The sequence below is a fragment of the Humulus lupulus genome, chromosome 2 (assembly GCF_963169125.1).
Source record: "Humulus lupulus chromosome 2, drHumLupu1.1, whole genome shotgun sequence".
Classification (NCBI taxonomy): domain Eukaryota; kingdom Viridiplantae; phylum Streptophyta; class Magnoliopsida; order Rosales; family Cannabaceae; genus Humulus; species Humulus lupulus.
Genome location: NC_084794.1, coordinates 20,013,071 through 20,085,159, shown reverse-complemented (window position 1 = coordinate 20,085,159; position 72,089 = coordinate 20,013,071). Strand labels below are relative to the sequence as shown.

Genomic DNA, 72,089 nt, shown 5'->3' with positions numbered 1-72,089 from the left:
TTGTGACTTACTCATCAATCACCATCTGATTAGGGCTACACGCCCCAGCATGAATATTAGAATCTCGATATTATTTGATTAGGGTTACAAGCCCCAACATGGTTACTAGAATCTTGAAGTGATATTCACTTATCTGTTTAGGACTATAATCCCAGTATGATTATCATAATCATCATTTGATATTGTATACATGCAGTAATGAGTTTTCTTGCTGAGCCTTGGCTCACGGGTGCTATGTGGTGCAGGTAAAGGGAAAGAAAAGCTCACCCAACCTTGAGTGGAGAGCTTAGGTGGCGATGTGTACATATGCGGCCACTTGACCACCACGGCCAAGGTGTTTCTCAGAGGAACTAGGGGTTAACCCTATTTTTTCCACTTAGGTCGGCGGGTTGTAATTTTTACACCGTAATGATCATTTTGGATTGTAAATAACTTGTAAATGTTTTTATGGGCCCATGTACAGTTTTATGTTTTAAATAATATATATCATTTCCTTTTGATTGATATTTTTCACCTTAGCCTATTAATAACACCTAGATTCACGTTTATAACCAAATGACTCGGTTAGTGAGTCAAGCATGGTTTAAAGTTCACAGTAACGGTCTTGGAATAACCAGGGCATTATAACTTGGTATCAGAGCGTGCCAAGGTTTAGGGTTCCTTTAGACTGGCTGGGCATGTACACTCGCCACTAAAGACAAGCTCGACTCATGGTTTGGTAACTATTTATGTAGTTATATATTTAACTGCTTAAATAAAGTATAAATGCTTTACATGTCTGCATGAAATACATTAATAAGGCTGGGCCTTGACTATTACATCAGCAGCAAGAATGTGCTTATTAGTACTGATATTGCTAGAACATGCTTATTAGTATTGTTCATTGTGAATTATTAGTTGATACGTGGTATATGCTAATTGCTATGATCATGTATCCATTTTTATATCTGTATAATTGTGGAATATGGGTGATTACTTGCTTGTTCTTGGACCGCGAGGCGGCAAGAGGTTTAGTTATCACTGCCTAACTGGCCGCATTGAATATTGCAACAAGGCTTAAGTTGTAAGAATGATTCCAAGGCAAACAGAATCATCACCTGGCCAGGAAGATCAAGGCCAGAATAACAGAAAAGGTCAAGAGAATGACCAGAATCAGATTCCATAGCCAGCTCCTGATAATTGACAACAGTTGTTTAATGACTTGCAGGCCAGAGTATTGAGGCAGGAAGAAGAAATCTGCCTCCTGAGACAACAACAAGTTCCTGCAATGAACGTTTTGCCTGAGGCACCACCTGTAGCGGTGCCAAGAGTTGAGTAGCTGCCTGAGGTTGGAAGAAAATGGGAACCTCTTTATGAAAGGTTCAGGAAACAACCACCTCCAGTATTTGAAGGCAGTGTAGATCCTGCTAAGGCTGAGTAGTGGATGAGCATGATTACCACCATCCTTGACTTCATGAGGGTGTCTAGTAATGAGAGGGTGGCCTGTGCCACATACATGTTTCAGGAGGATGCCCGAATTTGGTGGGAGGTTATATCCCAGACCAAAAACATCAATGCCCTGAGTTGGGAAGAGTTTCAGACTCTCTTCAACAAGAAATATTACAATGATGCCATCAGGGCAGCAAGGGCTGAGGAGTACATCAGGTTACTTCAGGGAAGTTTATCAGTAACTGAATATCCTCTGAAGTTTGACAGATTGGAAAAGTTTGCCATGGAGTTGGTGCCCACTGATGGGACCAGAAGGGAGAGATTTCTTCAGGGGCTACAACCTAGATTAGCCCGGGATGTTCGTATTACCACTGTGGTTGGAGTTACTACTTACGCACAGGTGGAGGAGAAGGTGCTCACAGCTGAGAGCACAGAGAATAAGATCTGGCAAGACAATGCAGCCAGAAGAGAGTTTAGGAGGATAAGTCCTCCATTTCTGGGTTCAGGTAGGGGCGGTGGCCCCAGTGATCAGAAGAGGAAGGCTCTTGATGCCTTCCCAGCTCCAGGTCCTGATAGGCGACCACGTGGTATTACAATGGGCCGCCAGGGTGGCAGTGAGGCCTGGAAGACTTATCTAGAATGCCCTAGGTGCAAAAGACACCATCTGTGGGAGTGTAGGGCAAAGGCTTACTTCTTATGTGGAGCAGTGGGTCATTTCAAGAAGGATTTCCCTAAAGCAAGAAAGGAAGAACCCAGAAAGGCGGACAGCTCGGCCCCAGCTCGAGTGTTCGCATTGACTCAAGCATAAGTTGAGACTTCACCCTCAATAGGTACAAGTCAGCTTCTTAGGGCTGGAACCCCTTATACTGTTTTGATTGATTATGGTGCTACACATTCTTTTGTTGCTAGTAAAATTATTGATAGACTATGTAGACCATGCGATTATTATGATGTGGGGTTCGGGACCTTATTACCCATTTGGGAGTTAATAGTATCCAAGAGATGGGTCAGATCTTTGCCAGTGACAGTGGAGGGCAGAGAGTTGTCGGTGGATTTGATAAAGTTAGTTATGACTGACTTTGACATGATTCTGGGTATGGATTGGTTAGTGAAGTATGGGGCAACCATAGATTACAGAAGGAAGATGGTCACCTTTGACCCTAAAGGTGAGGATCCTTTTGTGTTTGTTGGTACTGTGCATGGACCTCGTATACCTATGATATCTGTTTTAAGGGATAGAGACTAATTGCAAGGAGGTTGCATATGATTCTTAGCCAGTGTGGTTGACACCACTCAGGTAATGCTAGTGAGGCCAAAAGAGACCAGACTAGTCTATGAGTTTCTGGATGTGTTTCCAGAAGATTTACCAGGGTTGCCACCACACAGAGAGATTGAATTTGTGATAGAGCTGGCACTAGGGACAGAGCCAATGTCTAGAGCACCTTACAGAATGGCCCCAGTTGAGTTAAAAGAATTAAAAGTACAGTTGCAAGAGTTGCTAGATTTGGGTTTTATCAGACCTAGTTTCTCACCTTGGGGTGTGCCAGTTCTGTTGGTGCAGAAGAAAGATGGTTCTCTGAAGATGTGCATTGATTGCAGAGAACTGAACAAGTTAACAATTAAGAACAAGTATCCTCTGCCAAGGATAGATGATTTGTTTGATCAGTTGCAAGGAAAAAGGGTATTCTAAAAGATAGACCTTCGTTCTGGTTATCATTAGTTGAGGGTCAAGGAGAGAGACATATCGAAGACTGCCTTTCACACTAGGTATAGGCATTATGAGTTCTTAGTCATGTCTTTTGGATTGACTAATGCCCCAGTTGCTTTTATGGATTTGATGAACAAAGTGTTCGAGGATTATTTGGACCAGTTTGTGATCGTCTTCATCGATGGTATTCTGGTTTATTCTCAGTCAGAGTCAGAACATGAGCGACATCTGAGGTTGATTCTACAAAGACTGAGGGAACACAGACTGTTTGCAAAGTTCAAGAAATGTGAGTTCTGGTTATCTCAGGTATCTTTCCTTGTGCATATTGTCAGTAAGGACGAGATTGAAGTAGATCCAGCCAAGATTGAGGCAGTTAGAGATTGGCCAAGGCCAAAGAATGCTTCTGAGGTTAGAAGTTTCCTTGGATTGACAGGTTCGTGTAAGGGTTCTCTAAGATTTCTACTTCATTGACTGAACTGACACGCAAGAACCTGAAGTTTGTGTGGTTAGACAGGTGTGAGAACAGCTTCCAGGAACTGAAGCAGAGATTGATTACAGCTCTGGTTCTGAGTCTTCCTACAGATCAGGAGAAGTTTATGATTTACTGTGATGCCTCACATCAAGATTTGGGTTGTGTTCTGATGCAGTCAGAGAAGGTGATCGTTTATGCCTCACGTCAGCTAAAGGAGTATGAAAAGAGATATCCCACTCATGATTTACAGTTGGCAACTATGGTCTTTTCTTTGACGGCGTGGAGGAATTACCTTTTTGGGGAGAAGTGTGAGATCTAAACTAACCACAAGAGCCTGAAGTACTTCTTCATGCAGAAAGACTTGAATAAGAGACAAAGATGCTGGCTGGAGTTAGTAAAAGATTATGACTGTGAGATCTTGTACCATCCAGGAAAGGCCAACATGGTAGCTGATACTTTAAGCCGGAAGGGTCCGGGATAGATTTATAGTGCGAGGCTGATAACCAGAGAGTTAGTAGAAGATTTGACTAGAGCTGGTATAGAGTTAGTGATGGGCCAGTTGGCCAACATTACGCTACAGTCTACACTGTTGGAAAGAATCAAGGATGGTCAGTTGGGTGATCCACAGCTGATCAAGATCAGAGAGGACGTATTAGCGAGAGTGTCCAGAGATTACACAGTGTTTAAGATGGGCTTGTTGAGATACAAGGGTTGGATATGTGTTCCGTTAGACACTGCTATGAGGTGAGAGATCCTGGATGAATCTTATACTACACCTTACTCTTTGCATCCAGGCACCACAATGATGTATAAGGATGTGAGATCATTGTATTGGTGGCCTAGGATGAAGGATGATGTAGTAGAGTATGTGGCTAAGTGCTTGCCATGTCAACAAGTCAAGGCTGAGCATCAGAGGCCGGCAGGGTTATTACACCTCTAGACATCCCATAGTGGAAATGGGAAGACATCACGATGGATTTCGTGGTAGGGTTACCTAGGACTGTTGGTCAACATGATTTAGTTTGGGTTATTGTGGATTGCTGCACCAAGTCAGCTCACTTCTTACAAGTGAGGACTACTTATATAGTTGATCAGTATGCAGATCTTTATGTGAGAGAGATAGTGCGCCTCCATGGAGCACCGAGGTCGATCGTGTTAGATCGGGACCCCACTTTTACTTCCAAGTTCTGGGGGAGTTACAGAAGGCTATGGGGACACAGTTGAAGTTCAGTACTGCTTATCATCCTCAGACAGATGGACAATTTGAGAGGATGATCCAGATATTAGAGGACATGCTACGAGCATGTGTGCTAGACTTTGGTGGATCCTGGAGTAAGTATCTACCTTTGATAGAGTTTTCCTACAACAACAATTATCAGTATACCATTGGGGTGGCACCTTATGAGATGTTATATGGTAGGAAATGAAGATCTCCTATTCATTGGGATGAGACAGGAGAAAGGAGATACTTGGGTCCTGAGGCAGTTCAGAGGACTAGTGAGGCCATTGAGAAGATTAGAGCTCGGAGGTAATCCAAGTTTTGCGTTTTTGAGTTTTTAAGCTTGAATTGGATTTTATGTTTTGATGAGTTTTTGGATGATTTGAAGCTTGGATTTTAATGGTTTTGGTTAATTAGGATGTTTGTGAACTTTGATTTTGGGATTTGGAGATGTTTGGATAGGTTTTTAAATGAAGGAAACGAAAGTTTTTGGCTAGTTTGTGGTTGGGCTGCGACCCAAGCTTAATGAAGAGGATGAGGTTGGCTGATGGGCAGGTAGGACTGCGACACGAGGTTGGTGCGCCGCGACGCAAGGTGCAGGTAGAAAGGTGGTATAGCTTCTGTCTAGAGGCAGGCCGCAGCTTAGGGTTTGGGGGCCGCGATGCTTAAGGGCAGTTTTGCACAAATTTGGTTTTTAGGGCCTGGGATCGATCTTACTACCCAGTTGATTGGGATTCGACGTCTCGGAGGCTTGGGTTGGGTATGGAAGTATTTATTTACTCATTTTGATGAGGTTTTATATTTTGGTTGTGACTAGGTTATCACTAGGGGCTTGGAAATAGGATCGTGCTTGTGGCTAGTTTATTGGTAACCTGTGCTTGGACCAAAGGTAAGACAACTGCACCCAGTATGTGACATGCATGGTTATTGATGAGGCATGTTGAGTGCTCTATATATGGACATTGATTGCATTGTAAATGCATATCAGCACATGTGATTAGGGCATGGCATGAATATTGAATATGAGATTGATCAGAGCTTGAGTCTCTGTAATTGTGCATGATCATAATTATGCTAGTGAATGTTGAGTAAGCATGTTGAATGCCTTATATTTGGATATTTGGCATATGATATACACCTGGGTGCATTGCTTACTTATGAGTGGAACTGACTCCATAGTAAGAAACGACAATGGTGTCAGTATTGATTATCAAGCTGTGACTTATTAGTCAAGTTCGACAGTAGTATTGATCACTGGTCGTATGGTATTCGCTTATGATTCAAGAATGGTATTAGCGTGTTTAACGCAAGCTGAAAAGATTAGATCTAATCGACATAAGCATTATCAACATAAGCATGAAATGCTTGACCGACCTTAAAGTTTGATGAAAACAAAAGCGCTTGTCTAGTCTAAAGGCTAGTTATTTAGAGCTAGAGCCAAAAGGCTAAGGTGACTGACATGTCACATGGCTTAGGGTGCGGAGCCCAAGTTTGTGACTCAATAGTCACTTATCTGATTAGGGTGCAAAGCCCTAGAGATAGACTTATTAGTCATTTATTCAGAGTATGACGTAATAGTCACTTATCTCATTGGGCTACAAGCCCCAGCATGATTACCAAAATCACTATTGATATTCACTTAGGATTGACTTCATAGTCATTCATACAGGTGGGCAGGGCCCACAATCATTTACTTGGACTTACTTGCATGCATGAATAGGGCTATTATTGCTAGGCATGCTTATTATGATTCAGTGACATGTTATTACCTGTTCATGAGCGTATTGAGTTTTCTTGTTGAGCCTCGGCTCACGGGTGCTATGTGGTGCAGGTAAAGCCAAAAGAAAGTTGGACCATCCTTGAGTTGGAGAGCTTAGGTGACGATGTGTACATATGCGGCTGCTCGACTGCCATGACCGAGGGTTTAAAGAGGAACTAGGGATAAACCCTATTTTTCCGCTTAGGTCGGCTAGTTGTAAATATTTTATTGTAATTAACCTATAAAATATATTTTGGGATCCCAATATATACAGTAAACGTTTAGTAAAACATTGTATCTTCAACCAAAAAATTTATCCCTAAACCGTTATTTACATTTAGTTACACGATTATGGCCAAATGGCTCGGTTAGCGAGTTTAGCACTGTTTAAAATGCACAATGTAACGATCCTTGGGTAGTAGGGCATTACATCTGAGGCCTGATTCCTAATAGGTATGACGCAATTAGGCAGGCAAAATCTTGGACACAACTAAGATATCAATTAAGGATTAGTTAGTTGAGCCATAAAAAATCTATCTTGTTCTAAAAGCAACCCCTAAGATTTCGAGTGTACAAGAATCCAATGATTCACAAACATGAGAAAATAATAAACTAAGGGGAACACGAATAGATCACAAATTAAATATGTATTAAAAATATATAGTTATCTCGAGGAGAAAAAACATTGACCTAAGCTCGAAGGCGATTTTTTTGGTCCCTAGGGACTTAGTTACAAAAGCATGAAATAAAAGAAAAAATCATTGGGGTCCATCGACTCGCTCGGAGGAGGTCAGTCCCTTGCCATCCCCTTCAGCAGCGTTAGAAGCCTCAGCGGTCTCCGAGGGTTCTTGTGAGAACCGAATCTTGAACTGGGCAAGTTAAGGTTCCCAAAACCCTGGCTGCATGAAGGTGATGTTCCCGTCTTGGTTGAATGCCCAGCACCTATAAAGCATCTCCTCCATCTGATTCGATGACTCCACACTTTCTGACCTCACCTTCTCAGCCTCCTCCTTGGCCTTGGCCTTAACCTCATCAAGCTTCTTTTTGAGCCCTTCATTCTTGGCCTGTAGCTAGTCTAGGCGGCGGCTCACCTCCACGACCTGGTTCTTAGCCATCAACTCACCTTCCTTTGCAGCTCGCTCGCTCTCCTGGGAGGAAACCAAGGTAGTTTTGGCAGACTGATCGCTCTCTTGGGCGGTGCTTAGGGCGGCCTGGAGCTCCTCATCCCTAGCTCAAACCCGAGCAATTCCGCGAAGTTGAGCCAGGACAGACTGCAAAAGGATAAGGCAAGTCAAGGCTAGTAAAAAAAAACTAAAGAAAAAAGAAAAAGAAAAGTTAGAAGAATGAGAAGGGCTCACAGTGAGGTTCATCCCCATAGTGGACTTGAGAACGTCTTCATGAGTACGCTTCTCCATGGCCCTCAGATCCTTGGCATTGGCTCTATAGGCATGGCCTACCATATGGCTTGCCATCTCATATACAGTTCCCTGAAACGCCTCAGGGATTCTTGCCAGATCGAGTGAATTTACTGGTTTCTGAACGGAGGGAGCCTTGCACGTGTTGAAGAAGAGGAGGCAGAGCCTAGAGAACTGTGACTGCTGTCACCGGAGCTAGGGGTTGAGCCTTTTGTGGCTGTTCCTGAGTGGAGCTGGCACCTTTGTCTTTGACTGGAGACTCGATGGAAGTCCTAGTCTTGGAAGCAAGTTTCTTGGGAATTTGGGCCTCTTCACCACGAGACTAGCTCCGGCCCCGCCAACCTTAAAGACACCCATTAAACCGAAAGCATCAGGCAAGTCCATATATTCGTCTGAAAAAGAACCACCAGAAGATTCAAATATAAGAGATAACTAGTCAAAGTAATGCAAAAGACAAGAATAAGAGCCCTACCCTCCGAGCTAGGGGAGGAGTTTACTACGATCAACTTGAGGTTATGGACTAGACTAGGCATAACCTCTAAATCCTGGACTACCAGGGGTGATGGAGAGTCTATAATTATTAAATCCTGGGGCCTAAGGGGTTTAGGTCCTTCTTCAGAGCTGGATTCATCTACATACTACCTAAAACCAGGGGAGAATACACCCTGACGTAAGGAAGGCCATGTCCTACGGTTTGTCTCATATTCCTAAAAAATGGAGGACCTAAAATGGAGAGTGTTGTCAACCACAATGGTACATTTAGGGTAGCTATGGTCATAGTGTACCACCAGAAGATCCACACACTATGGAGTATTGTGTTTAGGTCCGGGTCAGTAGGGTGGCGACCAACAAGCTGATGGGGGTTGAAGCGAACTAGCCTAAAACTAACAGTAGCCCGATCTAATTCTAGATACGGGTTACCTTGGCCGGAGGGGCTGGCTGCTTCCCCGGACGCAACTCGCTCTAGATAAGGACCCTGATCATCTTCAGAAGCTCTCCTTTTGCGCCCCAGTGGTGCCACGTCTTCTTCCTCCTCAGTGTCTTCATTGGCAGGCAAGACTCCCTGAGGAGGGGAAGCTCGGGAAGAACGAGAAATGGACTTTGGGTCCTGAGAGCCAGTGTCTAGCCCTTGTAGATCAGGTTACAGGCCACCATGGTGGCGTCGTTCTCCTTCGAAGGAAGACGAGACAGTGTCTCGTATTGACCCCCAAGGGTCTCAGAGTGCTTTATCCTCGTGAATATAGCTGCACAAGGAACGAACTCAGTTAGAATAATTAAACAAAAAAAAGGAAGTGAAAGTGATAAGAGAGTTCATGTATTGAATTCATAAAGTTAGAGGACTTACGAGGGTGGTTGAAGTATCGGTGATCGCAATTCTTGAACCCATTTGAAATAAAGGACTGATCTTTATAGTCATTTGGGTGGCTAGGGAGGTCAATGACGAATGCCGAGTAGGGGAAGCGAGTGAGGTAGTAAACGTCGTCACCATGCCCCTTCTAGTCAGGACTGGACTTGAGGCAGAAGAAATACATAATATCTGCTAGGGTGGTGACCTCCCGCTCGTGCCTCAAAAACATATATTTTAACCCCGCCAAAAGCCAATACGAGTTTAGGGGGAGCTGAAAGAAAGCCAGTTCGACGTAGTTCAGGAAATCCACGAAGTACTGGTCCAATGGGAGGAATGCATCTGCCTTTAGGTGCTCATCACTCCAAGCCCCATAGTCATCTTTGAGAGGGGTGCATCTCCGCTCTCCTTCCAATGGAGGTTGGGCAAGGAGGCCATCAACTCTCATCTCAATCCCATGGCTTAGTAGGATTGTGTCATTATCCAGGACACGATGTGCTCGATCTCGAAGAAAGCACTGAGGTCGACGACAGGTTCCCTCTCCACCATTGGAGCAAAATAAGGAATTAGAGAGTCAAACGCGACCTGCTTGCCTTTGTTTTTGTTCTAAGTAGAGGAGCTCGCGGCGTTTTTCTTTGGGGGGGCATGATCTAGCTCAACTAACGAAAAAGTGGCCTATTAGTGGCGACCTAAGACAATTACTAGCTACGACGACAAAGGTACGATGATCCAAGGGTTTAAGTGTTTTACTTTTGGTGATTTAAAATTTACATAAGCTAAGACGTGTCCTAGCATCAACGCGTGGTTCCATGCGTAGTCCTAGGAAATGCGCTTTGAATTTGTGAAATTCCCTGATACTTTGGGATTCATGTGTCAAACTCACTACTTTTCTTTTGAAAGCGGTTTAATGCAAAATCGCTTAAGGAATCGTGACCCTTAAGCTACCCAGAACCAAACCTAAAACCTTATCGACTTCTACATCCAAACATGAATTCTAATCGATTTACCAGTGACATTTTCTTTGTAAAACCCATAAAATTTGCCCAGTTTTTTAATACCTTATTTCTAAACAAGTCTAGCCTCGTTCATTTGGCCTAAACTGAACCTTATTTAATCTCAAATAATACCAGAACACGAAACAATATTGAACAAAGAATATTTTTCGAAGTAAAAAACTCACTAGAAAATAAAGAAATGAAAAATTTTAACTAGAAGAGGAAATACTTATAGTTTATACGTTCGTTCAAAGAGAATATCGATGCGTCCACAGGCATGAGCTTGAAAGCTTCTAAGAGACTAAACGACGATGAAGGTTTTGGGAAAAGTTTGAGAGAAAAAGGGAATTTTTGTTTCCGAAAGGAAAGTTTTTTAATGCAAAGGTGGTTATGTTCAGGTCTGATCTCCCTATTTATATATAAACTTTAAGAATTAATTCGGGCCATCCATTTGGATCAGCTCGAGATCCAAAAGCCAAGATTAAATGAGCCATGCGACGACAAAAAGTTAACAAGACAGTTGTCACAGTCCTCAAAATCTGAACGACCGCCAATTACCATGTAATACCTTGCTAATTAGGATATGAAATTAGTGCAGGACTTGCTAAATGAGTCATTTGGACTAAAACATGTGATTAAGCCACTAAGGATTCATGTATTAAAAATCTTGGTCAACGAATAAACATTTCCATTAAAAGAAACTTTAGTCTTTACATGGGATCCCAAATACAAGTTTAAGAAATTGTTTACAACTCAGGGATTACAAAATAAGCCGATCTAAGCGACAAAATAGGGTCCAACCCTAGTTCCCTTGCGATACCTCAGTCATGGTGGTCGAGCAGACTACATATGTACACATCTCCCCTAACGTTCTCCAACTCATGGTTGGACAAGGTTCCCCTTACCTTTACCTGTACCACAAAGCACGCATGAGCCAAAAGACTCAGCAAGAAAACATACTAACAGATTCAGATAGCCAATAGAATATAACACCATGCTCAACAGTAATAACTGAAACCAAGCATACACACTGTACCAGTAAATGACCATAGGGTAATACAAGTGTGTGTCGCACTCCCATTCATTTATATGGCATCCAAGCCAGTCAAGTGCATAATGCACTCCCATTCATTCCTATGGCATCCGAGCCAGTCAAGTGCACTCCTGGGGTGGCCTAGCCATAACGGCCTGCGCTCAACGCGCATAATGCCGATCACGGCTTATAAGCCGAGCCTTGCAAACCCTCGACTCATAAGTCGAGCCTTGTGAACCCTTGACTTATAAGTCAGGCCTTGTAATCCTTCGACTTATAAGCCGACCTTGTAATCCCTCGACTTATAAGTCGGCCTTGTAAATCCTCAACTTATAAGTCGGGCCTTGTAAATCCTTCAACTTATAAGCCGGCCTTGTAATCCCTCGAATTATAAGTCAACATTGTAAATCCTCGACTTACAAGTCGGGCCTTATAAATCCTTCGACTTATAAGTCGAGCCCTTCTAATCCCTCAGCTTATAAGTCGAGTCCTTTTTTATTCAAGTATACTCTCGACTAGCAGGCCGAGCTTTTGGTTAGGTACAATAGACAGACTTCCGACTTATCAATCGAGCCTCCCAATCAGGAACAAACATACATATGATACCTTTATCATACATAGATACAATGCATTACAACGTACTTACACAGGTATACACATGCATAATTATAATTATGTTCATTAGTTAGGCCTGAGCCCTAGTCATGTTTACATTTAAAAGTTAAGCCAAGCCCCAATCATATTACATTTAACAGTTGGGCCAAGCCCTAATCATAATACATTTAATAGCTGGGCTGAGCCATAATCATAATACATTTAATAGCTGGGCCGAGCCCTAATCATAATACATTTGATAGCTAGGTTGAGCCCTAGTTATAATATATTTGATAGCTGGGCCAAGCCCTAATCATAATGCATTTAATACCTGGGCTGAGCCCTTCTCATAATACATTTAATAGCTGGGTCGAGCCCTAATCATAATACAGTCATCAATAGAGCCAAGCCCTAATCATATTACATTTAACGACGTGGCCAAGCCCTAATCACGTATTTCATGCATCGAGTGCAGTTTTCTTACCTTTGGTCCAAGCACAAGCAAGCATGCATGACCCCCGATAATGATTCTGTAATGCCCCACGTCACTATGGCTGCTTCCTGGAATGATGACTGACCTTACAAACCAACACGAGTCTTTCCAGCATGCTTTGTCCTCACTCGCACGCAACCTGGGAAAACTTCCCAGGAGGCCACCCATCATCAGATTGCTCCAGGTCAAGCATGCTTAACTTTGGAGTTCTCAAGTAATGGGCTACCGAAAAGAAGATGCATCTTGTTGGCATAGGTAGTACCCATCAATCCATTTAAGCCCTCTTCAACTGTGTAGTCCCATACCTACACAGTCTTAGAATCATCACACTTGACCTTCCCCAGGCGATGTGGGATTGCACAACTTTACCTAGTCTTTCCCCTTACGGATCACAGGATTCTGATTGTCATAATCACCCCACCTTACAGGCCCGATGTCCCCGTCTGCCACACTTCTAGCGGGGTGAAGGCTCTGATACCATATGTAATGCCCCATGTCACTATGGTTGCTTCCTGGAATGACGACTGGCCCTAGAAACCAACATGAGTCTTTCCACGTGCTTTGTCCTCACTCGCATGCTTCCTGGGAAAACTTCCCAGGAGGTCACCCATCATCAGATTGCTCCAGGTCAAGCACGCTTAACTTTGGAGTTCTCAAGTGATGGGCTACTGAAAAGAAGATGCATCTTGTTGGCATAGGTAGTACCCATCAATCCATTTAAGCCTCATTCAAATCTGTAGTCCCATACCTACACAGTCTTAGAATCATCACACTTGACCTTCCCCAGGCGGTGTGGGATTGCACAACTTTACCCGGTCTTTCCCTTACGGATCACGGGTCCATTTAAGCCTCATTCAACTTTGTAGTCCTATACCTACACAGTCTTAGAATCATCACACTTGACCTTCCCCAGGCGGTGTGGGATTGCACAACTTTACCCGGTCTTTCCCTTACGGATCACGAGATTCTGACTGTCACTGTAACGCCCTGGTTACTCCAAGACAGTTACTGTGAACTTTGAACTGTGCTTAACTCGCTAATCGAGTTCTTTGGTTATAAACATGCATCTAGGTGTTATTAATAGGTTAAGGTGAAAAACCAATCAAAAGGAAAGGATATATTTTATTTAAAACATATGACTGTTCATGGGCCCATAAAAGCGTTTACAAGTTATTTACAATCCAAAATGGTCATTACAGTACAAAAGTTACAACCCACCGACCTAAGCGGCAAAAATAAGGTTAACCCTTAGTCCCTTTGAGAAACTCCTTGGCCGTGGTGGTCAAGCGACCGCATATGTACACATCACCACCTAAGCTCTCCACTCAAGGCTGGGTGAGCTTTTCTTTCATTTTACCTGCACCACATAGCACCCATGAGCCAAAGCCCAGCAAGAAAACTCAATACTGTATTTATATAATATCGAATGATAATCATCCAGAGCTTATAGCCCCAAACAAATGAGTGACTGATGTTGTAAGTCACTAATGCAGGTTCCGCACCCTTTACAAATGAGTGACCGAGTCACTAGTTTAAAACAGGTGAGTGACCGATGAATGAGTCACTAATGTAAACTAATTGAGTGACCATGGAGTCACTAGCGTGGGTTCCGTACCCTTAGCCATGTGACCATAGAGTTACTTGGGCCTTCTGGCCCTGGCTCTGAGTGACTAGTCATGGAACTAGGCAAGCGTTTTTATTTTCATCGAACTTGGGGTCGGTCCGGCATTAATGCTCATGATGAGTAATTCAATGCTATTATCGATTAGATATAATCTTTTCGGCTCTGCGTTCATGACGCTTATGCCGCTCCTGAATCATAGGTCAATAACATACGATCAGTGTTAAGTACTATCGTCAAACTTGACTAATAAGTCATAGTTACACAGTCAGTTCTGACACCATTGCCGATTCTGACTAATAAGTCAGTGCCATTCACAAGTAAGCAATATTTGCTAAGCATTTGATATGCAATCAACGTCCACATTTAAACACTCAACATGCCTTATGAATAATCATGCATGTCACATATGGGGTGCAGTTTTCTTACCTCTGGTTCGAGCGAGAAATAGTAAAAGAACGACCCTTGAGAACGATCGACCTTTTGATTCCTTAGCGGTTACCTACTCATAACCAATTATAACTTCCATTAATGAAAATGAACAATAAAAGGGTCTTGACCTAAACCTCACTCCCGGGACCCTGAATTGTACCCAAACGGTGAGTAGATTCGATCCCGAGCATTAGGAATTGAAACCCTGAGCCAAAAACCCTTAAAAAAACACCCAAAACAAGAATTTGAAGGAGCAAGGTAGCGCTGTAGTGCTACCCCCGTAGTGCCCCATCACCCAAGACAGAGAAAACTCCCTCTGAGTAGCGCTGTAGCGCCCACTTGTGGGCGCTGTAGCGCTACACTCAGCCAGAATTGCCCTGAAACTTTCCCCCTTCGACTCCACCATTTCCAACCTGAACCAAAAGCTCCCAAACCTCATTTTAAGTCCCAAATGAACCCAAAAACTATCTACGCATGCCCTAGGAATCACAACCCAAGTAACCCTAGCCAAAAACTCCCATCAATTCCCTTTAACCAATTTAGAAAATCAAGCTGAAAACCAAACCAAAAACAGGGCAAAGCTAGAGTTTTAATGGCTAGAAACTTACCTCAAGCTCAGTTTAGGATCCTCTTCAATGGTAGAACACAATCCTAAGCCCTCAAGATCCACTTCCCTAGCTTGAATCCTCAAGAAAAGCTCCAAAAATTCAAAAGAAAAAGGAGAGAAAAGGAGATACGGGAGAGATGAGTTTATGCTCTGTTTTGGCCTAAGTTCCACAGCCTTCAATGGCTTAAATATGACTTAAGGTGAAAAGACCTTTTTGCCCCTAGGTCAAATAAAGTTTTCTAAAGGCTCCCAAGGGTAAAACTGTCCTTTCCCACCTATTTCGTTAATCATAATTAACACCCTCCAATTCCCGTTATTCTCGATATTCTCAAATACCAATAATTCATATCTCGTTACCCTTTAATTCCTGGCAATGCTCTAATTACCAAATTACCCCGAGACTCACCCCGAGCCCCCAACTTAATCCCATTATGACTAAACCGCTAACTTGCATTCAAAGATCGTCTCATGCCGAATGGCTCGAACAAATCCACATTATAATGTGGCCTCAACAATAATTCACCAACATGCATACAAATATACAATTATTCCCTCAACGGGATAAATTACCAAAATGCCCCTCACATGCATCCAGTTACCATCATTTTATAATATAATTCACATAAACAGGCACATAATCATTTAATGGCATAATAAATCAATTATGGCCCTCCCGGCCTACTAATCCAACCATTAACCCGCATTAGGGATTTTGGGGCATTATAACTATCCCCTCCTTACAAAAATTTTGTCCTCGAAATTTACCTGAACAGCTCGGGATACTGACTCTGCATGTCTGACTCCAGTTCCCAGGTTGCTTCCTCGTCCTTGCTGTTCCTCCACAATACCTTAACCAAAGGTATCATCTTATTTCTGAGGACCTTGTTCTTTCTGTCAAGTATCTGGACTAGTTGTTCCTCATAAGAGACATCTGTCTCAAGCTTCAGATCTTCATAGCTCAAAACATGAGTCACATCAGATACATACCTCCGAAGAGTTGAAACGTGAAACACGTTATGCATGGCTGACAATGCCGGAGGTAAGGCCAACCTATAAGCCACCTGACCAATCCTCTCCAGGATCTCAAATGGACCTACAAATCTAAGGCTCAGCTTGCCTTTCTTCCCAAATCTTCTCACCCCTTTCCATGGCGAGACTCTAAGGAAAACATAATCTCCCACTAGGAACTCCACGTTCTTGCGCTTGGGATCTGCATAACTTTTCTGTCTGATTTGAGAAGCAAGCATCCGAGCTATAATCTTCTCAATGGCCTCACTGGTCCTCTGAACTGCCTCAGGACCCAAGTATCTCCTTTCACCTGTCTCATCCCAATGAATGGGAGATATGCACTTCCTACCATACAACATCTCATAAGGTGCAACCCCAATGGTAGACTAATAATTTTTGTTGTAGGAAAACTCTATCAAAGGTAGATACTTACTACAGGATCCACCAATATTCTCTATCAATGGATGAGGCCACATTATTATGTGGATATGTTCGAGCTATTCGACATGAGACGATCTTAGAATGTAAGTTAGCAGTTTAGTCATAACAGGGTTATTTACCGGGCTTGGGGTGAGTCTCGGGGTAATTTGCTGATTAGTACATTATCGGGAATTAAAGGGTAATGGGATATGATTTAATTATTATTTGAGAATATTGGGAATAACGGAAATTGGAAGAAGTTAATTATAATTAACAGGATAGACGGGAAATGGCGATTTTGCCCTTGGGAGTTGTTAAGGAAATAAATTAGGCTTGGGGGAATTTTGGTCCTTTGACCAAGGATATATGTGAAATTGGATGGATATAGAAGAAAGTAGGCTGAAAACAGAGACTCTTTTTGTAACGCCCTACTTCCTTAGAGCCGTTACTAAATGAGTTTAAAACGTGCTTTTAACTCGCTAATCGAGGTTTTAAGGTAAACGTGTAATTAAATCATAAACAGAGACATAAACTTTCAAAATAATTCCATTTATTGAAAAACATAAAACATGTAGCATTTGGGATCCCAAAATACTGTTTATAAATATTTACAACTCAAAATATACTTTAAGTCGACTATACGACAAAATAGGGTTCTTTACAAACAACTTCCAAAAATACCCCTGGCCGTGGCAGCCAGGCAGACCAGACATGTACGCGCTGCCTCACGCTCTCCATACTCATGGTCGGTTGACTTTCTCTTTTCCCTTACCTGCACCATAGAGCACTCGTGAGCCGAAGCCCAGCAAGAAAACTCCACATAGATATATAACATACGCATATAAACCACTCAACATATAACAACTTCGCTAATAAGCAAAACACATACGGCCAAGCCGTCCCAGGCCCTGGGTTGCGGTCTACACCGTAAGGATATCCCAGGTATCCCTTAAGGTCCTACCCTGGTAACTCGCACTCCGCGTGCTAAACGCTGGGCCTAGCCCCTTGCCGCTCTCGGCCTTCGCCGTTCCCGGCCCTTGCCGTTCCTGGCCTTCACCGTTCCCGGCCCTTGCCGACCATTCACAAGTATGCATACACATCTTAATTAAACATATCTTAAGCATATACTAGCATAAACAATGGGCTAAACCCAACACATAATCATATAGGGTCGTGCCCTGCAACACAATTATGGGGCCTTGCCCTGCTCTATGGGTACATCAGCTTTCTTACCTGTGTCCCGAGCTTCTTGAGCACTGAACCCTCGAGCACGATCCTCTAGTCCAAGCCTCACCCAAAACCTAGTCACAACACATACATAGCACTCCTATTACTAAGAAATTCAAAAACACCTCCCGGAACTAATCCTAAGCTCTCGGGACCTCCCGGACCCCCACACAAGGTGGTGGAAGCGTCCCCCGAGCCCCCTGAGCAAAAGCCGAAAAACTGAAATTTCCCCCTGCCCAGAAATGGCCTAGCGCCGCGGAGCCACCCTATGAGGGCCGCGGCGCCCAGAAGGGCCCCCGTCCACTGATGCAGCTTAGCGCCGCGGTGCAGAAGAACAGGGCTGCGACGCCCTTTCGCGAACCCAGATTTCTGGGTTTTTCCCCAACATTTTCCCGAGCCAAAACACTCCCAAATCAATACCAATGCATACCTAAGTCTAAAATTCAATCCAAAACCCCATATAAACCATATAACAACTCGGAAACATCAACAACAAGCCTAGGCACACAATCAAACCCATAATTCACAAATTGATTTAAAACTCTATAAAACTTAAACCAACAAACCAGAAAATTAAACCACAGCAGCTCAACAAAACAGAGGTGCATGAAACTCTTACCTCAAATTGAAATTCAACTCTGAGCTTCCTCCAATTCCAGCTTCAAGTTAATCCCTCTTGATTCCCAAGTTGAATTCCCACAATTATTAAACCAAAACCCAACTTTCAGAATTCAACCCAAACTCTAAAAGAACTTGCAAGAACACCAAAATTCAGAGATGAAGCTTACCTCTGGATCAATCTTGACTTATGATTGATTTTAGTTGCCTCAATCCAGCCTTGATTCTCCTCCTAAGCCTCAAAATACCCAGCTCTCTCCCTCTTCCACCTTTTCTTCTAGCTTCTTGATTCCTCTAGTCTCCCCAACACAACATTCAGATTATACCTAGAATAAAGTAACGTGAATGACTTTTCCTTAGCCAAATTTATCTACTCCCAAGGCCAAATGACCCATTTTCCCTCCCTTCTAACCTATAGTCTAACTAATCCTCAAGGGCAACCTAGACTTTTCCCTATCCTTTTGCAAGAATACCACTTCCACACCTAAAGTAACTATCCTCAAAGGTTACCTATAGTTACCCAAGTTACCAAAGTGCCATTAACCATTACCCCAAAATTCCCACACTCAAGTTATAATATTCCCGAGATACCCCTAGGCTCCTCCCGAGCCGGGTATCTGACCCCGTTGTAACTTTCTAGCTAAACAACTCCCTAGGACCGTCTCGGAATGTGCATCACAAATATATTACCTTTATATCACATATATTACATTTATGCCCTCAACGGGCTAAAATTACCAATTTGGCCCTAACTACCAAATGGGGCCCACATGCATATTTAATCGCCTAAACATGCACTCTAATAACGTATTCATTAAATTCACATATATTAATATAATATAATAGTTATTGCCCTCCAGGCACACTTATCAAGGCCCCAAGCCTTATTAGCAAATTTGGGTCGCTACACTTTTCTTCTCCGTCACTCGATCATCTCTCTCTCCTTTTTCTTTGAATTTCTTTGGTGGAAAAAGCTTGGATTTGAGAAGTTTAAGCTAGGGAATTGCTTGGGAGATTACTAGGAAGCTCTTGAGTTCTTGAGGTAATGATTCTCTAACCTTTGATGTTAAGTTTTTCCTCTGTTTTTGCAGTTTTTACAGAGTTTATAGTTTGATGCTAGTTTTGGGAATCAGTGAGGTTTTTGGGAAAGTTTGATTGGGTTTTGATGTCTAAGACATGTAGAACTGGTTTTTGGGTTCATTTGTGGGTTTGGTTGAGGTTTGGGGTCATTTTTTGAGGTTTGAAACTTGGAGAACACGAAGAGAAGAACTCAGAGTTTAGGAACTCTGGTTTTGGTGCTACAACACCCAATATAAGGCGCTACAACGTTGGTCAGGGGTTGGCAGCTTTGCCTGTAGTGCTGCCCTATTTTTCCAGGGCATGCTTTTGGATACTTTTTAAGGTTTTGGCCTGAGGGCTTGGGGGAAGATTCCACCACCCTGTTTGGTGAAATTAGAGGTCCCGAGAGCGCGGGATGGGTCCCGGGATTAGGTTTTGGAATTCAAACTTATTGAGACACATTTTATGTTTGTGACTAGGTGATCGCTAAGCGCCTAAGGACGAGATCGTTCTCAATGGTCGTTTAAAACCTATTTTATGCTCAAACTAGAGGTAATAAAATTGCACCTAGAATGTGACATGCATGGTTATTGATGAGGCATGTTGAGTGCTCTATATGTGGACATTGATTGCATATTAAATGCTTAGCAATCTTGCTTATCTGTGAATAGCACTGACTTATTAGTCAGAAGTGGCAATGGTGTCAGTATTGATTGTGAAGTTGTGACTTATTAGTCAAGTTCGATAATAGTATTGAGCACTAGTCGTATGGTATTGGCTTATGAGCAAGAACAGTATTGGCGTGTTTAACGCAAGCCGAAAAGATTAGATCTAATCGACATAAGCATTATCAACATAAACATGAAATGCTTGACCGACCTTAAGTTCGATGAGAACAAAAGCGCTTGTCTAGTCTAAAGGCTAGTTACTTAGAGCCAGAGCCAAAAGGCTCAGGTGGCTGTAACGTCACATGGCTTAGGGTGCGAAGCCCAAGTTCGTAACTTATTAGTTACTTATCTGGTTCAGGTTTGTGACTTATTAGTTACTTATCTGGTTAGGGTGTGGAACCCAAGTGCATGACTCATTAGTCACTTATTTGATTAGGGATACAAGTCCCAGCATGATTACCAAAATCATTGTTAATGCCCGCTTGTCTTACTGGGCTGCAAGCCCTAGTATGATTATCATAATCATTTATTGATATTGTATACATGCAGTAATAAGTTTTCTTGCTGAGCCTTGGCTCACGGGTGCTATGTGGTGCAGGTAAAGGGAAAGAAAAGCTCACCCAACCTTGAGTGGAGAGTTTAGGTGGCGATGTGTACATATGAGGTCGCCTGACCACCATGACCAAGCCGTTTTTCAGAGGAACTAGGGGTTAACCCTATTTTTGCCGCTTAGGTCGGCGGGTTGTAACTTTTACACTGTAATGACCATTTTGGATTGGAAATAACCTTGTAAACATTTTTATGGGCCCATGTACATTTTTATGTTTTGAATAAAATATATCCATCCCTTTTGATCGAAATTTTCACCCTGGCCTATTAATGACACCTAGATGAACGTTTATAACCCAATGAATCGTTTAGCGATTTAAGCACTGTTTAAAGTCCACAATAACGGTCTTGGAGTAACCAGGGCGTCACAATCCCAGCGTCGCGGCTTGGAAGAATAGGAACGCAGTGCCCTTACGCGAATCCAGAAAAACTGGGTTTTTCCACCATTTTTCTTCGAGCCAAAGCTCTCAAATCTTGCCCCAAACTTTTCTAAAAGTACCAAATGAGTTTGAAACCTTAAATAACATATCATAAGCAGTACCAACACCTCAAAAACTAAACTCAATCTCTCACTCAAATCAAAACCCAATCATTGGTTTAAAAGTCAGCAAAAAACTTAAAACCACAGTTGAGATTTACCAATAAAACAGAGAAATATCTTACCTTAAAGAATAATCACGACCTTTATGTTGTTCCACTTCAACCCTAGCTTCAGTCCTCCATGTTTTGAGCCTCTCCTCACAATTCAACAAAGACCCCCCAAGGCTTCAAGAGATATAGGGAAAAACGAGAGAGGGGGGGGGGGGGGAGAGAGAGAGAGCTGAGGGTGATGAGATTGTTCTAACCATTCCAAAAGCTTCTGGACTATCTAAGTGTATCCCTTCCTTAGGCTAGAAATGACCAAATTACCCCTTAGCCCATTAGCTATTCTCTAATGCTCATTAGGGCAAATCTGCCATTTGCCACTTTTCCCTGTTAATCACAATTAATGTCTCACAAATTCTCGCTATCTCCAATATCCTCAAATAGTTACTAAATAATTCACCATTACTCGATAAATCCCGGTAATGTGCTAAATTACCAAAATACCCCTAGGCTCACCAAGTCGGGTATCCGACCCCGTTATGACTAAACCCCTAACTTGCCCCCTAGGAATGTCTCGTGTCGGATAACTCAAATATATCCACATAATAATGTGGTCTTAATCATAAAACACACACATATATATATATATATATTCAAATATGCCCTTAACATGCCAAAATTACAAAAATACCCTTCTAATAAAAAATTGGCCCACATGCATGCTTAATACACCTAAACATGCCAATATAGTCATATTGTAATATAACTCACATAGTTCATATAATAACATACTCATAGCACATAAGCACTCAGTTAATTCAATTATTGCCTCCCGACGCTATAAATATCAAGGGTAATGGACAGGGAAGGGGACGAACTTTTTGTATTACTAAAACTCTGCAGAAATTGTGAGAGAAAAACAATAATATTGTCTCGTGGACTAGGTAGATTTTAACCACTGTATCACGTAAAATTGTGTGTGTGCGAAAAGGTTCTTATAAGTTCATTATGGTTTACAAATAAGCACTAATATCCTTATTAGATTTCTAAATCTATTGTTGGCGAAAAACCGCGTCAACAATTTCATTCCTAGCATGTTTCCAACCATAATTAAACAATAACCTAGGTCCTAGCATGCGTATTTATACAATCATATAAATCGAACATGCTTCCTAGCCTATTTCACCATTATCATGCATTAAAGCTTCAATAAACCTAATCATACCATTTATGGAAATTTAATAACGTGTTATAGACTTACCTCAAGGGTTTACAGAACCCTAGACCATGAAAGTCTTCAACCCAAGTCCCCTGGATGATCCCAACGTGAGTAAGAAGAGTCCTCCAATGGCTTCTCACGTGTGGGTAATGAAGTTTTCTTCTTCTTCCTCCTTAGATTCCAAGCCCTAGCCTAGATAAAGAATGAAAAAGAGATTTATCTTCTCTTTGTGTTTCGCGTGAATGAGAGTGTATGAGAGAGATGAGTGAATAACCCTAACTCTAATCTCATATTTTTTTATTTATAGTGATTCACTTAAAGCCCAATTACCATACTATGATCAACCCTAGCTATCATATCCTTAATATTAAGCGCTTATTAGTAATTTATCATCAAATTACTAATTATCATATTTCTAAATTAATTAAATCCCCAATAATAACTTAATTTCATTATAACCTTTATCTCCATAATTCTTGACAATAAAACCCAACTACTTGAAGGAAACTATGATTTATCGCTTTTACATAATTCCGTGTACCATCAGCATTTTTCTATCATAACATTTGCTCAAATAAATCAATACCACATAAACATAATTGTTTAAACAAAAATCACATATTTTTATTAAATTACTAAAGCACCCCTCAAAAATATTAAATTACCACATTATCCATCTTTAAAGAAGCGAGTATTGCAACCCTCATTAATAATTTTTAAAATTATATAAAATAAATTATCATATTAGAAAAAATTATTTCTTTATTATTTACTAAAGAATATAGAAGAAAAGCATTTTCTTTTATTTCCTTCACGTTTTATTTCATTCTACAATTTCCCATCTCTCTTGATTTTCTTTCTCTTTACCAAACAAGGGTTCGTCTAATCTAATCCAATCATGGACCAAACATAAAATTGTTTCTTGTTTGTCTAGTGCTTAATATGATACTTTACCAAATACAATACTATTGGATACATTATATTCAAAGTTAATTCTATCATTTCTAATCCTACCCAATCATGCACACCAAACGAGATTTGAAACATAATTTGCATTCAACATTGAAAATATATTTTTGTTCGAGGTTGAATGGTAAACATTTGTTTTCAGCGATCATATATCAACTTTTGTTGTATCCTAGTTCACTTACAACACTACAACTGTAACGTCCTCCTAATCAAGGATTGTTACACTATGTAGTTTAAATAGTGATTAACTCGCCAAATGAGTCATCTGAGTTTAAATCGTATAATTAAAACTAATCACATGTTTAGGTCCTAAAAATTTCAGCCAGAGGTCAACAATTTCATTTAAAAAGTTTGACTACAATACATGGGATCCCATCGTAGTTTAAACCAATTACAAAACCCCAAAAGTGAATACAAAATCCGACCTAGGCGGAAAAATTAGGGTCCAACCCTAGTTCCAACTGATAGACTCAGTCATGGCAGAATAGCAGGCTGCATATGTACACTATGCCCCTGAAGCTCTCCAACTCATGGCTGGTCCAACTTTTCCTTTCCTTTACCTGCACCATTTAGCACCCGTGAGCCAAGGCTCAGCAGTAAAACATAAACATACTTATAAGCAATACATTGTCAGATCGTAGAATCATAACTATCATTCTAACAGTAATAACCCTACTCATGCATGAAATTCACTCTGATAAGTGACTATAGAGTCACACTAGGGCTTTAATGCCCGTCTCTCACATACTAGTCTTTGAGTTGTCCAAGAAGGTCTAATGCTTCACATTCTAGATGACCCTAGGGGCGTTCAAGCATGTATCTCGCTTCCGGGTCGGCTTAACCCTATCGGTCAGCGTTCGACACGCTATTACCACCCTCGACTTCTAAGCCGAGCCTTTAAACTCTTGGCTCATAAGTCGAGTCCTTTAACCCTTAACTAATTAGTTGAGTCTTTCAATCTTCGACTGATAAGTCGTGTCTTTAACCTTCAACTAATAAGTCAAGCCTTAACCTTCGACTGATAGGTCGAGTCTTAACCTTCCACTGATAAGTCGAGTCTTAACCTTCCACTGATAAGTCGAGTTCTTTAAAACCGACTATACCCTTGACTATTAAGCCAAGCATTTCATCAGGTAACATAGTTAAACCTTCAGCTTATAAGTTGAGCTTCCCCAATCAAATATACAAATCAACAATTATTACATAGCATAGGTTAACACAACACACTCAATATGTTTAATAAAACATTCTCAACATAACATTAATTTTGCACTATATTCGAGCTGAGCCCTAAACACAGATCGGATGCAGTTTTCTTACCTCAGGTTCGAGTGTAAAGTGTATTAAGAATGACCCTCGAGCACGATCCTGGTTTTAAGCCCCTAGCAATAACCCAGTCACAACCATAATATAGGATCCCGTCAATAACGAGCAAATAAAGGCTTCCGGACCGAGTCCTAGCCTCCAGGATGTCGAACTCTACTAAACTGGGTAGTAGAATCTACCCTGAGCCCTTAGGTTTGAGTTTCCGTTACTTAAGACCTAAGGTGGCCAAAACAACCCAGGTGAGCCGTGACTTGCCACTAAGGGTGCGGCGTGCCTCCCAGGTTAGAGGGCCCCTCCTGCCTGGAGACAAGACGTAGGCCGCAACTTGCCCTAGAGGGCCACGACGTGCCTCCGAAATAGAAGCCCCACCTGGCCCTAGGTTCATATGGGCTGCGGCGCCCCAAGAACAAGGTCGTGGCCCGACCCTTCGAACCAAGAATTGCTCTATTTTTCTCCAGCCAAAAGCCTACCAAAATCTTCCCAAATGATTCTTAGAGCTATAATTCAATCCTCATAACAATATCAGCATCATACGAGTAACAAAACCCCAGCTCAACACACTCAAAACTCCACCCAAAACTCAAATCGAATACCTTGAACCTCAAGCTCAAGAATACTATAAATTGAGCGGAATTGACTTAAAACAAGAATTGAAGCTTACCTCAGCTGTGATTATGCCCTTTTATCTGCAATTAATCAAGCCCCAAAGTCAAGCCTTCAATTTCCCAAGTGTATAACCTTTAATGTCCTTAGTTCCTCAAGAAATCCTCCCAAAATTGAGAGAGAGTGAGGGAGAGAGAAAGAGTCGGTTGGGAGAGAGCTGGTGAGAGTGTTATTCTGAGTGCTTTGTTTTGTGTGTGGTTTACATAAGGTTCAAGTAATCTTAAGTTAATCTCGAGGCTCGGGGTACCAAAAACGTTCCTGATGGAAAAATGGTCAAAATCTCTGATATCCCCTTCTATTCTCACTAACTTCAAATATATCCTCGAATATTCATTCACGTTACCCGATAACCTGGTAAGGTACCCGATACCCAAAATACCCCTTGACTCACCCCGAGTCGGGTATTGGGTCTCATTGTGACTTTCCTGCTAACTTGCTCCCTAGGATTGTCTCGTGCCGAGTAACCAAAATATATCCATATAATAATGTGGTCTCACACATATCTCACATATATGCCAAATATACCTATAACATGGAAAATTATGAAAATTGCCCTTCTAATAAGAAAGGGGCCCACATGCATATTTAATATACCTAAACATGCATATCTAGTCATATTATCATGTAACCCACATAATCACATAATTACATGCATACACATCACATATATCTATTATTCTCATAAATTGTCATCCTGGTCCCCTAATAAAGGTCCGAAGTCTTATTAGGTAATTTGAGACGTTACAACAACCACGATATATTTGTTCTAAGTGATAGTATATAACCTTTTGTTTTCAAAAATGTATTTTCTTGCCAATTTTTATCTCTCTCTATACACATTTTCTTTAACACCACATCCTCTCTCATCATTTTCTATAACATAACTTTTTCTCACATTACTTTTTCTCTTCTCACTTTTTCTTTACTTATTTTCTCCATCATTATTTTTTTGACTTAATTATCACTTTCTTTCTCAGTAAATTTTCTATTTTAATTTTTTATCTCCCGTCATTTTATCTCTCTTCACATTATCTCTCCCCAATTCATTACTTTTTGTTTTAATTGGAGAATGTTTTCAATAATTCAATTATGGAATATCAACTATTAGTTCTTACATACTTTCACAATATTTTCTATTTCTAAATACATTTATTAATTTTTCTATTCAAGGTTTAAAAATATAAAAAATTATTTTAAAAAATATTAGTCAACACTTTTAGTTTCTTAAAAACAACAAAAACAGTTATTTTCATATTTCTTAAAACACTACTTGGAAAAAAAATGCCAAATAGGCCTCAAAAGACCCACTAAGACTCAATTCTAAGTCAGGTTTATACTTTTTTGGACCCTGTATTTTTTTCCATTACCGGTTTGGACCCTGTGTTTTGACAAATTACTTTTTGGATCCTATGTTTTGTAAAATGATTAAAATAGAACCCTAAACCCGATTTTGGTCAATGTTTTCTCAACTAAAATCACAAATAATTTACTAAACTAACAATTCAGAACAAAAATAAAATCATTATGCTTAAAAACAGTGTTGTTATATTCAATTTTTTTTCATCAAAATTGAGTTTAGGGTTCTATTTTAATCATTTTAAAAAACATAGGGTCCAAAAAGTAATTTGTCAAAACACAGGGTCCAAACAGGTAATGAGATAAAACACATAGTCCAAAAAAGTATAAACCCTTCTAAGTCATATAGTGATCAATAGTCGACATTTTTTTATTGTAATTTCTTAAGAACCCAAAAGATCCTTAGTATATTGATTTGATTTTTCGCTTATAAATTTGAAGTTTATTCCTTTGTGTTTTAAATGATGTAGTATATGTCATGACAAATATTTTCTCTAAGGGAAGTGATCGATAGACTCGTAGTGTTCAGTGTCCTCATGGAAGCTACTAATAATTATATTAAAATAAGAGAATCTATAATGATTAAAAGAAAATTGAAGATATTTTATTGTGTTATTATTATGGAATTTTTTTGTATAGCTAGTCTAATTCAGCAATTTTTCATTATATTGTCACGATACTCCATATTGGTAAATGTTAAGGTTTGTTAAGAATATTGGATAGTATATATTCTATGCAATAGAAGCAGAAATTTTTTCTATCGAATTGGGTATGATGATATGATAGTTGTGGTATATCTCCAAGATCCAACTATCATTCGAAGTTGTAGATGATTATGATAATTGGATAGCTTGCTTAAATTTAATAAGGCTATGCTGGATTTTTGTCCCACAAACTATGACCAATTTTTTCTGAACTATTCACATTATTGTAAAATAGGACTTTCATCCAATTCCAACTATTTTTCGACACAAAGTGACGATGCGGCCTTAAAATAAGCTTATGTGGTCATCCATGTCATTTTTTTAATCACCAATAATATTTATTAATGCTTATGTGGCATTAAAAAAAGAATTAATTAAAATAAGAAATATATATTTAAAAATTAATTTAAACTTTTAAATTTTAAAATAAATAAATAAAGTTAGATATAATGATGTTCATCTCCATATCCAACCATATTAAAAAACTCAAAAATTAAAGTAAAACAAAAATGAGAACATTTTAAAGAACATAGGTGTAACGTCCCAAATTACCTAATAAGAATTAGAGCCTTGATTAGGGGGTCATGATGACAAATTATGAAAAATTATGTGTTTATATGATATATATATATATGTGTGTGTCATTATATGATTATGTGAGTTATATTATAATATGACTAGATTTGCATGTTTAGGTGTATTAAATATACATGTGGGCCTCATTCTCATTAAAAGGGCAATTTTCGTAATTTGGCCCGTTACGGGTATATTTGGAATATATGTGTATATATTTAATATATGTGTGAGACCATATTATTATGTTGATATATTTGGGTTACTCGACACGAGGCGATCCTAGGAAGCAAGTTAGCGGGAAAGTCACAATGGGCTCGAATACCCGACTCGGGGTGAGTCAAGGGGTATTTTGCGTATTTAGTGTATTACCGGGATATCGGGTAATAGGAATAAATATTCGAGGATATATTCGGAGTTAGTGAGATCAGGAGGGAATTTTAGGAATTTTGACTATTTTACCCTCGGGGACGTTTTTGGTACCTTGGGCCTCGTGATTCGCTTAAGGTTACTTGAACTCTAAGTAACCTCTCATAACTGAAAAGAACACAGAAAGACAGAGGAGCTCTCTCTCTCTCTCTCTCTCTCGCGATCACACACACTCTCTCAATATTCCCCGGGAATTCTTGCGATTTAGGAGAAATCGAGGCTAGCTTAGACTTGGGATTGCTTGGGGAAAAGCTTAGCATCGAGTGGGGCAACAGAGGTAATGATTTACAGCCCTAAATCTTTGTGTTTCTCTGGTTTTTAGCTGAGTTTTGGAGCTTTAGAAACTGTTGGAACCTTTTGTTATGAATTATTAAAAATTGATACATTTGTGTGTGATATGGGAAAAGTCCCACATGGATTTGGAACACTCTTCATAGAGTGTATATATATTGCAAATGCAATGACTTGGGGTGTGCCCCAAGGGGTACCCAGTTTTGTGTGAATGGGTGAGGACTCACACACTTGACCACCACACGCGCGCGCGCCGCCGCCGCCGTCCGTCCGACCGAGCCGAGCTGAGCTGGCGGGTGGGTGGTGTGGTGTGGTGTCGTATTTAAGTTTTATTTTTTTTAACAAGGTATCTAAATGTTTATTTTTTTATTTAAATTTTAAACGTTCATTTTAATAATACCAAAACGGTTTTATTTTTATTAATTGAAGAACGTTTTTTTAGCCGTTTAATCCTTAATCCTCCTCTGATTTATTAAGAAAAAAAAACGTTTTTTGACCGTTTTTGGGATTTTTCTGTGTATAAATAGGATAGAACCATTTTGGAAAACATAGAAAAAATACACAGAGTTCTTTCTTGGTTCTACGAAATTTCTCAGAGAGCAATTTTATAAAGGGTGTACAAGAACGATCCTCTCGGTGCAGGGAGAGATCGTACAGAGGCTGTTTTATCCTGGGGACGGCGTGGTTGATAGACTGCCGTGCACACTTAGGGCAGAGCCGCGAAACGTCTTAAAGAGAGCGACTTTGTCCGCGACTCAACCAGAAATATTGATCGGTAAATTCGTTCCATTTTATTTTTCTATTGTGGAATATCAATTTTAAGACGTTCTGTTCTGCTATGGCTGCGACCGATGAATTTTCTGGTTCTACCTCTGTTGATATTAACAAGCCATTTCGCTTTGAGGGTTTGCACTTTAAGCGTTGGAAACAGAAGATGCTTTTTTATCTAACCATGAAGAAGGTGGCGTTTGTGCTCACTGCTCTGAAGCCGGTTGTCCCTGAAGCCTCGACCGACAAGGACAATCAGACTGAACGTGAGAAGCAACAGAAGGACTTGGACTCCTGGGTGGAAAACAATTTCCTATGTAAGAATTTTATTCTTACCGGTTTATCTGATGATCTTTATGACTATTATAACTCAGACAAGTCAGCAAAGGAGATTTGGGAGGCGCTGCAAAAGAAATATGATACAGAGGAGGCGGGGACTAAAAAGTACGATGTTAGTCGCTACCTGAAGTATCAGATGGTTGATGATAAATCTGTGGAGGCCCAATCTCACAAAATTCAGAAAATTGCTCATGAGATTATCTCGGAAGGTATGGCCCTTGATGAACAGTTTCAAGTTGATGTTTTAATTGACAAATTACCTCCTTCCTGGAAGGACTTTAAAAATGTTCTGAGGCATAAGACTAAGGAATTTTCCTTAGAAAGCTTGATCACCCGCCTTCGTATCGAGGAGGAAGCAAGGAAACAAGACCAGAAAGAAGAGGTGCTTGTTGTCTCTAACAGCATCCCTAAGAAGCCCAGACCTGCGGTTCTGAAGTCAAATGGCAAAACCTTTAAGAATCAGAACCGCAACTCGAATTCGAATTCCAACCGCAACGCAAATTCAAATCCCAACTGCAACAACCAGCACAATCCTCGAAACAACAATCAAAATTGGAACCATAACAGGAACCAACATGGAAGGCAGCAGCCTCCACCTAAACAGAATGACTCTGGACAATTCCTCTGTTACGTTTGTAACAAGCCAGGTCATATGGCACGTAAGTGTAGGAACAAGCCAAGCACTGCTCCACAGGCTAACTTGACTGAAGAAGCTTTTATAGCTATGATTTCTGAGATCAACCTTATTGGTGGATCAGATGGGTGGTGGGTAGACACTGGCGCTTCTCGCCATGTCTGCTATGATCGTGCTATGCTTAAAACATACACTGCTGCTGATGATAAGAAAGTGCTGTTGGGAGATTCCCACACCACTATTGTTGCTGGGATGGGAAATGTGGAGCTTAAGTTTACCTCAGGAAAGACTTTATTACTGAAAGATGTAATGCATACTCCTGAGATGAGAAAGAATCTGGTTTCTGGTTTTCTGCTTAATAAGGCTGGGTTTACTCAAACTATTGGGGCTGATTTGTACACCATCACTAAGAATGGTATTTTTGTTGGGAAAGGTTATGCTACTGATGGTATGTTTAAGTTAAATGTTGAATCCAATAAAGTTTCTCCTTCTGCTTATATGTTGTGTGATTTTAATGGTTGGCATGCTAGACTTTGTCATGTTAATAAGCGCATTATTAAGAACATGAGTAACATAGGACTGATTCCTAAAGTGTCAGAAAATGATTTTGAAAAATGTGATTTTTGTAGTCAAGCAAAAATAACTAAGACTCCTCATAAATCTGTTACTAGAGAATCTGAGCCACTAGATTTAATTCATTCAGATATTTGTGAACTTGACGGAACGTTAACTAGGAATGGTAAACGTTATTTTATCACTTTTATTGATGATTGTTCTGACTTTACTTATGTGTACTTGATGAAAAATAAAAGTGATGCGCTTGACATGTTCAAATTATTTGTGACTGAAATTGAGAATCAATTCAATAAGAAAATTAAAAGGTTTCGTAGTGATAAAGGTACTGAATATGATTCAAACATGTTTATTGAGTTTTATAATTCTCATGGCATTGTACACGAAACCACTGCACCATATTCACCTGAAATGAACGGTAAAGCTGAAAGGAAGAATCGAACTTTTACTGAATCTGTTGTGGCTATTTTATTGAATTCTGGTGCTGCATCTCATTGGTGGGGTGAAATTCTCTTAACTGTTTGTTATGTGCTTAATAGAGTTCCTAAGTCTAAAAGTAAAGTTTCACCCTATGAGATCTTGAAAAATAGGCAACCTAACCTGTCTTATTTTAGAACTTGGGGTTGTCTGGCTTATGTTCGTATTCCTGATTCTAAGAGAATTAAACTAGCAAGTAGAGCCTATGAATGTGTATTTATCGGATATGCAATGAATAGTAAAGCATATAGGTTCTATGATTTAAATGCGCATGTTATTGTGGAATCAAATGATGCTGATTTTTATGAACATAGATTCCCTTTTAAATTGAGAAATAGTGGGGGCGCATCTACTAGCAGCATTCCTGTGATTAGGAGTAATGAACATATTGAGGATAGAGAATCAGAACCTAGGAGAAGTAAAAGAACTAGAGTTGCTAAAGATTATGGTTCTGATTTCTGTGTCTATACATTAGAGGAGGATCCTGCTAACCTCCAAGAAGCCTTGTGCTCTTTAGATGCTGACCTTTGGCAAGAAGCAATAAATGATGAGATGGAGTCTCTTGAGTCTAACAAAACGTGGCACTTAGTTGATTTACCTCCTGGTTGTAAGCCTATAGGTTGTAAGTGGATTTTGAAAAAAAAATTGAAACCCGATGGTACTGTTGAAAAATACAAGGCTCGTTTGGTAGCCAAGGGTTTTAGGCAGAGAGAAAACATAGATTTCTTTGACACCTTTTCACCTGTTACGAGGATAACATCCATTAGAGTTTTGATTTCCCTAGCTGCAATTCACAATCTAGTTGTTCATCAAATGGATGTTAAGACTGCTTTATTGAATGGTGAATTAGAAGAAGAAATCTATATGGATCAACCGGAAGGGTTTGTGATCCATGGCCAGGAACATAAGGTTTGCAAGTTAGATAAATCTCTGTATGGTCTTAAGCAGACACCTAAGCAATGGCATGAGAAATTTGACAATTTAGTTATCTCACATGGATTTAAAGTGAATGAAAGTGACAAATGCATCTATTATAAATCTGATAATGACATTTGCACTATTGTATGTCTATATGTGGATGACTTGCTCATATTTGGTTCGAATATCCATGCTGTGAATGTTGTGAAATCTCTGTTGTGTGCTAACTTTGATATGAAGGACCTCGGAGAAGCGAATGTAATCCTTGGTATTAAGATTACTAGGTCCGAAAAGGGAATTTCTCTGGATCAATCTCACTATATTGAGAAGATTCTAAAGAAATATAATTACTTTGATTGTAAACCTGCCTGCACACCATATGATCCAAGTGTAAAGTTATTTAAGAACACTGGTGACGGTGTAAGACAATCTGACTATGCGAGCATCATTGGCAGTCTTCGATATGCCACTGATTGTACGAGACCCGACATTGCCTATGTCGTGGGATTATTGTGCAGGTTTACTAGCAGACCTAGTTTAGAGCATTGGCATGCTATTGAAAGGGTCATGAGATACCTAAAGAGAACCATGAACCTTGGATTACATTATCAGAAGTTTCCAGCTGTTCTCGAAGGTTATAGTGATGCAGACTGGAACTCTCTGTCTGATGACTCCAAAGCAACAAGTGGCTATATCTTTAGTATAGCTGGTGGAGCTGTTTCTTGGAAATCAAAGAAACAGACTATTTTGGCACAGTCCACCATGGAGTCAGAAATGATAGCACTAGCTACAGCTAGTGAAGAAGCAGGTTGGCTGAGAAGCCTGCTAGCTGAGATCCCTTTATGGGAAAAACCGATACCAGCTGTGTTGATCCACTGCGATAGTACCGCGGCTATTACAAAAATTCAGAACCGTTATTACAATGGTAAGAGACGACAGATACGTCGTAAGCATAGTACTGTTAGAGAGTTTCTCTCAACAGGAGCTATTAGAGTGGATCATGTACGCACTGATGATAACCTAGCAGATCCTTTGACGAAAGGATTAGCTAGAGAGAAAGTCCATAAAACATCGAAGGGAATGGAACTATTGCCCTTAGAATGATGAATCACTCATGATGGTAACCCAACCTAAAGACTGGAGATCCCAAGAACTAGGTTCAATGTGTAATAACAAGTTGTGAAGTGATATGAGTTGAATCATGCTATTTCCATTAAAGCAAATAGAAGCATGAATTCCTGAAGCAATGAGAGGATGAGTTAATAGAAACTCTTAATGAGATCTATACTCTATGTGGAGTGGAGTACCAAGCTACAGGAGTACTCTTGATAGACTCACCTATGTGAATGTGGAAGTGGGGCCGCTTCCTATGGAATTTGGGCAAAATTTCTAGAGCATTCACTATACTGGGATAAACGTGCATGGCCATTAACGCACGGGCTTTTTTGATTACACCCTTGAAAGGTTGGTGCGTGGTACGATATTAGAAATAGAGTTCAAGACCACGTGTCACTCTAGTATAATCTAAATCGTATTCACTACGCAAATGTTCAAATCGAAAGATACATTTGTTTATGCACAATCTTATAGATTCTGAAATTGCTCAAGAAAATATTTTTAAAAATTCAAGTGGGGGATTGTTGGAACCTTTTGTTATGAATTATTAAAAATTGATACATTTGTGTGTGATATGGGAAAAGTCCCACATGGATTTGGAACACTCTTCATAGAGTGTATATATATTGCAAATGCAATGACTTGGGGTGTGCCCCAAGGGGTACCCAGTTTTGTGCGAATGGGTGAGGACTCACACACTTGACCACCACACACGCGCGCGCGCCGCCGCCGCCGTCCGACCGAGCCGAGCTGAGCTGGCTGGCGGGTGGGTGGTGTGGTGTCGTATTTAAGTTTTATTTTTTTTAACAAGGTATCTAAACGTTTATTTTTTTATTTAAATTTTAAACGTTCATTTTAATAATACCAAAACGGTTTTATTTTTATTAATTGAAGAACGTTTTTTTAGCCGTTTAATCCTTAATCCTCCTCTGATTTATTAAGAAAAAAAAACGTTTTTTTGACCGTTTTGGGGAATTTTCTGTGTATAAATAAGATAGAACCATTTTGGAAAACATAGAAAAAATACACAGAGTTCTTTCTTGGTTCTACGAAATTTCTTAGAGAGCAATTTTATAAAGGGTGTACAAGAACGATCCTCTCGGTGCAGGGAGAGATCGTACAGAGGCTGTTTTATCCTGGGGATGGCGTGGTTGATAGACTGCCGTGCACACTTAGGGCAGAGCCGCGAAACGTCTTAAAGAGAGCGACTTTGTCCGCGACTCAGCCAGAAATATTGATCGGTAAATTCGTTCCATTTTATTTTTCTATTGTGGAATATCTGAAACTCAATCTGAATTTGAAGATTTAATGAGGTTTTGTCCAAGCTTTAGCTTGGGTTTTGCTGATGTTGAGGTGCTGAGTTGATTGGGAACTTGGCTTTTTAGATGTGGCTATGTTTGGATAGGGTTTTAGTGGGTTTTGCCTTGAAGAAAATGGAGAAAAAACTGGATTTTCATGTCGAGTCGCGGCCCTGTTCTTGGGGCACCGCGGCTCTCATGAACGTAGGGAGAAGCAGGTGCTGTCAGCCCATTAGAGTTGTGGCGTCTATTGTGGCACGTCGCAACGCGTGTGGAAATAGAGGAGAGCCTTAGGCTTTCTAACTTGGGGCGGGTCGCGGCTCTTTTGTTTTGAGCCATGGCGCTTGAAGGGTTTTTAAGCCCTGGGAGGGTTTTGAGTGCTGGAACTCAAACCTAAGGGCTCGGGATCGATCCTACTGCCCGGTTTAGTAGAATTCGACGTCCCGGAGGCTAGGACTCTGTTCGGAAGCCTTTATTCGCTTGTTATTGATGAGATTCTCTATTATGGTTGTTACTAGGGGTGAACATTTGACCCGAAAAACCCGCAAACCCGCCCGACCCACAACCCAAAAACCCATTTTTTGGGAAAACCCGTCGGATTCGGGTTAAATCCGACCCGAACCCGACAAAAGTCAGGTCGGGTTCGGGTTTGAATTTTGTTAAACTCGGGTTCGGGTTCAAACCCGAAATTTGAAAAAAAAATGGTATTTTTGAAAAAAAGTGTAAAAAATTGTATTTTTGCAAAATTTGGATTTTCGGCCCAAAACCCAATAGCCCCAGCCCAACCCAAAATCAAACCCGAAATCTAAAAAAAATGGTATTTTTGCAAAATTTGGCTTTTCAGCCCAAACACACAAATGGCCCTGCCCAACCTGAACCTGAACCCGAGTAAAACCCGAAACCCGAAAAAACCCGAAAATTTCGGATCAGTTTTGATACCATTTTTCTCAACCCGAAACCCGTAAAACCCGAACCCGATGAACCCGAAACTCGAAAATCTGACCCGTGTGCACCCCTAGTTATTACTAGGTTATCGCTAGGGGCTTAGAACCTGGATTGTGCTCGAGGGTCGTTCTTGATATACATTACACTCGGACCTGAGGTACGAAAACTGCACCCATACGTGATGTATGTGATTAGGGCTTGACCCCTGTAAATGTGCATGATTATGATTATGCCTGTGATTATTGATTAAGCATGTTGAATGCTTTGTACCTAGATAATTGTTATATGGTGTATGCCTGATTGCATCATCTGATTGAGAAAAACATTGCCTTATAAGTCAAGGGCGGCAATAGCGTGCTGAGCGCTGGTCGATATGGTTAGGTCTAACATGGAGCACATCATACGCTTGTCCAACAGAATGGTCATGAAAAATTAAGCGCTAGGCACGCTGCGCCAGCTCCAAGGCTAGTTATATAGAGGATAAGGCAATAGACCCTTGGGTGACTTATTAGTCCCATATCCTTGGGATGGGCCCCGGTATGATTCGTTAATCATGTATTTTGGGCAACGGGCCCCGGTATGATTCGTTAATCATGTGTTTTGGGCAATGGACCCCGGTATGATTCATTAATCATGTATTTTGGGCAACGAGCCCCGATATGATTCATTAATCATGTATTTTGGGCAATGGGCCTGGGTATGATTTATTAATCATGTATTTAGGGCAACAGGCCCCGTTGTGATGTTGTAGTCATTTATTTGCATAGAATGCATGCATGAGTAGGATTATTACTGCTAGACATGCCTATTATGATTCTATGATATATCATTAACTGTTTATAAGCATGTTTAAGTTTTCTTGCTGAGCCTTGGCTCATAGGTGCTATGTGGTGCAGGTAAGAGAAAAGGGAAGCTGGACCAGTCATGAGTTGGAGAGCTTCGATGGCGACGTGTACCTATGCTGCTTCTTGACCACCACGGCCGAGATTTCTCAAAGGAACTAGGGTCAAACCCCATTTTGCCGATTAGGTCAGTTAGTTGTAACTTTTGAGTTGTAATTATCCTTTTGGAACTGTAAACAACTTTGTAAACGTTTATTATGGGATCCCATGTACAAACTTAACATTTTCACGAAATAACTATTCATTTTTACCAATTTTTTAAATCCTAGACCGTGAATCACATTTAGTTCACGTTTATGGCCAAATGACTTGATTAGCGAGCACAACACTATTTAAAATACACAGCGTAACGATCTTGGCTATCTAGGCGTTACAATAGATGAGATATATCCTGATGTTCATCCAAAATGAATCAAGAACTTAGATTTACCATCATCTTCTTTCATCCAAAATTAAACCCCATAAACCTATAAAATCAGCCCAAAACAAATATGCAAAATCAACTCAAACTATCTAACAAACCCAGCAAATACTTAAACATTCATTTGAAATGAATATCCGTAGTCACACCTAAAATCACAAAATCATACTTAAAATCAACGCAGAATCGCAACCAAAGCAAACTAAAATCACAGATCTAACTCAAAATGGCATTTGTACATCACCATTGGCCAAGCCCAGCTCTGCCCGCAAATAGCAAACTGTTCTTGCATTTGCCCCATGACTTCTTTCAACTATTCAATGTTGGGATTAAGATCCTCCCCCAAGTCTACATGGGGTTCATTGAGATTGGGCATATTCCCCATCAGAGGAACCTACTGTCTAGGATGTAAGGGAGGGAATTGACTACTCGAAGGGTTATTGGCTTTGACTTCTTGTAGTTATAACCATTTGTTCGGATTCAGTAAATTGATAAAAAAAAAAAAAAAGTATTTCTTGAGTTAAACTCTCAATGAAAGCACCAAAATGTTGACCATCGATTTGACCAATGACACTGAGTCAATTAAATGATAACAAATGATAAGAGAACTGAACTCAAGTAAACGACACATAAATTAATAATAGTTCGGCTCCAAGAATTGGTAATGACCTATTTCCACTTGCACTTTTATTGATCACAGAGGTCTCAAACTCAAGATCAGAAGAACAAAATTTAACTGAGTTTTTTAAGCCTGTGAGATAATACAATTTGACAGAGTTTATGTATGTAAAGTGTGCATGAAAAATAATAACTGTGAGAGGTTTTTCTTTTATAGAGCCTCTAATAGGCCTCGGGCCGTGCAATTATGAAATGGGCCGTACACGCACAATGTGGGTCTTTTACAATTGATTGTGCAATAAAAGAATATAAAAAATACATTAAAAATACAGTCAAATAAATATCTCATAAAATTTGGGTTGCTTTGGTTGTTTGAACTGCTTCTAGGGATTGTTTATGACTAGCATTCCTTCGAATAGGTAGAACTTGTGTTTAGTAGAGCTGAAGATGTTTTTCTTCGAAGAGTCATCTATGACTATATTGGATGAACCCGAAGGGGCAACTCTTCATCTTCTGTCAAGTCTATTCGATCAAGGCTGGTAAATTTAATGCTTTTGTCTACCACATGTCATTTTGATATGCCACATACCGTGTCTATTTTTGGGATAAACAAATTTATTTGAAATTAAATTTTTTTATTAATTTATTAGTTTTTAATAAGAAAATAGTTTTTTTTTTTAATTTCAAAATAATTTTTATTGTAAATTATACACGTAGCACTGGCCGGCATTCCATTAACCGTGTTTGGGTTGAAGTCCCACTTTACCATACCGTGAATAGTTTGAGGGAGTTTGTAACTATCCGAAAAAATCAAGGAGAGCAATAATATATATGTCATAGTTAATGGGACAAAAATAATAAATAACCATCTAATAATGATATTAATGTGTTGGAGATATCCCATCCTTTTACTATTCCCATATAAGATATTACTCATGTGGCTCATTATGTCATTCAAAGAAAATAATACACCAACATTATTTTATTTAGATGACATATAGATCCAAAAGAGTCTATTATTGTACAAAGTATTCACGATCCACATAGCTTACATAGCAATCAAAATAATATATTGGAAGTGCGTCTAGAAGTTGGGATGGTTGTACACAAAAATACTTAAGTTCAAGAATTACTTACTTGACATAGACAAATCAAAGATAAAAGGTTGACTTTGCACTTTGACATAAGTCAGTTGAACATGTATGGAATTAGGGTTAATAATTATTGATTTTTTTTTATTTTAATTATATGAATGATTATTTTGCAACAAAGTAATGTGTTATTCAAGTAATAAATATAATATATTAATTAGTGAGTTTGAAATTTTTTTTTCAAAAAAAAAATAGCACGATTAATACTAAAGTTGTACTAAAAATTAAACTTAAAAACCTACTATTTATATGAATATTTTGTTAATAATATGTTGTAGTCGTAAGTACCTCATTATTAATTCTGGCTCAAACACAAGGCTATTTGTGATTGACCTACATTAGAATATACATTAATTCATAGTTTAAGAATCAAATCATTTAAAATCAAAACTAATTCATGTTGAGTACAATACTTGTTAGAATTTAATTCATAGAGAATATTCCATTTTTGTACAATGATACTGCTTAGACTAATATTTAGTCTAATAAGTTGGAAATGAAAAAAAAAAATGTAAAAGTTGTACTAATATTGATAAAAGCTTACTGATAATTATTGGCTCAGACAACTAACAGCTAGGCCTAACTACTTTCTGTTATGACTGTTATTCTAGCATCTATTGGTGGTATTTCCTTTTTGTATATAAAGTCACTTTAGTTTAGGGCAAGGCCATCGTTTTCATTTTTCTAAAATTGTGCAGATTGAAACTTGGAGAGAAAGTTTGTAATTGTAAAGAGATTTGAGAGTGATCAATAATATTGATTGCCCATGGAAGTAGATCATAGACTCGCTGTCTATTTGGGTCGAACTACGTAATTCTTGGTGTGTTCTTTCTTTGTTTTGTTATTAAATTCTTTTGTTCTTTATTTCTTCATTTTCAAAGCTAAGCTTACAAGTTGTTTGCAATTTATTCTGATCACATTTTTCACAACAGACTGGTGCGGTAAGGGTGTATCGATTTAACCATGGCTTCAACAAAGTATGAGGTGGAGAAATTCACAAGGCATAATGATTTTGGTCTATGGCGATTGAAAATGAGGGCACTTCTTGTTCAACAAGGTCTTGAAGAAAGTCTTGACAATAAATTGGAGGACAAAGATAAGAAAATACTTATGGACAATGCTCATACTGCAATTATCTTGAGTCTTGATGATAAAGTATTGAGACAAGTCTCCAAGGAAAAGACTGCTGCTAGAGTTTGGTCAAAGCTCGAGAGTTTGTATATGACCAAATCACTGGTAAATCACTTTTACTTAAAACAAGCTTTGTACTCTTTCAAGATGCAAGAAGATAAGTCTGTAAAAGAACAATTAGATGTTTTCAATAAATTGATTCTTGACTTAGAGAATATTGATGTTACAATTGAAGATGAGGATTGTAACGACCCAAAATTACTAATAAGGCTTAAGGGCCTTGATTAGTGTGTCGGGAGGGCATACTTGGAAGTTGTGTGAATTAATGGTGAGAAATGCATGTTTATGAGTATTTGATAAGCATGTGGGCCATGTTCGGTTGTAAGGGCATAATTGTAATTATGGCTCGTCAAGGCATAAATGTGATTTTGTGATAATCTGTTAAGACCACATTATTATGTGGATATATGTGCTGCAGCTTTCGACACAAGGCGATCCTAGGGAGCAAGTAGCGGGAAAGTCACAGCGGGACCTGGTACTTGACTTGGGGCAAGTCAAGGGGTATTTCGGGTATTAGATGATTATTTGGATTATTGGGTTATGAAAATAAATAATTGGAGATATATTTAAGGTTAGGAAGCCTAAGTGGGAATATTGGAAAATTTTACCGTTTTGCCCTCGGGGACGTTTCCGGTACCCCGAGCCTCGGGATAGACTTAAGTAACTAAAGTTAGACTAAGAAAAAAATAGAAAACACTAGAAACTCAAGGAACCGACTTTTCTCTCCCTCTCTCCTTTTCTCTCAAGAAACTCAGTGAAACCAAAGGATTTGTGGCTGGGAATTAGAGTTTGAGTTGAGCAATTGGAGGTTTAATTCAGTGGAAGCTAAGGGAAACAAGCTAGGAACAAAGGTAAGAACTGAATCATACTCTTGGTCATTAGAATTCTGTGTTTTGGCTGGGTTTTAAGGGTGTTTATGGTTTTGATATTTAAGGATTGAATTGAAGCTGGGAACTTGGGAGTTAGCCCAGAAATAACTTGGAGAATTTGTTCTGCAGTGAAGTAAGCTCGAAATTATGATTTAAAGTTTGAAATCTGGTGTTTTCATGGCTGGTTTGAGTGTGCTTGAGTGTGTGGGTTCAAAAGATTGAAATGATGTTTTGACGGGTTTCTAGACTAGATTTATGTTGGGTTATGTTGTTGAAATCATGTTAGAATGTTGGGATAATCGAATTGTGTTATTGGGATGGTTTAGGGTGGATTTGGCTGAGGTTTGAATGTTACAAATGGTGGTTTTTCTGGGTTCGTGGGGCTGGGTCATGGCTCTGTTCCAAAGCGTCGCGGCCCTTCGGAGCAAGGAAGAGCCAGGAAGGCTCTGAGATGAGGGAGTACCGCGGCGCCACAGGGGCAGGACCGCGACACGTGTCTATGGTCAGAGAGGCCTAGCCTCTGTTTTAGGGGGCGGGCTGCGGCGCAGGTCTTAAGGGCCGCGGCCCTTGAGGGCATTTGTGTCCATTTGGAGTTTTTAAGCGTGGGAACCTAACCTTTGGTGCTCGGGATCGATCCCACTACCGTGTTTGGTGGAATTCGATGTCCCGGAGGCTAGAATTCTATCTGGAAACCCTTATGCAATTATTGATGGAATCCTTTATCATAGTTGTGACTAGGTGTACGCTTGGGCTCGAGGTAGGATCGTGCTCGGGGGTCGTCTCTCCAAATTAAAGCACTTGGAATTAAAGGTAAGAAAATTGCACCTAGTTGTGGAATTTATATTGGGACTAAGGGTTCCCTGTTTTGTATGCCCTTTAGAGGGGATGGTTTTATGCCATGTAAATTGTAAATGGATGGTATCACGCCATGTAAATAGTAAACGTGCGGCCTAAGAGCGCCGGAGTTTACACTTGCGCACAGGGCGCGGCTCGGCCACTGGTAGCCGAGGACAGCTTATTATGCACTGAGCTCGGTTTAAGCGGGCCGGAGTCAGTGGGTTAAACAGAGGGTGCGACCTAAGTTATCGGCCCTAACTATCATGTGATTTGAGTGCAATAATTGTGATGATTATAATATGTTGGTTAATTGAATTGCAGACTGTTAGCTTGTTGAATATTATCGTTGAGTGGGTGAATGTTGTGCACTGTTGATTACCTAGTTATGTCTTGTGAAATAATTGAATCTTATTAGTAATTGTGTTTTAAATGTTATATTTTCTTGCTGGGTCTTGGCTCACGGGTGCTACGTGGTGCAGGTAAGGGCAATGGCAAGGCAGGTTAATCATGGGTTGGAGAGCTCTGGGGGCGAGGTGTACATGGTCAGCTGCTCGGCCGCCACGGTCGAGGAATTGTACAGGAATGAGAACCTAAAACGTGTATTTTGCCATTAGAGTGGCTTGGTTATTTATAGGCTTTGGAAATTTTGTAATTACGTTATTTAAACCTTAACTTGGGATCCCATGTACCAAACATGTATTTTAATGAAAAATTATCCGTTTATAACCAAAATCTTTTAAACCTAACCTGTTTGTATCGTTAGATTCACATTTTTAATCAAATGACTTGATTAGCAAGTCTCACACTATTTCAAACACACAGTATAACGCTCTTGGTTATCCAGGGCGTTACAAGGATCATGTCTTACTGTTGTTATTTTCTTTACCAAAGACTTTCTCTCATTTCAAAGAATCTCTTTTGTATGGAAGAGATTCTCTGTCACTGGATGAAATTCAATCTGCTTTGAACTTTAAGAAGTTAAATGAATGAAATGTACCAAAATCTTATGTACACAGTGAAGGTTTAACAATTCGTGGAGAGCATCTAAGAAAGAAAACAAGTATGGAAGGAGGAGATCAAATTCGCATTCAAGAAGTGGTGGAAATGTTCCAAACATAAAGTGTTATCACTGCAGAAAAGAAGGTTATACTCGTCATTTCTGTCCAGATAGACTGAAGAACAACAACTCTGATAGTCCAAGATAGATATGAATCAAGTGAGGCATTAATGGTGTCAATTGAATCAGGTGAGGCATTAATGGTGTCAATTAAGAGTACATAAACAAAATGGATAATGGATTTTGGGTGTTCCTTTCACATGACACCTAACAAGTCATGGTTTGAGTAGTTTGATGATTTAGATGGAGGGTCAATTCTACTTTGAAACAATAAACCAAGCAAGATTGCAGGTATTGGGTCTATAAGATTCAAGTTCCAAGATGAGATTGAGAGGCTTATTCAAGACATTATTAAAGAGGAATTTGATTTCTCTTGGTGAGTTTGACAAACAAGGATACATTTTCAAAGGTGAAAATGAAGTCTTAAAGGTTCTAAAGGGCTCAATTATAGTCATGAAATGGATTAAAAATAATGGTTTTGTATTTTTTGGTTGGTGAAGTTGTTCTTGGCTCAGTACAACTGTTTCAGAAAAAAAAGTTTGTCAAGGACTGAGTTGTGGCATAGGAGGTTGGGGCATGTTAGTGAGGGAGGTTTAATTGAATTGGGGAAACAAGATTTGTTATGTGGAGATAAAGTGAAAAAAAACTAGAGTTTTGTGAACACTGCATATATGGAAAAGCTTGTAGAGTGAAATTCAGCACAGGGCAGGAAAGAACTAAATGTACACTTGATTATGTCTATGCTAACCTATGGGGATCTTCTCGACCATTTTATTGAATCAAATAAAAAGAACAATTTTATTATATTTGAATGTTATAATTATTGTTTGAATTAATTATATGATAATAATTCCTTATTCATTCATGAAAATATGATCTTGTATTAGTACGAGAGAATTAAAATCATATATAATGAATAAAATGGTCAGTAACATATTAAACTATGAAATATTTAATAAATGGTAACTAGTGCAGTTTACTAAGCAAACGAGAAGTAAATGATCTAGATTCAGATTACTGACGTGGATAGACATCTTAGTAAAATTGTTGTATATAATAGAGATTATATATGATATGACCGATAAGAATTAATTATCTTTATATACTTGTCGTTTGACGTAAAGATTTGATTCTTATCATAATAGATGATCATTTGTAGATCAGTCTAAATCCTGAGTATTCATAAACTCCTGTTTGTGTTTATTGGATCTTTTGATTCACTCGTTAATGAATCTTAGTATAATGAAACTAATGACTTTTGTTTTGGAGATTCAATATCATGAATGGCTGGGAACATGAATTAAAATAATAAAATTCATACTTTCTTAACAAATTGAATATTGGTTCCCTTAAGGGTTAATTCTGGAGCTGAATAGTTATTGAGCTCTGTTATACCTAAAAATTGGAGCATGCATCCTAGGAGGCTAAGGAGAATGCATTCTAGGAGAGCTAAGGGGAGTGGTCCTAGGAGACCCCAAGGAGGATGTGGTCCTAGGAGACCTCAAGGGAGTGGTCTTAGGAGACCCCAAGGAGAAAGTGGTCTTAGGAGACCCCAAGGAGGATGTGGTCCTAAGAGACCCCAAGGGTGTGTAGGAGGCAAGCCTCCCAAGGTTTCCTAAGTGTTGGCTCGAACGTGTCCAAGGTAAGTAGCTAAGGAGGAGGAGTCTCGTGCAAGTGGAAGGAGACTTAGATTTTGATAAGGAGAGCCTATACAATGTTCGATCGGACATGTTTGGGAGATGCTAGAGGAGAATGCCTTGATCTTGTCCAAGGTGAGATGTTATGGAGGAGGTTGCCTCAATGTTGTCCAAGGTGAGGTGCTAAGGAGGTTGCCTCAATGTTGTCCAAGGTGAGGTGCTAAGGAGGTTGCCTCAATGTTGTCCAAGGTGAGGTGCCAAGGAGGTTGCCTCAATGTGGTCCAAGGTGAGGTGCCAAGGAGGTTGCCTCGGACCACCTTGGTCCGAGGAGAAGCCAAGGAGATTAGTTCAAGGAGGAACATGGCATGCTAGAGGAGAGTGCCATGTTAGAGGAGAGAAGTGCATGTCCTACCACCATGCACATTCAACCCACAAAAATATGTCCTACCACCATGCATGTCCTACCACTATGCACGTCCGACCAACACTTGCATGGGTGGTCAGTAGGAGGTGGATCAACTAGCTAGAGGAGACTAAGTCAAGATTCCCAGAGACAGCTTCAACAACATACGCGGGAATCTCTCATTCTTCCCACAAATTGGGGGTTTGTTACATTTCGAATTTTGGATGTTTAAATGTAATAAATATAATAAAATATCCCTATCATAAGGGGATATCAGTTGAGGATCCCAGGCCTATAAATAGAGAGCTTATGGGATGAGAGAGGGGTCTTCTGCTGCTTCTTCTTTCTAGAGAGAGAAAATTGGGACTGTGTATTCTAGAGAAAGAAAGTTGGGTCTGTGTATTCTAGAGAGAGAATTCTTGTATTTTTGCCATCTGTACTGAAGAAACTCAGTTAGCTCAGTCCATTTGATCTTGAGTACAGATCTATAAATCACAACTCTAAGTGGATTAGGCTATTACCGACAATCGGGGCTGAACCACTATAAAAATCTCCTGTGTTATTTACTTTTCTTGTTGATACCGTCTGTTGTCGTTTTTATTTCTCTTGAAGGCTTGTCATTATTGACGTTCTCACGTCGTTGGCTAAAAATACAGTCAACAAGATCAAATCTATAATTTGATTATAGATTAATTATTCGCTAGTGAATTAATGGTACTTAAGGATCAAGAAGTAATTAGAATGGTAAAATGGTACTTTTGACTAGCTTTAATCAACGAACCAATAAATGGAGGACATAACTACATTTAATGATTATATCAATGGACAACATCAGAAAACTCTGTAACTATAATTCTATAAATACATAGAGTGCAATTCCATATTTATAGCGGAGTAATCATGGAATTAATAAATAAGATTATTGGATTAAAGAGTTTAATTAATAATCTGGTTTATTGGAGCTTCGTATTATAGGTCCATAGTCCCCATATCATTTCTGTCCTACACTGTCAAGGGTAAGGAATGTAAAAAGAATGATATGTAGAGAGAATGACTTAATTGCAAATGAATTAATTTTCCAAGGCAAAAAAATAACTATGTGATAGTTATGGGCAATTAATTAATTATTTAACCATATAGTTTTTATTTTAAAAAACTATAGGTTAAAATTAACATTAATCTTGTTTGGATTAATATATAGAGAAATAATAATAAATATCTTATTTAGAATATAATATTTATTTATTTATTTATTTTAAATTAATATTTTAAGATAAAGTTAATTTTGAATTAACTGATATTTATTTTTGAATAAATGCATTGTCTTAATTATTAATTAAATAAACAAATGCGAAAATTATGGATAACCCTAATGGTGTGGTCGACACACTCACTGTAACACCCTAAACTCCAGGGACCGTTATGATGCGCGTTATAAACAGTGCTAAACTCGCTAATCGAGTCTTTTGGTCATAATCGTGTAACTAAGTATGATTAGCGGTTTAGGGATTAAATTTTCTTGTTAAGATATAACGTTTCATTAGAACGTTTACTATATACATTGGGATCCCAAAAATATAATTTAAAGGTCTATTAGAAGAAAATATATACAACCAGCCGATCTAAGCGGCAAACCAGGGTTTAACCCTAGTTCCTCTTTCAACCCTTGGTCGTGGCGGTCGAGCAGCTGCATATGTACACATCGCCACCTAAGCTCTCCAACTCAAGGATGGTCCAGCTTTCTTTTGCCTTTACCTGCACCACATAGCACCCGTGAGCCAAAGCCCAGCAAGAAAACTCAATATGCTCATGAACAGTAATAACATGTCATCAAATAATAAGGCGCATGCCTAGCAAATATAGCCATATTCAAGCAGGCAAATAAATTCATGTAATGATGGGTATCCAGGATAAGGAATCCTGCCCTCCTGAGTGGATGACTATCAAGTCAATCCTAATCAGATAAGTGATTTAACATTGGTGGTTCTGGTAACCATACTGGGCTTATAGCCCTGAATAGAAGAGTGACAGTGGTAAAAGTCACTAAGGTGGGTTCCGTTCCCTTTATAAATAAGTGATCCTTTCACTAGCTTTAACAAGATAGGTATCTGGTGAAATAGTCACCAGCATAAACCTATCGAGTAGATAAGTGATCCTTTCACTAGCTTAAACATGATATGTATTTGATGAAATAGTCACCAAAATAAACCTATCGAGTGACCACAGGGTCACTAACATGGGATTCCGCTCCCTTAGCCATGTGACAAAACAGTCACCTAGGCCTTTGGCCCTGGCTCTGAGTAACTAGTCTTAGACTAGACAAGTGCTTATAATTTTCATCGACCTTCGGGTCGGTCCAGCATTAATGCTCCTAGAGTCATTCAAGCGCTTATAATCTTTTATCGGCTCTTCGTTCATGACGCTTATGCCGTTTCTGACTCTGAGGTCAGTAAAACATGACCAGTGTTCAACCCATTGTGAACTTGACTAGTAAGTCACAGCTTCACAGACAGATCTGACACCATTGCCAATTCTGACTAGTAAGTCAGTGCAAAACACAAGTAAGCAATGCTACCAGACATATACCATATGTCAAATATCCAAGTACATGGCATTCAGCATTCTTACTTAACAATTGCTAGCACAATCAGGACCATGCATAAACATAGAGTCTCAAGCTCTCATCAATCTCATATTTAATATTCATGGCATGCCCTAACCACATGTTTTTCGTGCATCACATGCATCACATTTAAACACTCATCATGCCTCAATAATAACCATGCATTTCATATACAGGGTGCGGCTTACCTCTGGTTCGAGCGAGAATTAGAACAAGAATGACCCCTGAGAACGATGGACCCTTTTGATTCTTTAGCGGTTACCTAATCATAAGAAATTATAACCTCCATCAATGAAAATCAACAATAATAGGATCTTAACCTAAACCTCACTCCCGGGACCCCGAATTGTACCCAAACGGTGAGTAGATTCGATCCCGAGCCTTAAGGATTGAAACCTCGAGCAAAAAACCCTTAAAAATACACAAAACGGGATTCTGATGGAACAAGGTAGCGCCCCAGCGCTACCCCACTAGCGCCCTAGCGCTCAAGTCAGCATGCTCCCTTCCCTGAGTAGCGTTGTAGCGCCCCCTAATGGGCTCTATAGCGCTACACTCAGCCAGAAAATGCTCAAAAACTTCTCCCTTCGACTCCACCATTTCTAACCCAAACCAAAAGCTTCCCAACATCATTTAAACCCCCAATTGAACCCAAATATCATCTACATAAAACCTAGGCATCATAACCCAAGCATCCTTTGTCAAAACTCTCATCAATTCCCAACTTTCCAACTCAAAAATCAGCTAAAACCCAACTAGAAAAACAGAGCAAGAACAAGAGTTTTAATGGCTAAAAACTCACCTTAATCTCATAATCACACCCTCTTCAATGGTAGAGCATAACCAAAACCCTCAAGGCGTGGTTCCTCAAAAATAGCCCAAAAACTAATAGAGAAAATGAAGGAAAAAGAGGTACGGGAGAAGAGTAACCTTTGCTCTGTTTTTGGTTCACTTCCACAGCCTTCTAATGGCTAATTATAAGCTTAGGGTGAAAAGACCTAAATGCCCTCATGCCTAAAATAAAACCTTAACAGCCACCAAGGGAAAAATCATCATTTCCCGCCTATTTCGTTAATCATAATTAACACCCTCCAATTCCCATTATTCTCGATATTCTCAATTACCAATAATTCATCTCCCGTTACCCTTTAATTCCCGGCAACGTTCTAATCTCTGTATTACCCCGAGACTCATCCCGAGCCCCGAACTTAATCCTGTTATGACTAAACCACTAACCTGCACTCAAAGATCATCTCATGCCAAATGGATCGAACAAATCCACATTGTAATGTGGCCTTATCAATTAATTACAAACATGCACCAAAATACACAATTATGCCATCAACGGGTCAAATTACCAAAATGTCCTTATAATAAAATGTGGACTCATATGCATGCATTTATCATCATATAATAATATAATTCAGACAAACATGCATATAATCAATTAATAACATAATAAATCAATTATGACCCTCCCGGCCTCCTAATCAAGGTCCTAAACCTTATTAGGAAATTTGGGGCATTACACTCACTTTATAGTTAGTGTGGTGCCACACACAGGGATTTCCTATCCCTGTGATTTGAATTTTGAATTTCAAATAATTTATTTATTTAATTATTTTTTAAATATGAATTGAATTAATTAATTAAATAAGGTTATAATTGATCATATTTATTCTAATAAAATAATTATTAATTAAATTAGTTAATTATTTTTATAAATTTGAAAAGAAGCGATACTGTTTAAGTAATTGTTTTCATAGAGTGTCAGACTCTCTCTCTGAGACAGAAATGATAGTTTTCCTAAACCTGAAAAGTATTAAATTCCTCCTCTCTCTATCAAACCTCTCTAGATCTCATGTGTTGAGTACATCTAGAGAGTTATACATTAACATTTTGAATCCTACGTGCCTACACACGTCTTTGTGTGTTTGAGGATTGGTCTGGAAGATCAAGGTGTGATCTTTCAGAACTTGGATAGGAAGATCGTTGAATTTATACAAAAATATTTGAGGACACTTGATAGGCCACAAGAGGTAATCTCTAATCTGACTGTATGTGATTTAATATATATGTATATGTATGATCTTGGCTAGTATTAATAATTATTAAAAACGGCACATTCCCCGCTGCGTATCTTTGATTTACTCTTTTAATACCAACAAGATCTTTTTCCTGAAAACTAAAGATGAAGTATGTGAGTGTTTCAAGAATTGGAGAACTCTAATTGAGAACCAAATAGGGAGAAAAGTCAAGAGGTTTAGAACATATAATCGTCTTGAATTTTGCTTTGATTTCATTGATGAATATTGTAGGAAAGATGGTATTGCAAGACATAAACAGTGGATAGAACTCCTCAACAGAATGGATTGGCTGAAAGGTTCAATAGGACCATACTTGAAAGGGTCAGATGTATGGTATTGAGTGCAAATCTTCCCAAGGTTTTCTGGGCAGAGGTTGTGTTAACCACATGCTACTTGATTAACAGGTGTCCTTCAACAACCTTGAACATGAAAACGCTTGAAGAACTTTGGTTTGGTCATCTTCTGAATTATGACAGATTGAGATTTTTCAGGTGCATTGCCTATGCCCATATTAGGCAAGACAATCTGGAACCAAGAGCTATTAAGTGCATGTTTCTATGATATCTAGAAGGAGTGAAGGGATAAAAACTATGGTGCTTGGAATCAGGCCATAGAAAATGCATTGTAAACTGTGATGTGTTGTTTAATGAGTCAGAAATGGCCTATAAAACTAAGGAAAGTGTAGATGTTAACAAGCAGCGGAGAAGTTCAAAAGAAGACAAGTTTGAGGTGGAGCTTAGTAATAAAACTGAGAAAAATCAGACTAGAAAATGGCTCATTGAAGATGATAATCAAGAAGAAGCACAACCTGAAATAGAAGAGGAAGAAGGCTATATTTTGGCTTGGGACAGATCAAAGAGGCAAATCAAACCACTTGAGAGATATGGTTATGTTGATCTTATGGCTTTTTCCCTTGTGGTAGAAAGTGAGGTATTAGATGATGAACCTAAAAGTTACAAGGTTGCTCTGGCTAGTAAAGAAAGGCATGCATGGCATGAATGAAGAGATGAAGTCTCTTCACGACAACCATACGTGGGAATTGATTAAGAGACCTTCAGGATCAAAACTAGTAAGTTGTAAGTGGATTTTCAAATGGAAAGAGGGAATTCCTGGAGTTGTACAAGGAAAATATAAAGCAAGACTAGTTGCTCGAGGATTCACACAAAGAGAAGGTATTGATTTTAATGATGTGTTCTCACCCGTGGTAAAGCATAGGTCTATTCGAATTCTATTAGCCATGGTTGCAAAGTTTGATTTGGAACTAGAACAAATGGATGTTAAAACAACTTTTTTGTATGGAGAGCTTGGGGAAACTATCTTTATGAGACAACCTGAGGGGTTTGAAGTAAAGGGTAAAGAAGATTTTATTTGTAAACTAAGAAAATCTCTATATGGTTTAAAACAATCTTATAGACAATGGAATAAGAGGTTTGATGATTTCATGACTCGGATTAAGTTCAACACAAGTAAGTTTGATAACTGTGTTTATTTCAAGTTTTTAACAGCTCGCTCCTGTGTTTTCTTACTATTGTATGTGGATGATATTCTAATAACAAGTAATAATAAGAGTGAGGTTGCAAAGGTCAAGACTGAACTAAGAAGAAAAATTAAAATGAAAGATTTAGTTGCAGCTAGCAGAATTTTGGGTATAGAAATCAAGAGAGATAGAAACAAGAAGTGGTTGTTCTTATCGCAAGAAGCATATCTAAAGAAAGTTCTAAACGAATTTGGTATGGCTGATGCTAAACCAGTTTCTACACCCATTTCACAACAGTTCAAACTGAGCAATGATCAAGCTCATGAGAAAGAAGAAGATACGTAATTCATGGCTAGGATTCCATATGTAAATGCATTAGGCTCATTGATGTATGTCATGGTTTGTACTCAACCTGATATAGCATATTCAGTAAGTTTAGTTAGCAGATTTATGTCAAATCCTAGTAAAGCTCACTGGCAGGCTTTGAAGTGGATTCTGAGATATATTAAAGGATCTCTTGGGAAGGGTCTCATGTATGGTGGAGCTGAAAATGATCAATACAGGTTAGATGTTATAGAAGGATTTGTGAACTTTGATTTTGTTGGTTGTTTAGATACTATAAAGTTTCTTACTGGTTATGTATTTACTGCATTTGGTACTGCTATTAGCTGGAAGGCTAGTTTACAAAAGGTGGTCGCACTATCTACTTCAGAGGCTGAATAAATTGCTCTGGCAGAGGCAATTAAAGAAGCTTTGTGGCTAAGAGGAATAGCTCGAGTACTAAAGCTTCAAGGACAAGCTATCACTGTCCATTGTGACAACCAAAGTGCAATTTACTTGTCTAAAAACTAGATGTATCATGAAATGACAAAACATGTAGATGTCAAGTTACATTTTGTCAGGGAATTTATTACTGAATGAGCTGTAGAAGTGAAGAAGGTCTCCACAGAGCATAATCCTTCAGATATGATAACCAATGAGCTTCCAAGCAATAAATTTTACTACTACTTGGATCTGATTCAGTTGAAATGAGTTAAGCCCTTCGGGGCTATGAAGTGCAGTTAGTTTTTGTCTTACTCATCTGTGTGTGTTTCTGAACCAGGGTGGAGATTTGTTTAATATTGGCTCAGACAACTAACACCTATGCCTAACTACTTTTTGTTACGACTGTTATTCTAACAACTATTGCTGCTATTTCCTTTTTAAATATAAAGTCACTTTAGTTTAGTGGCAAGGCCATCATTTTCATTTTTTTAAAATTGTACAGACGGAAACTTTGACTGCCCTAGAAAGTAGATCATAGACTCACGGTCTATTTGGATCGAACCACGTAATTCTTGGTGTTTTCTTTCTTTGTTTTGTTATTAAATTATTTTGTTCTTTATTTATGCATTTTCAAAGCTAAGCTTACAAGTTGTCTGCAATTTATTCTAATCATATTTTTCACAACATTTATATCATTATAAAATTTTGAATTGGAGCTTCTTTATATGAAAAGATGCATTGTGCATATATATTTTTCAACTTGGATAGCTTGTAGATGGATAAACTTCTTCAAAACACAAGCCAACGCTTGGAAAATAAATGTTGCAATTTATGTTGGTTTTCTTCTCTTCTTAAATTTGTAAGAAAAGGCAATTATAATAGGGTGGAAGGATTCAACCAATCTTAGTATATAAATTTCCAAAGACTACACTTTTTTTTTTATCTTTTATCCATTCACCAAATTTAGCATAATTACCTTCCCACCTTATTAGACTCCATTAACAAATTAATCACTATAATTTTGTACAAAAAGAAAAGATGTTTGACCCCAATATGAACATCTTTTCTTAATGTATTAAAGAGTACCTCTCTAACCAGTGAAAAGTGGTAACAATTACTCTCGGCTCGGCTCAATTTATAAAATTCGGAGGAGTTACTAGAGCGGGATCTGATTTTGAGAAATATGAGTGGAAACAATAACAAAAATATTTCTAATGACTTGGGAGAGAAATGGTAACAGAGCACTTTTAAGGACTAGCTTTGTCAATTAGGAAATGCTTATTATAATTTTTATATTCTTCATCTTCAGTTGTTGTTTGACAAAATCTCCTAACATCCTAAGTACTTTCACAAACGAAGAATTGAAATAAATAAAATGTAATGTTTTCAAGGGAAATGAATTTAGAGCCATTAATTTCCAGCGAAGTGTGGAGGAGTATACACGATTCACACAATGAACAACACAAGATAAACACAAGCCAAGCAACAACTACCTTACACATCGTTCTTTCATTTCTTTTCATTTCAATACAAAAAGAGAGATTATAAAGAAAAAAAATGGCACAAAACCCTTTATAATTTAGAGTTTTTCTATGTTTTAGTACACCCAAAACCCACAACATCTACTTCTTTCCTCATACACCAATTCATGGTACATATCCTCTGCTCTCTTGGTACTTTTCGTACTCTTCCATGGTATCAAACACATACCTAGGGTCCTTCTCAGCAGTCTGATCATACCCATTATAATTATTATTATTGTTGTTGTTGTTGTTGTAATTATAATTATAATTATCCTTATTGTTACTATTCTCATTACTCACATGATGATAATACTTTCCATTCTCCAAAAACCTGGTGTCACTCATCCCTTGCTGCTCACTAGGCTTGATCTGATCGTAGCCGTTGGTTCCATAGCGGTAGTTTTTCGTCACAGGACCAGTACTGAAGTATTTCCCACTCTGGCCTCGTTGATCATCCTCACTCTCATTCTCATCATCTTCTTCATTCTCTGACCACTCGTCTTTGGTGAATTCCTCGCTCAGAAGCTCATTCTCGACGCCGGTGGTGCTCGGAACCTCCTTCTTGGAGGTATACTGTTCATTATACCCCACTCCGTGACCATACAAGCCATACCCATTATCCCTCTCGTCCGGAACGGAGCTAGGTGCCGGAGAAGGCTCCATAACTACTGTTTCCGGCGCCGGCGTCGGAGACAGTACAGCATCTTTCGCCGGTGACAACTCTGCCGGGGGTTTGGTTTGTGGGACACTGGTCTGGACGACATTCTTGTGGGTGATTTTGCTGAAGAACTTGCTCTCTCTGGCTTTAACTTGAGAAACTGAGAAGAGGAAGAGGAGGAAGAAGACTGAGAAGCAATGTTTGGCTGAGGTAGCCATTGATGAGAGCTTGGAAAAGGATATTATGGCTTGGGGTTTTGTGTTTTGTGTTTTGTTCTCCAAAGAGTGTAATTTATAGTGTTTATTTTTTTATTTTTTTTTAATATGGTCACCGAGTAATTATGCGTGAATGGAGGAAAGGTTAAAGCATGCTTGCATGGCATGTGGAGTGGACGACTCTATAGCTATTGTATTCATTATAATGTCTAGCAAATTAAACAATGTGATCATACACATACACACACTCACCCAACACAACCGATGAGTTTTATTGCTATGTTCTCTATATGTGTGCCTACCCATATCGACAACCATTGATGGCACTATCCAAATTAATTAGACCAGGACCCTACTTCTTTTCTCGTTGGACCATTTGATTTATTGTGCAGTTAGTTAGTTGTTTGAAAGTAAAAGTAGAGTAAATAAAGCAAGTAAAGGTGTGTTTAGTAAAGCAACAGTGAGTAGCTAAAGACTAAAGTTAAGATTCGTAAGTCTTTTAGACTTGGATTTGTGTTAAATGTGTCAATTATGAATTATGAGCTATTCTTCAATTTTTCTGTGTAGCTTCGAGGGTTCTTCCTCTGCTTTTTGTTTAAGATATATATTGGATTTAACTGACGAAGCTGTGAAATTTGGCTTTGTCTGAGCCTGACAATCTCACTTTGGCTCTTCCATGTACAGTTTGTGAATATTATTCTACATAAGCTTTCAAAATCATTAAATTCCCTCTACCATATATAAGCACATGTATACATGTAATTCTGTTGGGTCCCAACACTTGTGAGTTGTAATTTGGTTTTATGGATAGGCCTATTGAAATTTCACCACACAAGTCTGATATTTTGGTTTAGTTAGGCAGTAAAACCTTTTTTTTCTTCTTTTCTTTCAGTAAGTTACATTTATCAGTGAAGAGGGAACAAAAAGGGATTAAGTGCAACACAAGACAAAAATAAATGAATGATTTTGCTACTTAATTAATGATAACAATTGATCATTAAACTTGGAAGTCTTAATGGTAAAGCTATATATATACCATGATGTTGTGTGTTTTCTGATCAAAGCCATCAATCTTGCAGGAATGTAATTTATGGACCCCTCGGCGTGATCAACGGAACAACATTTGAAACTAGAAAAATATGGTTCAATATTTTCAATCAAAACCCAAAAAAAGAAAAGGTTAATGATGCCGACATTCAAACACACTGTGCTTTTTCTTTTCATGAGTCAACTTTTCTGACTTTAATAAAGGAGATTTTAATTTTGCTTCATGAAAGAGCGGTATTAAAATAGCACAACCCTAATCAAAGGACAGAAAATTTTGGTCAGTTAAGATTATAATTTTTATTTTAAAAGAAAAAGTAAAACAAACTTGTCTGTTGACATTTTTGAAAAGGATTTACACCAAAATAAAATAAAATAAATGATAACTTTCAATTAGAGAGTCATTTCATTAAATGATCATAAATAACTCGGAATAGTCAGTGATTATCTAGTATTGTTCTTCCAAACATCAAATCAAAATCGTTTACTATTTGGTTTGGTTATAATTTTAGATGTATATTGATTTGATTTGTGATTTCAGGGTGTGTGTCAAAGGGAAACTATTATACCAAATAAACTTGGGAATTTATTCATTTGGTACTTTATGTTTTTGTAAAGTATCATTTTGATACTTTCTGTTTTCAATAATGCTTATATGGTATCTTGTATTTTAAAATTATACATATTTGATACCCTAGACTCAGATTTGATAGATAAAATTTTGTTAATGTGATCAAACTTTCATCAGTTATATGTAATTAAATAATTAAATTTAAATTTGGAACTTACATAATTGACAGCAGTTTGATTAAATTGGTAAAATTTTATTAATTAAATTTGAGTTTAGGGTACCAAATATGTACGATTTTAAAATACATAGTACCATATGAGCATTATTAAAAACAGATGGTACCAAAATGATACTTTGTAAAAACACAGGGTACCTGTTATCCCAAAAATTTGAAAAGAGTGACGTGGCAATAAAATTGACACATGGCATGAGTTAGTGGGGTGATCTGACATAGTAATGACCCAATACATCAGTTAAGGAGTTGGACAGATAGTCAAGCCAAATACACCCGACCGAAGAGAATATTTGGACTGGGGGTTGCTTGGCTCAGACCTCAGTTTAAAGACCCTAATAATTGAATTGGAGCCAAGTCCAAAAAGTTGAAGGGGAAGTTTGGATTTTGGTTCAAAGGATAAAAGCATTAGGTCCGATCGGACCTAAGCTTAGGGGACCTCTTGTTAAGTTTGGCTCGAGTGTGTTCAAAGAGTGACCAAGGCTCAAGTTTTACTCAAGGGGAAAGCCACATAATGGCCGATCGGGTATGTTGAAGAAGAGGTATACTTGGGCTTGAATAAGGTGAGGTGAGGAGGAAAAGTATACCTCGGACCATTTTGGTCCAAGGAGAAAGGTCCAAGGTCCGATCGGACCTTGGTTGAACAAAGGAGGCTCGGACCATTCCAGTCCGAGGAGAAGAGGACTATGTCCGATCGGACATACTCGTAGGAGGTACCTTGGACCATTTTGGTCCAAGGAGATGTAAATGGTGGCTCGGACCACCTTGGTCCGAGGAGAAAGGTCCAAGGTCCGATCGGACCTTGGGTGAACGAAGAAGGCTCGGACCATTTAGGTCCGAGGAGAGGGGCATTGTGCCCGATCGAACAAGGTGCCTATGGGAGTGCCTTGAACCATCTTGCTTCGAGGAGATGGCAAGGAGAAATGGCTCGGACCACCTTGGTCCGAGGAGAAGAGTGCAAGGTCCGATCGGACCTTGATAGAGGAGCCAAAGAGGGTGGTTTGAACCACCTTAAGCCAAAGAAGAAGGCTATTGTGTCCGATTGGACACAATGAAGGGAAATGCCTCGAATTTGCCCGAAGTAAGAAGCAAAGTAAGTACCCTCGGACCACCTTGGTTCGAGGAGAGCTAAATGTACATGACTTTTGGTCAGAGGAGAGCCATGCACATACCATCTTTGACCTACGAAAAGCTTGAAGAGTAGTCAACATGCATGAGAGACTACGTCAAACTGCCCGAAACTACTTCAGTAAGAATTGGTCTAAGCGTCCGGGAATCTCTCAATCCTCACTCGAATTTAGGGATCAGTTGTATTTTAAACATTTATTTTGTAATATAAATATTAGGTAAATAATGAAATATCCCGATCTAAAGGGGATATCAGTTGAGAATCCCAGGTCTATAAATAGAGAGTTGGGAGGATCATAAAAGGACTTTTGGCAAAATCAAGAGTTAACCTGTGTTCTAGAGAGAGAAAGTGTTTTCCCTGAGAGAACCCCTTTTTGTATTCTGGAATATTTTGCACTGAAGAAACTCAGTTGACACGGTTCATCTGATCTTGAGTGTGAATACAGTAATAAAATCTCTAAGTGGATTAGGCTATTACCGATTATCGGGGCTGAACCACTATAAAATCTCGTGTTATTTACTTTCATTGATAAAAAACTGTCTGTTGTCGTTTATTATTCTCTTGAAGGCTTGTCGTAATTGACGTTCTTACGTCGTTGGCTAAATTCACAGTCAACAGTACCAAATGGTTACCTACCTAATAAAATCATAATGTTTTTTTCCCCTATAATTTTTTGTGTTATGTAATCAAACATGAGATTTTTCTCTTCATATTTTTTAGGGATAATTGCGGCATAAGTACCCAATGTTTGAGTTTTGTATACGGCATAAACCCAATGTTTATTTTTAGTGACAAAAGTACCCATAGTACCAAAAAGTGTTATTCCGTTTGGTTCCGTTTTGTTTCCTCCATTAGTGGCATCTGGGTGTACACGTGTACGCACCAGATAATTCACAGTTTTAATTATATTTAAAACCTTTTTTTAACTAATTTTAACTTTAAAAAAATTGAAAACCCTAAAATCTATCTCATTCCCATGTCTTTATCTCTCTTTCTCCCTCACCACCCGACCCCATAACAGCCCCCAAAAATCGCAGCCACCAAGCTCCGGCGTCTTCTTCCTCCGAGCTTTTACGAGAGCTCCCACGGTACTGAGTTTCGAGCTTCAATAGCAGCTGTTGGGCGAGGTTCCCACTACCCATCCTAGAGCTCCAACAACTACACTTGTGCGAAGAGCTCAGACGACGAATCCTCAGCGAAGAGCTTCAATGACGACAACGACTCCGACTACTACTTGGGCAGTAGCTCCTGGGGAACGATCTCTGAGCTTCAATAACGGCTCTTGGTGTGAAGAGCTTCGAGTCTACGGCAGGGGATCAAGTGTGGGAGTCGAGCCACTGCAATGGAGCATGGGTCTTCTTCAAGGTCCGTAAAGAGCTGGGTTCCTCAGAGCTTCTTTTACAACTTATCTCTAAGGTTTGTGGATTTGGGTTTTGTTTTTTTGTGAGGAAGACAGGGAATCGAGCTTGGGAAGGCAAGAAGAAGAAAAAGGAAAGAAAGAAGAAGTGGCTGAGGAGGGAGATGAAGACATAGAATCTGTGTTGATTTTTTTGTACTGATTTTGTGTTCTACACTGAATTTGTTAGGAAAATTTATGTTTTTAAAAATCCAAGTTGATGATTTTTTTTTAATTAGTTAAGATTTTAGTTTTTTTTAATTAATTATGATTTTGGTTTTAATTTAGATTTTGGATTAAGTTTTTGTTTTAATTTAGTATTTTAATTAGTAAATATTTACAAATTTAGTAATTTTGATTTGTTAATTAGTTTTAAGCTTTTAATTTTCTTTTTCATATTAATTTCTATATTTTTTTAAAGTTAAAATCAGTTTTAAATTAAAGGTTTTAAATATAATTAAAACTGTGAATTATCTGGTGCGTACACGTGTACACCCAGATGCCACTAACAGAGGAAACCAAACAGAACCAAATAGAATAACACTTTTTGGTACTATGGGTACTATTTCCACTAAAAATAAACATTGGGTTTATGCCGCGTACAAAATCCAAACTTTGGGTACTTTGCCACAATTATCCCTATTTTTTAATTGATTGATTAAAAAATTATTGTATACCTCACGGCAGCATACTATTATTGAGTGTATAAATTTATAAGAATTTTCTTAAGTAGGGGCATCGGAGTGTTTCTTATTTTCGGTATTTTAAGAAATTATAACTCAATTTTATTTTTTTGCATGATGACGTACACTATAGTCATAACTGTAACACCTAACATTTTCATAATACATTTTTATTATAAATCAGAGTTTCAATTCATAAAATGTACAAGTTTACAAATTTAAGAAATAGTAATGGAAAAATAGTGTTTCAAACATGATTTTATGTTATTACCGAGATTAAAGAGAAAGAGAAACTTGGGTAGTCAAGTATTGGACCCAAATGCTCTATAACTTTAATTGTGAATTTTTATAAAATTAAAAAAGTTTTGCTAAAGGGCTTATTTGAAAAGAATTTTAATATTTTGGGTCCAAATGTAATTTTAAAAAAAAAGGTTTCAACCTTATTTTTCCCATATCTCTCTTTCTCTCTCTCTCCTCAAGAATTTTATTTTCTTTCTCACTCCTTCTCTTCCTCTTTCTTTATCTCTTTTTCCTCATTGTGTGCTACTGTTGCCGACGATGAACGACTATCTTTCGGCCGTCACATATAGACACGCGCCTAACCAAAATTGTTAGAAAATATATTTTATTGCTCAATGGAAAAGTGGAAAAACCAAAAATACAACTCTATGCAAAGAATACAATGGACAAGATGATAGATAAATAGGTTTACAATTCAATGACCAATACAAGTAAATGTAGAAAAGAGAGAAATAAGAGAATTATTCGAACAAAACTCTAAAACAAGATATACCAATAAATATGTAAATAGAAATAGAAGACGAGGATTACAAACTCAAAACAATAATAATACAAGAAGAACAACTGAATGAAAAGATCAATGAAAAATACAAACTCACACTCAACCAAAGTGTAGAGTAATGGGGATCACCAACTTGAACAAGGTTCAAAACGTTTGTTCAAAAGCTTATTTCCCCCTATTCTCTAAGCACTAAGGGATCTCTCAAGGAAATAGCTCTCTGGAATAATCAAGTCTCAAGGTGTATTTTTCAACCAAGTGCTTTTTGGATGAAAAATGGTGTGTCTTACAAGTGAGCATTAGGCTTTTATTTATAGAGTTTTGAGACACCCTTTAAATTTCAAATTCCACCAACCCCCATGGCTGTTACCAATGATTAATTTGATGTTTTATGGAATTAAAATAGAGATTTGGGAGTTACTTGGCTGTTGGAAACGTTCAAAATTTGATAAAAACTGAATTTGTATGAAGCTGCCAGCCACTAGGGCCGCGGCGCTTGTTTCAAGCGCCGCGACCCTTGGTCATTTTCAGCAACCAATTTTTTAGTTTTTTTCCAAAACGTTCCAATTTATTCCCACTTGATTTTGTAACTTCCATACACAATATGGAAGTTAAAATCACATCTCTATCAGTCATTTCTCATATGGCTTTAAGAAATTCATCTCAATATTGTGTAACAACAAATCTACACGATAATGGGTGATATTTAGGAGTTACAAATTTGTGATGAATTTGTAACACCAAATATGTTACATATTTGGATATTTCACATATATCCAAATAATGCAACTCTCTATTATATGTTACAATATGTGACACTTTATGTCACATTTATTTAATCTAAAACATTATATTATAAAATAATATAATATTACATTATATTATAAAATAATATAACAAAAATGCGCAGAATCCTCCGAACTATCGACCATGCGGGAATCTAGAACTCACTTATAGCGTCCCAAATTACCTAATAAGGCTTAGGGCCTTGATTAGGGGCCATGATGAAAAATTATTAAAATTATGTATTTATGTTATATATATATGTGTATCATTATATGATTATATGAGTTATATTATAATATAACTTGATATGCATGTTTATGTGTATTAAATAGGGAAAATTACATCCTATACGGCAATTAAAAAAGAAATTGATTTATACGGTAATATAAACTAATTACCAAAATACGGTGAATTTACACCACCTTGATATATCTCCTCTACTATCAACTATAAATTTACTCTTCTACTTTTCTTATTTTATTGTCTTAGTATCATACACAAAAATTCTAATTAAATATGGGGGGTTTTCACTTTTTTTGCTCTCCATTAATATTACTTTTTATAATTAATTTTTTTACAGTGGTATTTTTATTTAAATTGATATAAATGATCTTTCAATTTTATTATATATATATATTCATAAATTTTTGTAATATATTAATAGTAGTAGGAGAGATAGTGATAAAAAAAAATATTATATTGTTTTGAAAATCATAGCTAATCAAATCTTAATCTAGTCAAAGTTTAAGCTTTGTTGCAAAAATATATTTTAAAGTTAAAAAATTAGTTTTGTAAATTTTTGTAACAATCATGTTAAATAAATTTTTAAATATTTATGTAAATGTTAGTTACAAAAATAAACTTCTTGATTGTGAAATTAATTTTGCAAACTGTGGTTACAAAAATATAAAACTTGTTTGCAAAATTATTGTTATTCACTACTCTTATATATATATATATATATATATATATATATAACAAAGTGTTTTATAAATAATTGAATATCTTAAATTTATATTTTTAAATTGTATAATATAAATTTGATGGTTCCTGTAATTTTTTGGAACAATATTGTAACATATGGAAATGTATAATATTTTTATGTAAATTTTGGTTACGCTTTCTTAACTATAAATTATTTTTGTAAATGTTAGTTACAAAAATATATTTCCTAGTTATGAAACTAGATTTTTAAACTATTGTTACAAAAATAAAAAAAATTAGTTACAAATTTGTTCATAAGTTTTATGTACAAAAACTAATTTTTGTAAATATTATTTACAAACATGTAACATATATAATATTTACAAGTTTGTAAACGTTGATCACAAAAAATTGTATTTACCACTTTTATTTATGATTTAAAAAGCCACTCCGTATTTACACTTTTGTCACTCCGTGTTTTTATCCAAAATATCCGTATTTTTGTAATGCACCGTATTTTTCATATATTTTTTTTAACTTTTAGTGCACTTTTGTAGATTTCCCTATTAATATGCATGTGGGCCCGTTTCTGATTAAAATGACAATTTTCGTAATTTGACCTGTTATGGGTGTATTTTGCATATGTGTGTGGGACCATATCATTATGTGGATATATTTGGGTTACTCGGCACGAGGCAATCCTAGGGAGCAAGCTAGCGGGAAAGTCATAACGAGATCAATACTTGACTCGGGGTGAATCAAGGGGTATTTTGGGTATTTAGTACATTACCGGGATATTGGGTAATGAGTATAAATATTTGAGGATAAATTTGGAGTTAGTGAGATCAGGAAGGAATTGTGGGGATTTTGACTATTTTACCCTCGGGGACATTTTTGGGGTACCCCGAGCCTTGGGATTTGCTTAAGGTTACTTGAGCTCGAAGTAACCTAACAGAAACAGAAACATGTTCAAACTCTCTCTCTCTCTCTCTCTCTCTCTCTCTCTCTCTCTCTCTCTCTCTCTCTCTCTCTCTCTCTTTCATTCTCCTTTTTGACGCTCGATAGCATTTTCGAAAGAAACTCGAGTTTTAGGGCTCGAATTCAGACAACGTTAAAGTCATAACGATTCTAGGGAAGATTAGAAGCTTGATAGTCGAAGGATTTAGCTGGAAAATGACTTAATCGGAGGTAATCCAAGCTTTAAGTTCTGAGTTTTTGAGTTCTTAAGATTTGATTGGATTTTATGGTTTTGGTGAGTTTTTTATTTTTTTGAAACTTCAGTTTTGATGGTTTTGGGTTGCTGAGTTGATTGGGAACTTTGTTTTTGGGATTTGGCTATGTTTGGATAGGTTTATGGAGGGATTTGGGTTGAGAAAATGGAGAAAAATAAAGTTTTCATGTCAAGTCGCGACCTTGTTCTTGGGGCGCCCCGGCTCAAATTGGACGTAGGGAGAAGCAGGTGCCTATAGGCTATTTAAGTCATGGCATGGGTGCAGTCAGGGGAGAGCCTTGGGCTCTCTGACTTGGGGCGGGCCGCGGCTCAAACGTTTTGGCCTCAACGCTTAAGGGGTTTTCGGGCCTTGGGGAGGCTTTTTGTGCGGGAACTCAAACCTAAGGGCACGGGATGATCCTACTACCCGATTTAGTAGAGTTCGACATCCCGGAGGCTAGGACTTGGTCCAAAAGCCTTTATTCACGCATTATTGATGAGATTCTATATTATAGTTGTGACTAGGTTATCTCTAGGGGCTCAAAACTGGGATCGTGCTCGAGGGTTGTTCATTCTTAACCCGTTTAGGGACCAAAGGTAAGAAAATTGCACCCAATATGTGATACATGTGATTATGGCTTGGCCCGAATTGTTAAACATGGATATGAATAGGGCTCCTGAGAATGTGCATGATTATGATTATGCCTATGATCGTTGATTAAGCATGATGAATGCTATGTATCTGGATATGTGATATATGATATATGCTTGTCTGCATTATCTGCTTGAGAAAGGCTTGACTTATAAGTCAAGGGCAAAAATAGCGCGCTGAGTGCTGGTCGATATAGTTAGGCCTAATCAGGAGCGCATCATATGCTTGTTCGACCCAATGGTCATGGAAAACTCAGCGCCAGGTACGCTGGGCCAGCTCCAAGGCTGGTTATACAGATGATAGGGCAATATGCCCCGGGGTGACTTATTAGTCCCATATCCTGGGGCTGGGCCCTGGACTTGACTTATAAGTCAAGAACGGCACTAGCACGCTGAGTGTTGGTCAAAAGCATTGACTTATAAGCAAAGGGCGGTAATAGCACCTGAGCGCTGGTCGATTTGGTTAGCCTAACGAGGAGCGCATCATATGCTTGACCGACCTATTGGTTGTGGGAAAACTAAAGCGCCAGGTACGTTGGGTTAGGTCCAATGTTGATTATACAAAGTGTAGTGCCCTACTTCCTTAGAGCTATTACTAAGTGAGTTTAAAATGTGCAATTAACTCGCTAATCGAGGTTTTAAGACAAAGGTGTAGTTAAACCTTAACAGAAGTCACTTACTTTAAAAATATAACCATTCATTGAAAATTATAAGTGTTTAATATTTGGGATCCCAAAATACTGTTTAGAAATATCTACAACTCAAAATATAACTAAAGTTGGCTAAACGACAAAATTTAGGTTTAATACAAACATCTCCCAAAACTACCCCTGGTCATGGCAGCCAGGCAGGCCAAACATGTACGCATCGCCTCACGCTCTCCGTACTCATGGTTGGTCAATTTTCCCCTTGCCTTTACTTGCACCATAGAGCACTCGTGAGCCGAAGTCCAGCAAGAAAACTCACACAAGTAGATAATATATGCATATCAATCACTCAACATATAATCAAGCCGCCAACAGGCTAAACACATACGGCCATGTCGTCTCAGGTGCTTTACCAGGCCTTGGGTTCGCGATCTACACCGTGAGGATATCCCAGGTATCCTATAAGGTCTCGCACTCTGCGTGCTAAACGCAGCTCCCAGCCCCTTGCCGTTCTCGGTCTTCGCCGTTCCCGGCCCTCGCCGTTCCCAGCCCTTGCCGTTCTCGGCTCTTGTCGTTCATTCACACATGTATGCACACATAGCATAACTAAACAAATACTTAAACACATATAAATATAATCAATGGGGCTACGCCCTACAACACAATCATTTAGGGTCGTGCCCTGCAACACAAGCTATAGGGCCTTGCCCTGCTCTACGGGTACAGCAGTTTTCTTACCTGTGTCCTGAGCTTTTCAAGTACCGATGTCCCAAGCACAGTCCCCTAGTCCAAGCCTCGTTGAAACCCTAGCCACAACGCATCAACAATATCCATCCATCAAGTTCTAATCCATTAAATAGCTTTGGATCATAATTCTAGTCTCCGGGACCTTGAATTCCATCAGTCCAGGTGATAAAATCCATCCCGAGCCTTAACTCTTGGATTCCCGAGCCTAAAACCTCTTTAAAGCCCAAAAATGCACTAAGTGTCGCGGCCCCATGAGCCCATGTCGCGGCCCGCCTCAACCAGAGACCCCCAACCCCAAAATAGGGTAGGTGCGCAAGGCCTAAGCTTGGGATGCCGCAGCCCGCCCCTCTTCCTGGCCTCCAACCTGTTCTAGAGGACGACGGCTCAGCAAGAACAAAGTCACAGCCCGACCCTTCGAACCCAGAAAAATCCTCCATTTTTACTACGAAAACCAGCCAATTTACCCCAAAATCAACCTGACAATCCAACTCAATCATCACAACAATTCTAGAGTGATCCTAGCAGCAAAACCCAACAGAAACTAACCCCAAACCTCATCTAGAACTCAAAGATAGTTCTTCATCTAACTCACATGCAACACTCTAAAATACCAACAGAAAACCAACACAATTCAACAAGTTTAAAAGCTTAACTTGAGCTGAATTGAATCCCTGAATTAATTCCCTAAGTACCTAGCTTCTAGCTCCCAAAATCCCAGCTTTAAATCCTTAGTTTTTTGTTAGTTTTCACCAAATTCACCAAGCTTCCAAAGAAAGAAAATTCCAAGAGAGAGAGAAAGAAAGAGGGTTGGTTTCCTTAGCTTCTAACACTTCCTCAACTTTGTTTTATTTAACTTAAGTTTCTAAGGTTATCTCAAAGGCTCAAGGTACCAAAAACGTCCCCGAGGGCAAAATGGTAAATTTCCCCAATATTCCCTCCTAAACATTCTAACTTCAAATATATCTCCAAATATTTAGTTCCATAACCCGATAACCCCATAAAACGTCCAATACCCGAAATACCCCTCGACTCGCCCTGAGTCGAGTTTTCGACCCCGTTGTGACTTTCTAGCTAACCGCTCCCTAGGACCATCTTGAATTGTGCAACACAGATATATCATAAATATATCATAATAATCACATTTATGCCCTCAACGGGCTAAAATTACAAACATGCCCCTAATAACCAAACGGGGCCCACATGCATATTTAATTCACCTAAACATGCATTTCTAATCACATATTCATCAAATTCACACATTAACACATTAAATCACTTATTTCCCTCCAGGCACGCTAATCAATGCCCTAAGCCTTCTTAGCAAGTTTGGGATGCTACACAAAGGGCCCGGGGTGACTCATTAGTCTTATATCCTAAGGCGCTGAGCTCCAGTATGATTCATTAATCATGTATTTTGGGCAACGGTCCCTGGTATGATGCATTGATCATTTGTCTAGGGAAATTGGCCCCATATGACATTTTAGTCATTTATATAAATGGTATGCATGCATGAGTAGGGTTATTTCTGCTAGGCATGTTTATTATGATTTGGTAATGTGTTATTAACTGCTTATGAGCATGTTTAATTTTTCTTGCAGAGCCTTGGCTCACGGGTGCTATGTGGTGTAGGTAAGGGAAAAAGAAATTTGGACCATCCTAGAGTTGGAGAGCTTCGGTGATGATGTGTACATATGCAGCTGCTCGACCACCACAGCTGGGGTTTCTCAGAGGAACTAGGGTCAAACCCTATTTTGCCGCTTAGGTCAGCTGGTTGTAACTTTTCAATTGTAATTAACCTTTTTAAATGTTAGTTTGGATCCCATATATGGAAGTAAAGGTTTTTAGTAAAACAGTTATTCCTTTTGACCAAAAATTTTAATCCTAAACCATTAATCACGTTTAGTTACATAGTTATGGCCAAATGACTCGTTTAGATAGTCTAGCACCATTTAAAACACACAGTGTAACGGTCCTTGATTAGGAGGATGTTACATCACTCACTGGTTAAGCACCTCAACTGGTTGATTTAAGTTCGGCCACCACTCGACTTCAAAGTTCCGATCCGGCCACCTCAAGCATCTGCTAGTTGGTCTGTCACCACCATCGTGTTCCTCGTGTTGTGGGCTTCAAAACCAATAAAAATTTCCCACATCTACTATAGTTGGGGTGGCAGGCCCACCACAAGTCACCGTGATCCACCGTAGACTGACGGTCAAAACTTAGTTTCGAGGTTCTAGAGTTCATTTTGAGCTTCAGAAATCATCATTTAACTTGTTTTGAAACCCCAATCATTGTGGTATAATTTATTTAACCAATATATTGTGATTTAAGTATGATTGATTAGAGTAATTGTTATTATGTGTACCTATAGTATATATTTTTATATATTCTTAATACAGTGAATATTTTTCTGTAATTATAGTGGTTATTAGAGATTATATGTATTTCTGATACATGTTTTGATTTTGGGATTATCAATTTTATAGTCGGTGTGCTGTCCAATTTTCTAGAAAATATTATACATTAAATAAATTGTAAAAATATATATTTTATTGATTTAATATTAATATGGAAATTATTATGAATAGTTAATTTTAATAATTTATTTTTATTATTTTGTTTGGTAAATCAAGAATATAATTTTTATGTGTAAAATGTGATTGTGGTTAATCTATTATTTATGGTGTATTAATATTTTGGTTAATATTTGAATACTAAGATAATATAAAATACTATTTTCATACAGTTATTGATATTTGTAAGAACATTAAATTTAGTAGAAATTATATTTATTTTATCAATGTAATCGATTTTATGGCTGATTAATAATAATATAAATATTTATATTTATATTTGTTGACCTGTGAAATTGGCCAACGGTCGTATGTATATTATACGGCACCTTTTGAATGAAATGAATATAATATATGATAGAGTACAAATATCTTAAATAAACACACTAAAATTTTTTAGTGGTTCAGCCTTGTTCTGATGAATTGTATAACCTAATCCACGTAGTCTTTGGTATTGAATCACTCGATAGACAATTACACGGATGAACACAAGTATTCACTCGTCACCAATTTGCCCAGAGTTTCTCCCCAGAAAATCTCTCTCAAAATCGTTCCAAGAAAAGAACACCAAAGTCCCATTTATGAAGCCCTGAGTCCTTTATTTATAGTACCCAGGGGCTATTACATGATCATTAATACTGGAGATTGTGGTTTGGTACACGATTATTGGGTAGTGGAGATACGTGTCCACCTCCCCATGATTATGAGATCGTGGGTCTTCTTGTTGTTTCTCTGGATCGTGGTTGACGATGCACGGTTGAAACCTTCGGGAAAATGCTAAGTCTTGGTTGGTCTATGAGACTTAGGTGCTAGGCCCAACGACCCTTTAGAGCTTGGGTGCTAAGCTTGATAACCCTTTGGATGCTAGGCCTTCTGATCTTTTGGGTGCTAGGCCTGATGATCTTCTGGGTGCTATGCCTGATGACCTTCTAAGTGCTAGGCCTGATGACATTCTAGGTGCTAGGCCTGTTGATTTCAGCTTGAACGAGCGTGAACTTTATCCAGCAAAGTGTATTTGGGAGTTTAGGTCGGCCACACTATGAAGAATAGGGTGGGCTGACCACCTCATGCAGTTCTTGAGCATGTTAGGCCGATCACCCCTAGGGGGCTAGGACTAGGCCGACCACCCATAGGGGGTTTAGGTTTGGTTAACTTCCCTATAGATCATGGACCTATCTTTTTTGCTCATCGGTATTTTTTCAATACTTTGTCGTTTTTCCCTGATTTGTGATACCATGTGCCGCTTTCTCATTTGCCACGTCATCCGTATATTTTTTAGGGATAACATTTGTCCCCCAAGTTTAACGTAATGTGTTCAACATTATGGTAAATGTAACGCCCTACTACCTTAGAGCCGTTACTAAGTGAGTTTAAAAATGTGCAATCACTCGCTAATCAAGGCTTTTAAAGCAAAAGTGTAATTAAATCGTAAACAATGTAGAAACTTTAGAAATAATTCTATTTCATTAAAAATCATAAAGTGTTTGACACCTGGGATCCCAAAATACTATTTAGAAATAGTATCAGTATATAAGTACAACCAAGTCGGCTAAACGACAAAATCTAGGTTTTATTACAATCATCTCCCAAAATCCACTGGCTGTGGCAGCCAGGCAGGCCAAACATGTACACGCCGCTTCATGCTTGCTACACTCATGGTTGGTCAACTTTTCCCTTGCCCTTACCTGCACCACAGAGCACCTGTGAGCCAAAGCCCAGCAAGAAAACCCTCACAAGCAGAAACATATGCATAACAAACACATAGCATATAAACAGGCCATCAATAGGCTAAACACATACGACCAAGCTGTCCCAGGACCTGGGTTTGCGGTCCACACCGTGAGGATATCCCATGTATCCTTTAGGGTCTCGCCCTGGCAACTCCCACTCCACGTGCTCAACACTGCTCCCGGCCCCTTGTCGTACTCGGCCTGCATTCAACGTGCCCAGCCCTTTGCCGTTCTCAGCCCCTGCCGACCTCGGCCTGCGCCGTTCCCGGCTCTTGCCGAACATTTACACAATAGCATTCATAGCATAATAAACAAATACTGAACACTAACAAATTCAACCAAAGGGCTACGCCATGCAATTCATACATATTGGGCTCAGCCCTGCATACAAGCTCTATGGGAACATGGGTTTTCTTACCTGCGTCCCGAGCTCTCCGAGCACCGATATCCCGAGCACAGTCCTCTAACTTGAGCCTCGCTGAAACCATAGTCACAACACATTAAAAATATTCATCCATCAAGTTCTAATCCATTAAATAACTTTGAGCCATAACTCTAATCTCCGGAACCTTGAATTCTATCAATCCGGGTGATAAAATCCATCCCGAGCCTTAACCTTTGAGTTCCCAAGCCTACACACACTTAAAAGCACAAAATGGCACTAAGAGTCGCGGCCCACCCCTAAACCCGAGAGCACACTCAAAACAGAGCATGCGTGCCGTGGCCCTAGCTAAAGCATGCCGCGGCCCGCCCTTCTTCCAGGCCACCCAAATGCTTCGGAGGGTCGCGGCTCAGCAAGAACAATGCCGCGGCCCGACCCTTCGAACCCAGAAAAATCCTCCATTTTCTCTTCTAAAACCCAGCTAATCATCCTTAAAAATCAACCTAACAATCCAAACATTAATCACAGAAGTCTTAAGACAATCACAGCGGCAAACCTTCACCCAACTACATGCATATTCTAAGAAAACCAGCAGAAACTTCAAGCTAAACCTTGTAATTTAAAGCTTACCCTTGCTGAACTTAGTCTCTAAATTTGGTCCTTAAGCCTCAGACTTCTAGCTCCAAAGATTCCCTAGCTTAATTCCTTGTTTTGATTAGCTTCCACCACAAATTTTCCTTTGATATGCCTTAGAGAAAATAAAGAGAGTGAAGAGAGAATACTTGGGTCGGTTTCTACAAGTTTCTGAGTGTTTCCCTTCCTTTTGTTTTATTTAACTTAAGCTCCAAGGTTACCTCAAAGCTCTGGGTACCAAAACGTCCCCGAGGGCAAAATGGTAAATTTTCCCAATTTTCCCAATATTCCCTCCTAAACATTCTAACCTCAAATATATCTCAGAATATTTATTTCCATAACCCGATAACCCCATAACACATCTAATACCCCAAATACCCCTCGACTCGCCCTGAGTCGGATTCTTAACCCGTTGTGACTTTCTAGCTAACCGCTCCTCAGGACTGTCTCGGATCCTGCTACACAAATAAATCACATACATATCGCATTTATCACATTTATACCCTTAACGGGCTAAAATCACAGTCATACCCCTAATATCCAAACGGGGCCCACATGCATATTTAATTCAACTAAACATGCATCTTTATCACATATTCACATAAATTCACATATTAACATATTAAATCATTAATTGCCCTCCAGGAACGCTAATCAAGGCCCTAAGCCCTATTAACAAATTTGGGTCGTTACAACAATCCCCTCCTTACTGAAATTTCGTCCTCGAAATTACCTGAACAGTTCGGGATACCGCTTCCTCATCTCTGACTCAAGTTCCCACGTCGCCTCCTCAACCTTGTTGTTCCTCTACAACACTTTTACCAAGGCGACGGTCTTGCTCTGCAAGACTTTATCTTTCCGGTCAAGAACCTGAACCGGCTTCTCCTCATATGACAATTCCTGATCTAGTTCCAGATTCTCATAACTCAAAGCGTGTGTCGTATCTGACACATACTTCCGGAGCATGGACACATGAAAAACATCATGAACCCCTGATAAAGCTGGAGGCATCGCTAGTCTGTAAGCTACCTCTCCAACCCGTTCCAGAATCTCAAAGGGGCCAACAAACCTAGGGCTCAGCTTGCCCCGAACACCGAACCGTTTTACTCCCCTCAAAGGTGAAACCCTAAGCAACACATGACCACCAACCTGAAATTCCACGCCCCTGCATTTCAGGTCTTAATAGCTCTTCTGACGACTCTGGGAGGCGAGCATTCACGCTCTAATCTTCTCAATTGCCTCATTGGTCCTTTGAACCATCTTTGGACCTAGATATCTCCTCTCACCTGTCTCATCCCAATGAACAGGTGATCTACACTTCCTTCCATAAAGCATCTCTTATGGAGCCACTCTGATGGTCGCCCGATAACTGTTGTTGTACGAGAACTCGATCAAAGGGAGATATCCCCCAAAATCTAGCACACATGCTCGCAACATATCCTCCAATATCTGAATCGTCCTCTCAGACTGTCCATCCGTCTGAGGATGATAAGCGGTACTAAACCGTAACTGCGTGCCCATAGCCTTCTGCATGTTATATTATTTTAT

At 38.8% G+C, this 72,089-nt stretch overlaps 1 protein-coding gene across 1 annotated transcript; it reads right to left on the bottom strand.

The window, feature by feature from the left end:
• Nucleotides 1-53,476: 53,476 nt before the first annotated feature.
• LOC133817434 (protein E6) lies at nucleotides 53,477-54,534 on the bottom strand. The gene has a single exon (XM_062249949.1). The coding sequence runs from the start codon at nucleotides 54,405-54,407 to the stop codon at nucleotides 53,655-53,657; it is 753 nt and encodes a 250-aa protein (XP_062105933.1). The 5' UTR covers nucleotides 54,408-54,534; the 3' UTR covers nucleotides 53,477-53,654.
• Nucleotides 54,535-72,089: the final 17,555 nt, after the last annotated feature.

What these genes read in the sequence shown, in the direction of transcription:
- LOC133817434 (XM_062249949.1), bottom strand. Translation starts at nt 54,407, where the DNA reads ATGGCTACCTCAGCCAAACATTGCTTCTCAGTCTTCTTCCTCCTCTTC.